Source organism: Salmo trutta, chromosome 38 (genome assembly GCF_901001165.1).
Source record: "Salmo trutta chromosome 38, fSalTru1.1, whole genome shotgun sequence".
Taxonomy (NCBI): Eukaryota; Metazoa; Chordata; class Actinopteri; order Salmoniformes; family Salmonidae; genus Salmo; species Salmo trutta.
Window position 1 is genome coordinate 32,739,826 of NC_042994.1, and position 72,089 is coordinate 32,811,914.

The 72,089-nt window shown below is 40.8% G+C and overlaps 3 protein-coding genes and 1 pseudogene across 3 annotated transcripts; all 4 read left to right on the plus strand.

Moving 5' to 3' along the window:
* Window positions 1–1,802: 1,802 nt before the first annotated feature.
* On the plus strand, window positions 1,803–19,128 carry LOC115178607 (zinc finger protein 135-like). Its single transcript, XM_029739861.1, has 4 exons — window positions 1,803–1,849; window positions 2,403–3,046; window positions 3,120–3,166; window positions 18,385–19,128. The coding sequence occupies exons 1-4, from the start codon at window positions 1,803–1,805 to the stop codon at window positions 18,946–18,948; spliced, it is 1,302 nt and encodes a 433-aa protein (XP_029595721.1). The 3' UTR covers window positions 18,949–19,128.
* Window positions 19,129–24,063: 4,935 nt separating this feature from the next.
* LOC115178086 (gastrula zinc finger protein XlCGF17.1-like) lies at window positions 24,064–34,802 on the plus strand (the record flags this gene model as incomplete). The annotated part of the gene is made up of 3 exons (XM_029739124.1): window positions 24,064–24,125; window positions 33,520–34,494; window positions 34,651–34,802. Coding segments are annotated over exons 1-3 (1,161 nt in total), but the record flags the coding sequence as incomplete, so codon positions are not given.
* A 7,790-nt stretch (window positions 34,803–42,592) lies between these two features.
* On the plus strand, window positions 42,593–43,554 carry LOC115178093 (zinc finger protein 180-like; annotated as a pseudogene).
* A 1,032-nt stretch (window positions 43,555–44,586) lies between these two features.
* On the plus strand, window positions 44,587–57,828 carry LOC115178608 (zinc finger protein 2 homolog). The gene is made up of 3 exons (XM_029739863.1): window positions 44,587–44,644; window positions 56,495–56,657; window positions 56,742–57,828. The coding sequence occupies exons 1-3, from the start codon at window positions 44,587–44,589 to the stop codon at window positions 57,631–57,633; spliced, it is 1,113 nt and encodes a 370-aa protein (XP_029595723.1). The 3' UTR covers window positions 57,634–57,828.
* The last annotated feature ends 14,261 nt before the right edge of the window (window positions 57,829–72,089 follow it).

Sequence of the window (72,089 nt, forward strand, 5' to 3'; positions counted from 1 at the left end):
ACAGAATCGAGCCGGTCGGTCACGTGTGATCCGTTACAGAAAGCTGGGTGTATTTCGCACGTCACTACTTCACAGGAGAGGACATAAAAAAATAGTATATTTTTGTCTACTGTGGATGAAGCAGTGTGAACTGGTTGTCCTGAGTACAGCTGCTGGTATCAACACAGCTCTGTCTACTGTGGATAAAGCAGTCTGAACTGGTTGTCCTGAGTACAGCTGCTGGTATCAACACAGCTCTGTCTACTGTGGATAAAGCAGTCTGAACTGGTTGTCCTGAGTACAGCTGCTAGTATCAACACAGCTCTGTCTACTGTGGATAAAGCAGTCTGAACTGGTTGTCCTGAGTACAGCTGCTGGTATCAACACAGCTCTGTCTACTGTGGATAAAGCAGTCTGAACTGGTTGTCCCGAGTACAGCTGCTGGTATCAACACAGCTCTGTCTACTGTGGATAAAGCACTCTGAACTGGTTGTCCTGAGTACAGCTGCTAGTATCAGCACAGCTCTGTCTACTGTGGATAAAGCAGTCTGAACTGGTTGTCCTGAGTACAGATGCTGGTATCAACACAGCTCTGTCTACTGTGGATAAAGCAGTCTGAACTGGTTGAAGCTGAGTGGGAAGGATTATTCAGAAAGTGTTTCAGTCTGCTGTGAATCATCATAATCCATACACTAGTAAGAGTCTACAGTTAAAATGCCAAGATACCTACAGGTACATATGGTGTTGTCTCAACTGTATCAAAAAGTCATTTTCATATTAGCTATAGAGCTAGTTAGACAGTTGCATACAGATACCGTTATAGCTTGCCATTGTTTACAGATGTCTCGTTGCGGGATGAAGCAACGTTCAGACAGCTAGCTGAGCTGGCCAGTTGCGTTCTGCTGTTAATGTTTGGTTTTGATTGGGACACATGCTAAGATGGCTGGCTAGCTAGCTAGACATTATGAAATGATTTTTTTGCATGTTCAACTAGCTGGCTAGCTAGATGAATATAATTTACATCTAGCCAGCTGGTAATTATGAAGCTAAATGTTGGCTCAATCTAGCTAGTTATCTTGTTTGCATTTCCATTGTTGGGCTGGAAGCAGGTTAAGTGTGAAAAGGGCATTTTAGTACCACAGTCAACAGGCAATAACAAGCTGTAGGACATTAATGAATTCATGTTTTAACCTATTTTTCTGTAATTTGTCTACCAGTACAAGGAGATGGTCGAGGGTGAACAAGTAATACTTCAGGTATTTTGTCTTTGTACTCTGAGCTTGTTGCTTGGACTTGGGGGTCAATTCATGTTATTGCTGGTATACAGCTTTGAATGACTATTTTAGTGTACTTTCCTCCTTTACAGTTTTAATTGTCTGGAGCCTGGTGTTGTTGTGGCCATGGAGCTTTCACTCAGATGGAACCAGGTTTCAGCTGCTGCTCATTGTTGACGTCCTTCCTCCCAGAGAGGTGAAAGCATCCCCTGGGCTGGACACGACCCGGCCTTTTCACTTTTTCAATGAAAAGGCCATGGACATTACATGTCCTGGTCCAAAGGGCAGGACAGAAATATGCTCTCAGGCTAGATGAATTTGTTCATTTAATAACCTGAACCAGAGTTACTCAAAGGATCTGATGATATAGTCCTCAGTCTAGATATTGGTTTGACCTTCATGTGTTTTAGGTTTTTCCTAATTGTAGGCTACTACCTTTTACTACTTGAAGTTAATAAAGTATTTTATTGTTGAAATATATATATTTTTAAGCCTCACTGCTTTATCATGTGGCCACATTCTCATGTTCCAATGTGAATTCTTTAAGAGATGGGCGGGTCTAAGGCTCTAGAGGGTGTGAAAGATGATAAATGGGCGTGAACAAAGAGCAGCACTGTAGATATACAACAATAGACAATGTAATACTGTTAATGGTTTGCCTAATGGGGGAACCTGGTGAGATAATGTTCAGAGAAGCCATTTAGACAATTTGGTGAAAGTATTCCTTTTCTAAATAATATGTTTCCCAAGGATTAATGTTTTGTGAACAAAGAGCAGCAATGTAGCTGTACAACAATAGACAAAAAGTAATCTGGCACACTGCTTCGGGTTTCAGCAACTTCAATAATTTATTTATTGTCAAGAATCATCCACTATACTATTGTGAAAACAATAAGACAAAATATGTATATTGTTGCTCACTTGACTGTCTTTTTAAGATAATTGTCAAATAAGATTGTAAAAGCATTTAAACATTCATTAAGGACGTAAATTGTTGTACAACATCATGGGCATCACCTTTTAGCTAAAAGAAAGTCGATTTCTGCTGTTGTGGGCCTTTAACCATCTGTCTGATTTTGTTGTTCACACAGGAGAAAGACATGACAATCGTGGATCCTCTGGGGAGCCTCAACAACATCATGAAGCTGATGAGGCAGAGAAGAGTCTCTCCAGATCAGAACACCTCAAGAAACACCAGCGGAGACCCACAGGGAAGAAATCTCATCACTGCTCTGTCTGTGGGAATAGTTACTCAAGATCAGATTCACTGAAAGCACACCAGAGAATTCACACAAGGAAGAAGTCTCACCACTGCTCTGACTGTGGGAAGAGTTACTCAAGATCAGATTCACTAAAAGTACACCAGAGAAAACACATTGGAGAGAAACCTCACTGCTGCTCTGATTGTGGGAAGAGTTGCACCTCTTTAGCAACCCTAAAAATACATCAGAGAATCCATAGAAGAGAAAAACCTTATAGCTGCTCTGACTGTGGGAAGTGTTTTGTTTTGTCAGGACATTTAAAATCACACCAGAGAACACACACAGGAGAGAAACCTTATAGCTGTGATCTATGTGGGAGGAGTTTTAGGCACTTAAGCAGCCTGATAGTGCACCAGAGAATACACACAGGAGAAAAGCCTTATAGCTGCTCTGACTGTGGGAAGAGTTTTGTTTCGTCAGGACTTTTAAAATCACACCAGAGAACACACACAGGAGAAAAGCCTCATAGCTGTGATCAATGTGACAAGAGATACTCTGATAAAAGATCTCTGGTTAAACATCAGACAATTCATTCATGAATGAGTTGTTCAATGTGGGAAGAGTTTTACTGAATCTAGAAAGCTGACTTTGCACCAGAGAAAACACACAGGAAATATACTTTACCACTGCTCTGACTGTGGCAAGAGTTTTGTTTAATCAGGACTTTTAAAATCATACCAGAGAACACACACAGGAGAGAATTATCATAGCTCTGATCAATGTGACAAGAGATACGTTATATCAATGAAATAATGTCACAATGTAATAGGAGTATTTTAATGATGTCATAATGAAGGAACCCTACATGTTTGCCCTGATCTATTGATTTCAGCGTGCTATGGATTGAAATGAAGAGTACTATTTATGTGATTAACAAAAAGTGACTGACAAAAAGTCGTTGTAGTTGAAAGTTGAAAAGATGTCTTGAAAACAACTTAATTTCAATGTACTTGCAGCCTTGCAACACATGGACACATTATAATAAATTGGTCTATAATCAATTTTATTAACAATCCTACATCAGTCCAGTATTTCTTGACAACATTCAAATGCTAATTGTCTTTATTCCACTACTGAAGAAGCATGACTCAAATCACCTCATATTTCAAACATTCAGCCTGACAAAAGATACATTTTTAATTATTCCATGCCTCACCATTAAGTGAATTATTGCCAATACATATTAACAAAGGGCTGTACATTTGGTTTTGATATTTCATAATATTAGCATTTTTGTAACACTTGCATAAATAATTATGATTCATAACTGAGTTTTATTGGTACAATTATGTTGTTTACTATCAATGTAGTAAAACAAGCTTATATTTTTGGTTGGATATTACATCCTATTCTTACTATTTTAATCAATGTAATTTCCTTAGAATGCTCATTAGTCTTTCAGTTTTATTGTTATTCTTTTGTTTTTTATCCTTATGATTGTTGTGTAGTAAATATTTCTGTTTTTATTTTCATCCATTTTTATTCGTTTTTTCCTGTGAAGCCCATTGTGTTGCATCCATGTCTGAAATGTTCTGTACAAATAAAGCTTGATTTGATTTGAATATATTACAACAAATTAACCCAGTTGCCGACTTTAACCAATCCAGTGCATTTTTGTTGAAAATGAAAAATGTTGAAATCAACAATTCGTCAAATGATTCAACTACTGAAAACTGAAACAAACAAATGGATCAAACAGATCAATCCCACTTTTCCAGCCTGCTGAAGGCGTGGTGGAGTGGTAAACACCACCCCCGGCTCTACCAGGGACTTGAGGTGGTCTCCCACAGCTCTGATTATGTCATGTAATGTGGCCTTGCTGTTCCTTTTCTTGACTGCCCCTGCAACACAGAAACACATTTAGTCATATTATGTAAAACACTTAAAGTAATGGATATGAAGCATCTACGGCCTCACTTACACCTGGCACCTAAATGTGACTTCTGTCATCTGATCACTCCAAGCTGCATTTGGTCTGGATGCACAAAAGTCACAATTTCCTCAAATTAGGTTTAGATCCGCCGGGATGGGCATTATGTTCAGTATTGCCAGAGTATCTGTGACCAACAGATGCATATCTGTATTCCCAAGGGGACATAAATATTTTAAATCTAAACCATGTGTGACCTCTCACCTTTGGCTGTAGAAGTGTTCTTCCTAACCAGTCCCTCAACAGCTTTCTGACTGAGCTCCACCCTCACTGGGTCCTCAGAGGAGAGGAAGGCTGAGGAGGGATGGAAGGATGAATGGATCAATCAGTCAACAAGTCAGTAATATAAAGAGAGTGTTGATCATCTTAAATGTCCATCTCCCACCCATGGAGAGACCTATATACTGTGTCCAGAGTTGACTAGGTTACTTTCTAAATGTAATCTGTTAGTTACCAGTTACCTCTCTAAAAGTATCATCAGTAAAGTAACTTTTGGATTCCCCAAACTCAGTAATGTAATCTGATTACTTTCAGTTATTTTTTTTTGGATTACTTTCCCTTTAAGAGGAAGGCTGAAGAGGGATTGTTAGCGAATTCTACCCTATGTTCATACAGGAAGCTTCTTTGATCAGAGGTTAGTTTGTTTAATTAGGATTGTAACCCGGAGTTTACACTTACAGCAATATGGAAGGAAACACACTCAGTTCTCAAGATGGTGTTTTCCGTTTTATAATTCACTACTGAGGTTCATCCCGCCCAAGGTGATGTCCCTTAACTTTAATACCATATAAGCTCATAAATAATAGTTGCTAATACAAAGATGTTTCTGCTAGGCGGAGTTAAGCTTTTTGTGTTATTGGCAGTTGGTCTCCCAATCCTTCTTCCTCTTATTGCTATCATGTGTTAAGCAGAGGTAAGACAGGAACATAGTATCAACAGGAACTGAAGGTATAGTTTCAACAAACAGTCATATGATTTTTGTACAGTTGACCTCTTCATGCACTTACAAGGTGTCTACCACTGATTCTTAATCTCAAAGCTAACGCAAAACATTAATCATTGTACTTTTGTAATTACAGGTGTTCCTATAATGTACAGATATTATAACATTCCTTTCAGGATGGAAGGTAGAATGGATCAATCAGTCAACAAGTCAGTAATATAAAGAGAGTGTTGATCAGCTTAAATGTCCATCTCCCACCAATGGAGAGACCTACAGTGCATTCAGAAAGTATTCAGACCCCTTGACTTTTTCCACATTTTGTTACGTTACAGCCTTATTCTAAAATTGATTAAATAAAAACTTTTCCTCATCAATCTACACACAATACCCCATAATGACATCACAATACCCCATAATGACAAAGTGAAAACATGTTCTTAGAAATGTTTGTAAATGTATTAAAAATAAAAAAACAGAAAAACCTTCTTTACATAAGAATTCAGACCTTTGCTAAGAGACTCGAAATTGATCTCAGGTGCATCTTGTTTCCATTGATCATCCTTGAGATGTTTCTACAAGTTAATTGGAGTCCACCTGTGGTAAAGTCAATTGATTGGACATGATTTGGAAAGGCACACACCTGTCTATATAAGGTGCCACAGTTGACAGTGCATCTCAGAGCAAAAACCAAGCCATGAGGTGGAAGGAATTGTCCATAGAGCTCTGAGACAGGATTGTGTTGAGGCACAGATCTGGGGAAGGGTACCAAAAACTGTCTGCAGCATTGATGGTCCTCAAGAACACAGTGCCCTCAATCATTCTTAAAAACGTAAGAAGTTTGTAATAGAGGTCGACCGATTATGATTTTTCAACGCCGATACCAATTATTGGAGGACCAAAAAAAGGCAATACCGATTAATTTGAAGAACACAGTGGCCTCCATCATTCTTAAATAGAAGAATTTGGAACCACCAAGACACTTCCTAGAGCTGGCCGCCCGACCAAACTGAGCAATTGGGGGAGAAGGACCTTGGTCAGGGAGGTGACCAAGAACCCGATGGTCACTCTGACAGAACTCCAGAGTTCCTCTGTGGAGATGGGAGTCCCTTCCAGAAGGACAACCATCTATGCTGCACTCCACCAATCAGGCCTTTATAGTGGAGAGGCTAGACGGAAGCCACTCCTCAGTAAAAGGCACATGGCAGCCCGCTTGGAGTTTGCCAAAGGCACCTAAAGACTCTCAGACCATGAGAAACAATATTCTCTGGTCTGATGAAACTTTGATTGAACTTTTTGGCCTGAATGCCAAGCGTCACGTCTGGAGGAAACCTGGCACCATCCCTACAGTGAAGCATGGTGGTGGCAGCATCATGCTATGGGGATGTTTTTCAGCGGCAGGGACTGGGAGACTAGTCAGGATCGAGGGGAAGATGAACGGAGCAAAGTACAGAGAGACCCTTGATGACCCACACAGCCCACAGCCAAGACAACACATGTCCTTGAGTGGCCCAGCCAGAGCCCGGACGTGAACCTGATGGAACATCTCTGGAAAGACCTGAAAATAACTGTGCAACGACGCTCCCCATCCAACCTGACAGAGCTTGAGAAGATCTGCAGAGAAGAATGGGAGAAACTCTCCAAATACAGGTGTGCCAAGCTTGTAGTCTCATGCCCAAGAAGACTCGAGGCTGTAATCGCTGCCAAAGGTGCTTCAACAAAGTACTGAGTAAAGGGTCTGAATACTTATGTTAATATGATATTTCCTTTTTTATATAAATATACATTTGCAAATATTATGTATTGTGTGTAGATACATGAGGGGGGAAAAAACAATTGAATCAATTTTACAATATGGCTGTAACGTACCAAAATGTGGAAAAAGTCAAGGGGTCTGAATACTGTATATTTGCGACTGTTTGACAAATAAAAATATTGTGTCGACCAACAGCCTATTGACCAAACAATTGACTAGTTGACTAATTGGGGTCAGCCCTAATAGCCATTGATTCTTGAAGAATATACAGTTGAAGTCGGAAGTTTACATACACCTTAGCCAAATACATTTAAACTCAGTTTTTCACAATTCCTGACATTTAATCAGAGTAAAAATTCCCTGTCTGATGTCAGTTAGGATCACCACTTTATTTTAAGAATGTGAAATGTCAGAATAATGGTAGAGAGAATTATTTATTTTTAGCTTTTATTTATTTCATCGCATTCCCAGTGGATCAGAAGTTTACATACACTCAATTAGTATTTGGTAGCATTGCCTTTAAATTGTTTAACTTGGGTCAAACGTTTCAGGTAGCCTTCCACAAGGTTCTCACAATAAGTTGGGTGAATTTTGGCCCATTCCTCCTGACAGAGCTGGTGTAACTGAGTCAGGTTTGTAGGCCTCCTTGCTCGCACACGTTTTTTCAGATCTGCCCACAAAATGTAAATAGGATTGAGGTCATGGCTTTGTGATTGCCACTCCAATACCTTGACTTTGTTGTCTTAAGCCATTTTGCCACAACTTTGGAAGTATGCTTGGGGTCATTGTCTATTTGGAAGACCCATTTGCGACCGAGCTTTAACTTCCTGACTGATGTCTTGAGATGTTGCTTCATTATATCCACATAATTTTCCTTCCTCGTGATGACATCTATTTTGTGTAGTGCACCAGTCCCTCCTGCAGCAAAGCACCCCCACAACATGATGCTGCCACCCCCGTGCTTCACGGTTGGGATGGTGTTCTTCGGCTTGCAAGCCTCCCCCTTTTTCCTCCAAACATAACGATGGTCATTATGGCCAAACAGTTCTATTTTTGTTTCATCAGACCAGAGGACATTTCTCCAAAAAGTACAGTCTGTATCCCCATGTGCAGTTGCAAACCGTAGTCTGGCTTTTTTATGGCGGTTTTGGAGCAGTGGCTTCTTCCTGGCTGAGTGGCCTTTCAGGCTATGTCGATATAAGACTCGTTTTACTGTGGATATAGATACTTTTGTACCTGTTTCCTCCAGCATCTTCACAAGGTCCTTTGCTGTTGTTCTGGGATTGATTTGCACTTTTCGCACAAAAGTACGTTCATCTCTAGGAGACAGAACAAAACGTGTTTCCTACCTGAGCGGTATGACGACTGCGTGGTCCCATGGTGTTTATACTTCCGTACTATTGTTTGTACAGATGAACGTGGTACCTTCAGGCATTTGGAAATTGTTCCCAAGGATGAACCAGACTTGTGGAGGTCTACAATTTTTCTTTCTGAGGTGTTGGCTGATTTCTTTTGATTTTCCCATTTTCCCACTGAGTTTGAAGGTAGGCCTTGAAATACATCCACAGGTACACCTCCAATTGACAAAAATTATGTCAATTAACCCATCAGAATTTTTCTTCCCATTTTCAGGAATTTTCCAAGCTGATTAAAGGCACAGTGAACTTAGTGTATGTAAACTTCTGACCCATTGGAATTGTGATACAGTGAATTACAAGTTAAATAATCTGTCTGTAAAGAATTGTTGGAAAAATTACTTGTGTCAAGCACAAAGTAGATGTCCTAACTGACTTGTCAAAACTGTAGTTTGTTAACAAGAAATTTGTGGAGTGGTTGAAAAACGAGTTTTAATGACTCCAACCTAAGTGAATGTAAACTTCCGACTTCAACTGTAACTTATAAATGCCTCAAATGTTTCAACTGTATTACCCCATCACAAAAAACATTCTGCTAAGGCACTTGTCTCTCTCTACATCGGTCAGCTACATTGGTGAGCATAGTTAGTAGAATAATGAATGTTTTGGTAAGATTTTGGCACGTCAACTTTTAGAAGGTTAGTAGCAAAGTTAATTACGTAAACCACCCAAATATACTCACATTCACTGAACATTTAGTATTTGACTCAGAAGAAGAAGCCTGAAGTAGGAGAGATTACTAGAAACAAACTCGGTTTACCGTTTTATCTGTGGATTAATTGTCTGAGTAGAGGACCTTGTGAATTTCAGGTAAAATAACAACTCCATGTTTATATCCCAGGACAAATGAGCTAGCAACAGCAAGCTCTCTAAATTGCCTTGAATGTTTCATGTTTTTCGACCAGTCCCACAATTAATATAGTTGGTTCAGAGTTCGTTTTGATATTTCAAACTGCATGACCTGATCGAGTCTGGTGTGACAAAATTAACATTAAGCATGTAAATTTTTTGTACATATTGTGACTGCTTCTACGTTACTAAGTCTTTAACCACACTGTGTTGTTACATTGGCGGGTAAAAACTCATGCTTCCAACCGTTAACTTTTTGTCTGAAAATTAAATCTACATTTTACTCAACTGCGTTACCCACTCCAGTCAGCAGATGGCGGTCTGGGAATTTAAGGCAACGCTGTTAGTGTGACGTATAATCTAGTGGACGGAACGTTTCTTTCAACAGCAGCAACCGTTAGTCAGCCACCTCGGTAGCTTGCTAGACAAAATAGCTTTAGATAGACGCTTTAGTGTATATTAGCCACTGCGTTTTAAACCCACTCCTGTCGTCTAGTTAGTTATCCGATTTAATTTCATATTTACGATGTTGTTGTTATTGTTATTAGTCAGCTAGCGGGCTGATTACGTTATCATTAGCCTAGCTAACTAACATCCCCGACCATGAGTTCACGAAGCTACTCACCTTCTGCTAAAGAAGCTCTCGTCAAAGAGGAGGAGGAAGAGGAGGATGTTACAATACAAAAACAAGTAGAGGGTGAAGCTGTTACAGTGAAAGAAGAAGAGAAAGACGTTTCAGTGAAAGAAGAGCAAGATGCGTTCAGAGGGAAAGAGGAGGAGGATGTTACAGTAAAAGAAGAGGAGGAAGAGACTGAGGATGATGCAGGAGTGGAGGAGGAGGAGGAGGGGGAGATGACTGTCACATTGAAAAAGGAGGAGGAAACTGGATATCTGGGCCCAGTTTCCCAAACGCATATTAAGGCATCCAATGGTTCATCCAACGATGAACTTAGCCGTAAGATGGTTTTGGGAAACCGTGCCCTGATTAACACTGGTAAGTACTGTCTTAAAAACAGAGGCACAAACTCTGCAGTTGTTGAACTGATGTGTGGTGTTAAAGGGGAAATCTGCCATGGCCTCATCCCTATTTGGACTTTTAAATTATTCAGACCCATTGACTTTCCCCTCATTTTGTTATGTTACAGCCTTATTCTTAAACGGTTTAAATATATATTTTTTCCATCATCTACACACAATTACAAAACAAAAACAGAGTATTAGACATTTTTGCAATTTTGTAAAAAAAAACTACTGAAATCACATTTAGTAAGTATTCAGACCTTTTTCTCAGTACTTTGTTGAAGCACCTATTGCAGCGATTACAGCCTTGAGGCTTCTTGGGTATGACACTACAAGCTTGGCACACTTTGGGGACTGTCTCCCATTGTTCTCTGCATAGAAAAAAGTATTCAGAGTCTTGTCCCGGAGCCACTCCTGCGTTGTCTTGGCTGTGTGCTTAGAGTCGTTGTCCTGTTGGAAGGTGAACCTTCCCCCCCAGTCTGAGGTCCTGAGTGGCCTGGAGCAGGTTTTCATCAAGGATCTCTCTGTACTTTGCTCTGTTCATCTTTCCCTGGATCCTGACTAGTCCTCCAGTCCCTGCCGCCGTAGGGATGGTGCCAGGTTTCCTCCAGACGTGATGCTTGGCATTCAGGCCAAAGAGTTCAATCTAGGTTTCAACAGACCAGAGAATCTTGTTTCTCATGGTCTGAGAGTCACGAAACAGGATACACCTGATCTCAATTTAGAGTCTCATAGTCTGAATACTTATGTAAATAAGGTATTCATGTTTTTTATTTTAATAAATGTGCAAAAAAAAAAAGGTTTTCATGTTATCATTATAGTGTATTGTGTGTAGATTAATGAGGAAACATTTGATTTAATCAATTTTAGAATAAGGCTGTAACAAAATGTGGAAAAAGTGAATGGTCTGAATACTTTCCAAATGCACTGTAGGTCCATATAATATAATGCACTGTAGGTCTATCCATATAATATAATGCTCTGTAGGTCTATCCATATAATATAATGCTCTGTAGGTCCATATAATATAATCAAATCAAATCAAATTTATTTATATAGCCCTTCGTACATCAGCAATGCTGATGTACGAATGCTCTGTAGGTCCATATAATATAATGCACTGTAGGTCTATCCATATAATATAATGCACTGTAGGTCTATCCATATAATATAATGCTCTGTAGGTCTATTCCATATAATATAATGCACTGTAGGTCCATATAATATAATGCACTGTAGGTCTATCCATATAATATAATGCACTGTAGGTCTATCCATATAATATAATGCACTGTAGGTCTATCCATATAATATAATGCTCTGTAGGTCTATCCATATAATATAATGCACTGTAGGTCTATCCATATAATATAATGCTCTGTAGGTCTATCCATATAATATAATGCTCTGTAGGTCTATCCATATAATATAATGCTCTGTAGGTCTATCCATATAATATAATGCTCTGTAGGTCTATCCATATAATATAATGCACTGTAGGTCTATCCATATAATATAATGCACTGTAGGTCTATCCATATAATATAATGCACTGTAGGTCTATCCATATAATATAATGCACTGTAGGTCTATCCTATTTATGTACAGCCATTGATTCTTGAAGAATATAACACAGGCCTCATGAGCTTAGTTCAACTGTTGTACCCCATCAGAACCCCAAATAAGCTTTTTTTACTCCAATGTCTAGAAACAATGTAAATCAACACTGTATAGCCTCAACATGGTTAAAACTATAATGTTGATATCATTGATGGTCAGTCCTTGCATCCGTAGGTCTGTCTATGAATTTGAGACTAGTTACATTTCTCCAACCCCATCATCATCATCTTATTACCAAAACAGTGGTGGAATTACTGCTTTGTTATTGTTTGAACTGCAGATTGGTTGGTTGATTGATGTGGCTTTTTTAAAGGGACAAACTAGGATTTAAACAGAAACAAAATGGCTGCCCAGAGACTTGGTTTGGTAAACAGCTGAGGGATGGGGGGTGGAGAAATGTAACCACTCTCAAATTCATAGAGAAAGCTAATGTAGCGACCTCGTCAAGAAGTTCAGACATCTTGCGTAACAGTTTTAAGGTGTTGGCTTGACAGTCGCTGGACCCAGGTTTGAGTTCAGCTCAGGGCTACCCCTTGAATTCACTACACTATAAATACAAGGATTGGCCATCCATAAGGTCAAAATTATAGCTTGACTACTAGTATGTGTTTGTATTTGCCTTTTACCAAAGCCAGTGTGAAATCGTTACAGCTTTGAAGTTCACATGCAATGTTATATATATTTTTTTTTTAATGGGCAAGAGACACCTGTCTGACTCGCGCCTGTCTCAGAGCTTCTCAAATATATATTTTTTTCACCTCAAACAGCACGGTAATAAAGTGTGTTTTTACATCCATTGAGAATGACAATAGTTCCTCAATGTAGCAGATTGAAACATCTTTCCTGCTCTCTCCCTTTAGATAACCACTCGGTGTGAGTTACAAAAATTTAACAATCCTCTGATCCAATGGAAACGTCATAAAATAGGCCTACCTGATAACTAATTATCCCTTGGCCTTCAGCTGTGTCTGTCTGTCCAGAACTCACTGGGGCAGGAAACGGATCCATTGGAAACGTCATAAAATAGGCCTACCTGATAACTAATTATCCCTTGGCCTTCAGCTGTGTCTGTCTGTCCAGAACTCACTGGGGCAGGAAACGGATCCATTGGAAACGTCATAAAATAGGCCTACCTGATTACTAATTATCCCTTGGCCTTCAGCTGTGTCTGTCTGTCCAGAACTCACTGGGGCAGGAAACGGATCCATTGGAAACGTCATAAAATAGGCCTACCTGATTACTAATTATCCCTTGGCCTTCAGCTGTGTCTGTCCAGAGCTCACTGGGGCAGGAAACTCTGATGGCCCAGAATATTTAATACAATGTTGCAAGTAAACTAGCACCAACTTTGGGCCAGACCAAGTTAATACAATGTTTCCAGTTCCTAGCAGACAGGCCATGTGTAGCCAATTATAGGATATTTATTTTTATCAGGATATTTTCTAACTGCAGGTTGCAATGTTTTTATTTGTTGGCTTTATGTAGGCTATTTTTACATAGTTGGCAATGTCAATAAAAGGTACTTTTAAATGTGTATAATTTTCATTTAGATAAAATATAGATTAACCACAGACAATGATGTTAAGATACAAAGACTAAACACAGCAAAAAAAGAAACGTCCTCTCACTGTCAACTGCGCTTATTTTCAGAAAACTTAAAATGTGTAAATATTTGTATGAACATAAGATTCAACAACTGAGACATAAACTGAACAAGTTCCACAGACATGTGACTAACAGAAATTGAATAATGTGTCCCTGAACAAAGGTGGGGTCAAAATCAAAAGTAACAGTCAGTATCTGGTGTGGCCACCAGCTGCATTAAGTACTGCAGTGCATCTCCTCCTCATGGACTGCACCAGATTTGCCAGTTCTTGCTGTGAGATGTTACCCCACTCTTCCACCAAGGCACCTGCAAGTTCCCGGACATTTCTGGGGGGAATGGCCCTAGCCCTCACCCTCCGATCCAACAGGTCCCAGCCGTGCTCAATGGGATTGAGATCCGGGCTCTTTGCTGGCCATGACAGAACACTGACATTCCTGTCTTGCAGGAAATCACGCACAGAACGAGCATTATGGCTGGTGGCATTGTCATGCTGGAGGGTCATGTCAGGATGAGCCTGCAGGAAGGGTACCACATGAGGGAGGAGGATGTCTTCCCTGTAACGCTCAGCGTTGAGATTGCCTGCAATGACAGCAAGCTCAGTCCGATGATGCTGTGACACACCGCCCCAGACCATGACGGACCCTCCACCTCCAAATCAATCCCGCTCCAGAGTACAGACCTCGGTGTAATGCTCATTCCTTCGACGATAAACGCTAATCCGACCATCACCCCTGGTGAGACAAAACCACAACTTGTCAGTGAAGAACACTTTTTGCCAGTCCTGTCTGGTCCAGTGACGGTGGGTTTGTGCCCATAGGCGACGATGTTGCCTGTGATGTCTTGTGAAGACCTGCCTTACAACAGGCCTACAAGCCCTCAGTCCAGCCTCTCTCAGCTTATTGAGGGTTGATACTCTGAATTGGTCGATTCCCCTTCAGACTATACTCACTGCTCCCCCCAGAGCTTTAAATAGCTCTACAGGTGCTACTAACATGGATGAAACTTTTGATGGACTTTATGTTATTGTTACACTACTGTCAAGGTACCGTGTTGCCACTTCCTTCCTACTACGGCCACTGTACGTAATAGAAGATAATAGAAAGTACTGTGGCGCCTTGTTCATAGATTTGTCTAAAGCTTTTGACACTGTGGACCATGCGATACTTTTGGGTAAGGTGTCGTTAATAGGACTGGGATTGTATGCTGTCGTTGGTTTCATGAAGTCAGGCTGTTAGAGTTGACAGCATCCAGTCGAAGCCATTGGAGTTGGTTAAAGGGGTTCTATACTTGGTCCATTACTGTTCACTCTACATAAACAATATCGGTGATGAGATAAGAAAGTGTCATTCATTTATATGCTGATGACACTGTCATGTATGTACTCTATCGCTTAAATGGCTGACCAAGCATTATCACTATTGGAGACAGATTTTAAGATATTGCAAGTCTTTTTTACAGCTGAATCTTGTTTTAAATGCAAAGAAAACACATTTTATGATTTTTAATAGGTTCAAAAAGTGTTGAAAATACACTTGCACTTACGAGCTTAGATGGTTCTCGAATTAATCATGTCTCTGCATATAAATACTTAGTTTATCATCCAACCATATCCCTGTCTTTTAAAATGCATGTTGACGAACTTAGACTCTGCAGTAAATACAACCTGATAAAACACCTGTCTCGTCCAGGACCAGAGTCTACACAGACCGGTACGCTATAGCCAATCAGACTTTCTTTGCCTACGGTTACTGACACCAGTCATATTCAGCAGGGTGTTGCACATTAGTAAATTAATCAGTTATTCTGCACTCTGGTACACTCAGACGAGAGTGCTCTGAAATCGGGAGTAGTTAGCCGGAGTGAATTTGCGAACGCAAGAGTTATGCTAACTGGATAACAGTCGTTCAAGTTCTTGCTAGTTAACCAAATGACACCTGCATCTCTAGCTGTGTACAGCCACTGAAAAACAATATGAGGGGGAAAAGTCAGTCATTCTCCCACTCCTCCAATGGCATGACATCCTCCTAGCAGCTAGCTAGCTAACGTTAGGGTCCTCCTCCAATGGCATGACATCCTCCTAGCAGCTGGCTAGCTATCAAGCTAATGTTAGGCTCTGTGTTTCTTAGCTTGTTACATACATAAATACGCTAGCCTATTAGCCACGTTATAACTGAATTGTGATCATTGCCCTTGAAACCAAAACACCCCATGTAGCCCATGGCAACCTGATGACTCAGAGTCACGTCATAAACAAGTAGAATGACCACCGTGGGGGAAAACAACTGATGTTCACCATCTGGGACCATTCAACAGTCTAGATTTACCAGGTTATTACTAAATAAACTGTTCACCATCTGGGACCGTTCAACAGCCTAGATTTACCAGGTTATTACTAAATAAACTGTTCACCATCTGGGACCGTTCAACAGTCTAGATTTACCAGGTTATTACTAAATAAACTGTTCACCATCTGGGACCATTCAACAGTCTAGATTTACCAGGTTATTACTAAATAAACTGCTGTTCACCATCTGGGACCATTCAACAGTCTAGATTTACCAGGTTATTACTAAATAAACTGCTGTTCACCATCTGGGACCATTCAACAGTCTAGATTTACCAGGTTATTACTAAATAAACTGTTCACCATCTGGGACCATTCAACAGTCTAGATTTACCAGGTTATTACTAAATAAACTGTTCACCATCTGGGACCATTCAACAGTCTAGATTTACCAGGTTATTACTAAATAAACTGTTCACCATCTGGGACCATTCAACAGTCTAGATTTACCAGGTTATTACTAAATAATCTGTTCACCATCTGGGACCGTTCAACAGTCTAGATTTACCAGGTTATTACTAAATAAACTGTTCACCATCTGGGACCATTCAACAGTCTAGATTTACCAGGTTATTACTAAATAAACTGTTCACCATCTGGGACCATTCAACAGTCTAGATTTACCAGGTTATTACTAAATAAACTGTTCACCATCTGGGACCATTCAACAGCCTAGATTTACTAGGTTATTACTTGTAAATAAAAACACTTTTTGGGGTTCTCAAAATGCTTACAATTGTTTTGATTATTGCTTGAACTGTCGCTAAAATAATATTTGGTTGTGATAGTTGCAAAATACCTATTTTGGATGCAGCAGTTGTTAGCTTGAATTGTAATGCTCATTGACAGACTGATAGCAAAAGCTAGCCAAAGAGCATTTTACTGGTGTTTTAAAGTATAAAGCAGTTGAATTGCGAGGTTGACGCAAACATTATAATAAGCAGAACATTCAAACGAGCCTTACGATTCTAATCCAATAGTGGTGTGAAATGCACTCATAAGCAACCTGGAAATGGAGGCTATTTTTGCTGTCTTCCCCTGAGTTTTCCCCCATGGTGGTGAATTAGTGAATAGACACAGAGCTTAATGTGAGTTTCCTTGAGTAGCACTCCTGATCTTGCGCTGATAATGTGCTGTAATATTCAGAATACATTGTGAAAAACTAAAATCTTCGCTCACCATTGTTCCTCCATGCAGATATACTACATCCATAACTAGTGGTTTCCTCATTAGCAGATATACTACATCCATAACTAGTGGTTTCCTCATTAGCAGATATACTACATCCATAACTAGTGGTTTCCTCATTAGCAGATATACTACATCCATAACTAGCGGTTTCCTCATTAGCAGATATACTACATCCATAACTAGTGGTTTCCTCATTACCAGATATACTACATCCATAACTAGTGGTTTCCTCATTACCAGATATACTACATCCATAACTAGTGGTTTCCTCATTACCAGATATACTACATCCGTAACTAGTGGTTTCCTCATTACCAGATATACTACATCCATAACTAGTGGTTTCCTCATTACCAGATATACTACATTCATAACTAGTGGTTTCCTCATTAGCAGATATACTACATCCATAACTAGTGGTTTCCTCATTACCAGATGTACTACATCCATAACTAGCGGTTTCCTCATTAACAGATATACTACATCCATAACTAATGGTTTCCTCATTACCAGATGTACTACATCCATAACTAGTGGTTTCCTCATTAGCAGATATACTACATCCATAACTAATGGTTTCCTCATTACCAGATATACTTCATCCATAACTAGCGGTTTCCTCATTAGCAGATATACTACATCCATAACTAGCGGTTTCCTCATTAGCAGATATACTACATCCATAACTAGTGGTTTCCTCATTACCAGATATACTACATCCATAAGTAGCGGTTTCCTTGTTAGCAGATATACTACATCCATAACTAGTGGTTTCCTCGTTAGCATGGAGGAGTTTCTGCACCCAAATTGTGTGCACATCGCCCTCATGCGTCAATTTTAGCAAACACAGAATGGGGCTTATATTGGTGGCCAAACGTTGCCTGGCACACTGCTTAGTTTAGGCAACTTTAAAAATGTATTTCGAGCCTACAATCATCCCCTTTACTACTAAGGTGAAAGAAATAAGACTAAATATGGCTATTGTTGCTCACTTGACTGGTGTTATTAAGACAATTGTCAAATAAGTTTGTACACAACATCATGGGCATCACCGTTTAGCTAAAATAAACAGTGAATTTCTGCTTTTGTAGCCTTTAACCTTCTGTTTGTCTTTGTTGTTCACACAGGAGAGAGACGTGACTACCGTGGATCCTCTGGGGAGCCTCAACAACATCATGAAGCTGACGAGGCAGAGAAGAGTCTTTCCACATCAGAACATCTCAAGAAACAGCAGCGGAAACGCACAGGGAAGAAACCTCACCTCTGCTCTGACTGTGGGAAGAGATTCACCTCTTCAGCAGACCTCAAAAGACATCAGAGAATCCATACAGGAGAGAAACCGTACAGTTGTGATCAATGTGGGAAGAGATTTACTGATCTAAGCAGCCTGAAAAGACACCAGAGAATTCACACGGGAGAGAAACCTTATAGCTGTGATCAATGTGGGAAGAGTTTTAATGTTCCAAGCAGTTTGAAAACACACCAAAGAATTCACACGGGAGAGAAACCTTACAGCTGTGATCAATGTGGGAAGAGTTTTGTTTCATCTAGCCAGCTGACTGTACACCAGAGAATACACACAGGAGAGAAATGTTATAGCTGTGATCAATGTGGGAAGAGTTTTGTTTCATGTAGCCAGCTGACTGCACACCAGAAAACACACACAGGAGAGAAATCATATAGCTGTAATCAATGTGGGAAGAGATACTCTGGTAAAAGATCTCTGATTAGACATCAGAAAACACATGAAGGAGTTTCATGACATCAATGAAATGTCACAATGTAGAAGCCGAAACATTTTCACCTTGTTCTATTGATTTCAGTGTTGTGTTTTCATGAATTGAATACCAAGTGTGTCATCAGTCATCTTGCCGTCAGCAAGGCAAAGAGGTGGCTACTTTGAAGAGTCTCAAATATAAAATATATTTTGATTTGTTTAACACTTTTTTGGTTAATACTTTTTTTGGTTACAACATTCCATATGTGTTATTTTATAGTTGTGATGTCTTCATTATTATTCTACAATGTAGAAAATAGTTACAATTAAGAAAAACCCTTGAATGAGTCGGCGTGTCCAAACTTCTGACTGGTACTGTATGTCTGAAAGCTATCAAATCAAATTGTATTAGTCACATGCGCCGAACACAACAGGTGTAGACCTTACAGTGAAATGCTTACTTACGAGCCCCTAACCAACAATGCAGTTTTAAAAAATACAGATAAGAAATAAAAGTAACAAGTAATTAAAAAGCAGTAAAATAACAATAGCTAGACTATATACAGGGGGTACTGGTACAGAGTCAATGTGCGGGGACACCGGTTAGTTGAGGTAATATGTACATGTTGGTAGAGTTATTAAAGTGACTATGCATAGATGATAACAGAGAGTAGAAGCGGTGTAAAAGAGGGGTGGCAGTAACCGAAAGGTTGCTAGATCAAATCCCTGAGCTGACAAGGTAAAAATCTGTCATTCTGCCCCTGAACAAGGCAGTTAACCCACTGTTCCTAGGCTGTCATTGTAAATAAGAATTTGTTCTTAACTGACTTGCCTACTTAAATAAAGGTAAAATAAAAGCCATTTGATTAGGTGTTTGGAGTCTTATGGCTTGGGGGTAGAAGCTGTTTAGAAGCCTCTTGGACCTAGACTTGGTGCTCCGGTACCGCTTGCCGTGCAGTAGCAGAGAGAACAGTCTATGACTAGGGTGGCTGGAGTCTTTGACAATTTTTAAGGCCTTCCTCTGACACCGCCTAGTATAGAGGTCCTGGATGGCAGGAAGCTTGGCCCCAGTGATGTTCTGGGCCGTTCGCACTACCCTTGCGTGCCTTGCGGTCGGAGGCCGAGCAGTTGTCATACCAGGCAGTGATGCAACCAGTCAGGATGCTCTCGATGGTGCAGCTGTAGAACCTTTTGAGGATCTGAGGACCCATGCCAAAAATGTTCAGTCTCCTGAGGGGGAATAGGTTTTGTCGTGCCCTCTTCATGACTGTCTTGGTATGCTTAATTTGTTGGTGATGTGGACACCAAGGAACTTGAAGGCCTCAACCTGCTCCACTAAACCCCGTCGATGAGAATGGGGGCGTGCTCGGTCCTCTTTTTCCTGTAGTCCCAGTGTCCTTAGCTTATTGATGAGGTTTGAGGGCACTATGGTGTTAAACGCTGAGCTGTAGTCAATGAATAGCATTCTTCTTTTTGTTCAGGTGGGAAAGGGCAGTGCGGAGTGCAATGGAGATTGCATCATCTGTAGATCTGTTGAGGTGGTATGCAAATTGGTGTGGGTCTAGGGTTTCTGGGATAATGTTGTTGACGTGAGCCATGACCAGCCATTCAAAGCACTTCATGGCAACAGATGTGAGTGCTACGGGTCGGTAGTCATTTAGGCAGGTTACTTTAGTGTTCTTGGGCACAGGCACTATGGTGGTCTACTTGGAGCATGTTAGTATTACAGACTCGGACAGGGAGAGGTTAAAAATGTCAGTGAAGACACTTGCCAGTTGGTCAGCGCTTGCTCGGAGTACCCGTCCTGTTAATCCGTCTGGCCCTGCGGCCTTGTGAATGTTGAACTGTTTAAAGGTCTTACTCACATCAGCTGCGGAGAATGTGATCACACAGTCTTCCAGAACAGCTGGTGCTCTCATGCATGTTTCAGTTTTATTTGCCTCGAAGCGAGCATAGAAGTAGTTTAGCTCGTCTGGTAGGTACGTGTCACTGGGCAGCTCTCGGCTGTGCTTCCCTTTGTAGTCTGTTGTGGTTTGCAAGCCCTGCCACATCCGACGAGCGTCAGAGCCGGTGTAGTACAATTCGATCTTAGTCCTGACGCTTTGCCTGTTTGATGGTTCGTCCGAGGGCATAGCGGGATTTCTTATAAGCTTCCGGGTTAGAGTCCCGCTCCTTGAAAGCGGCAGCTCTACCCTTTAGCTCAGTGCGGATGTTGCCTGTAATCCATGGCTTCTGGTTGGGGTATGTACGTACGGTCACTGTGGGGTCAACGTCATCGATGCACTTATTGATGAATCCAATGGCTGATGTGGTGTACTCCTAAATTTCATTGGAGGTATCCCGGAACATATTCCAGTCTGTGCTAGCAAAACAGTCCTGTAGCATCTGCTTCATCTGACCACCTTTTTATTGCTTCTTTCTTGAATTTTTGCTTGTAGGCAGGAATCAGGAGGATAGAATTATGGTCAGATTTGCCAAATGGAGGGCTTGGGAGATCTTTGTATGCTTCTCTGTGTGTGGAGTAAAGGTGGTCCAGAGTTTATTTTCCTCTGGTTGCACATTTAACATGCTGATAGAAATTAGGTAAAACTGATTTAAGTTTCCCTGCATTAATGTCCCCGGCCACTAGGAGCGCCGCTTCTGGGTGAGCGTTTTCTTGTTTGCTTATGGCGGAATACAGCTCATTCAATCCTATCTTAGTGCCAGCCTCTGACTGTGGTGGTATGTAAACAGCTACAAAGAATATAGATGAAAACTCTCTTGGTAGGTAATGTGGTCTGCAGCTTATCATGAGAAACTCTTCCTCAAGCGAGCAATAGACTTCCTTAGACCCCGTGCACCAGCTGTTATTTATAAAAATACATAGTCTGCCGCCCCTTGTCTTACCAGACGCCGCTGTTCTATCCTGCCAGTACAGCAGCGTATAACCAGCCTTCATTTGGCCACGACTCCGTGAAGCATTAGATATTACAGTTTTTAATGTCCAGTTGGTAGTTTAATCTTGCGCGTAGGTCATCGATTTTATTCTCCAAAGATTGCACGTTTCCTAGCAGAATGGAAGGAAGTGGGGGTTTATTGATCGCCTACAAATTCTTAGAAGGCAGCCTGCCCTCTGGCCCCTTTTATCTCCGCCTCCTTTTCATGCAAATCACGGGGATCTGGGCCTGTTCCCGAGAAAGCAGTATATCGTTTGTGTCGGGCTAGTCAGACTCGTTAAAGGAAAAAAAGGATTCTGCTAGTCCATGGTGAGTAATCGCAGTCTTGATGTTCAGAAGTTATTTTCGGTCATAAGAGACGGTAGCGCAACATGATGTACAAAATAAGTTTTAAAAAAATACATAACGCAAATAAACAAAAAAAAAACAATCAGTTGGAGACACGTAAAACGTCTGTCTTCTCCTGCGCCATTTTATTTATCAAAGTAACAGTAAGTAATTAGTGGTAATTACCTATTATTACACAGCATGTAAAACCAACGATAACGCCCCCTGCAACTTACATTTCGATGCACTCACAACATTCAGACATTTGTGTTACTGTCGACAATAAAAAGTCCTCAGAAACAGGCTTCTTCTCCCTTCGGTCGATGATGACACTCTGACCTGAGTGGGCAGGTGCAGTGTCCAGATGCGCATTTCCAAGCTCTCTGATTGGTTGGGAATGGCATGGCTATGATGGGTGAGGGATATTTTAGGTTGGCTGAGCAGCCAAGATAACGGGATTTAAGGGAAATTGAAGGGACTGTGAGGGGACGTTAGGTAGGCTGAGCAGCCAAACTAACGGGATTTAAGGTAAACTGAAGGGACTGTAAGGGGACGTTGGGTAGACAGGAGAGGAGCAGGATGGACTTTTTACACGCTCACTACCAAATATGGTGATGAGAGGAAGCCCAGTGAAAGATGATAGAGTGAGATGGATTTTGTCCAACATTATGCACATTTTCTCATCGATGAAACGTTTGATCTCAATACAGTTTTCTGTTTCCATAACTAGAATCTTTAACCAACAGAGTGTAGTACGTTTTCTAGACTTTACCTTTTGCCAAAATTGCGTTAAAAGGAGTGCAAGGAAAAATTCACACAGTAGGCGAAAATATCTGTTAGAACACGCCAGTAGGATCTCTCTTGCTCGTGCTTGGCTCTGCCCACTATGATCAATATGCTCCCATTGGAAACGATAAGCTCGGATCTATCTTGGGTTAGTTATACAAAATATTTGGCCACAAAATCGGTGAAGAACATGAGGTGTGGCTAACGTTAACCAGCTTGAGTTTGCTACCATAGGAACTCGGTAGCACAGAGTAAATCAATATGACGTTGAGAAATTGTGCATTGTGTGCAGTTTAGAAGATATCCGGAAATAAGTTAATAAATATGTATTAACGCAAAAACATAACTATTAGTACTTATAGGTAACCAGATCGTGACTACAACTAAGTTACTAACTCTTTAACCACGCTGTGTTGTTTCATTATAGATACATTTTACTCAACAGCGTTACCCAGTCAGCAGTCTGTGGCTTTAAGGCGATGCTGTTTGTGTGACGTATAATCTAATGGACGGAACTTTTCTTTCAACAGCAGCAACAGTTAGTCTGCCACCTCGGTAGCTTGCTAGACAACATAGCCAAACCAATAAAGCTCTTCAGAGGCTTTCGTATAGCCACTGTGTTTTAAACACATTTGTGTCGTCTAGTGATCTATCCCATTTACTTTCATATTGACGGTGTTGTTATTAGTCAGCTAGCGGGCTGGTTAAATTAGCATTAGCATTAGCATAGCTAGCTAACATCTCCGACCATGAGCTCACTAAGCTACTCTCCTCCTGCTAAAGAAGAGATCTGCTGGACGGAGAAAGAGGGTCTCGTTAAAGAGGAGGAGGAAGAGGAGGCTGTTACAATACAACAACAAGTAGAGGGTGAGGCTGTTACCGTGAAAGAAGAAGAGAAAGACGTTTCAGTGAAAGAAGAGGAAGATGCGTTCAGAGTGAAAGAGGAGGAGGATGTTACAGTAAAAGACGAGGAGGAAGAGAAAGAGGATTTAGTTTTTGGAGTGAAAGAGGAGGAGGGGGAGATGACTGTCACATCCAAAAAGGAGGAGGAAGAAGAGGAGGAAACTGGATATCTGGGCCCGGTTTCCCAAACGCATCTTAAGGTGTCCAATGGTTCTAACGATGAACTTAGTCGTAAGATGGTTTTGAGAAACCGTTCCCTGATTAACACTAGTAAGTACTGTCTTAAATACAGAGGCACAAACTCTGCAGTTGTTGAACTGATGTGTGGTGTTAAAGAGGAAATATCCAATTGCTACATCCATATTTGGACTTTTAAATTATTTATATATAGCCATTGATTCTTGAAGAATATAACACATGCCTCATGAGCTTAGTTCAACTGTTGTACCCCAAATAAGCTTTTTTTACTCCAATGTTTAGAAACAATGTAAACCAACACTGTATAGCCTCAACATGGTTAAAACTATAGTGTTGATATCATGGATGGTCAGTGCTTGCATCCATAGGTCTGTCTATGAATTTGAAAGTAGTTACATTTCTCCAGCCCCATCCATCATCTTATTACCAAAACAGTGGCAGAGTGACGCTTTGTTACTGTTTGAACTGCAGGTTGGTTGATTTGATGTGGCTTTTTAAAAGGGGCAACCTAGGATTTAAACAGCAACAAAATGTCATCCCTGAGACTTGGTTTGGTTAACAGCTGAGGGATGGGGGAAGGAGAAATGTAACCACTCTCAAATTCCTAGAGAAAGCTATTGTAGCAACATTAACCCAAAACCTAGCGACCTCGTTAAGGTCAGACATCTTGGCATAACAGTTATAAGGTGTTGGCTGGACAGTCACTGGACCCAGGTTTGAGTTCAGCTCAGGGCTACCCCCTGAATTCACTACACTATGAATACAAAGACTGGCCATCCATGATGTCATAATGATAGTTTAACCAGGTTTCTAGGCTATATAGTATATTCTAGAATTCATCCATGATGTCATAATGATAGTTTAACCAGGTTTCTAGGATATATAGTATATTCTAGAATTCATCCATGATGTCATAATGATAGTTTAACCAGGTTTCTAGGATATATAGTATATTCTAGAATTCATCCATGATGTCATAATGATAGTTTAAGCAGGTTTCTAGGATATATAGTATATTCTATAATCCACCCATGAGTTCATAATGATAGTTTAACCAGATTTTGAGGCTATACAGTGTTAGTTTACCAACAGTGGCATTATACAAGCTTATGTTTTGGTTTCTGATGGGGGTAATGCAGTTGAAACATTTGAGGCATTTATAAGTTATATTCTTCAAGAATCAATGGCTATAATGCCTGACCCCATTTAGTCGACTGGTTGATTGTTTGGTCGACAGGCTGTTAGTCGACCAAGATCTTTTTGTTGAGCAGTCGCAAGTATATCTTTTTTTTATGGCACAAGAGACACTTGTCTGATTCGTTCTTGTCTCAGTGGACTAATCCATTGTGGAGGCTGTGGGGGTGGCGCAGTACATGAAGTGGCGTGTACACTACATTATTTTGGCCCCGATTTTAGCTTTGTTTAGTTTTGTGATTGGGACAAAGTCCCCATGTCGTTGCCAACTCGAGGTGTGCGGCCGTTACCAACACTCGTTTAATGTGAGCTGGTCAGAGACACAGTCTGAGGGCTTCTGATCACATCTTTGAGCAGTCCCAGATGTCCCAATATTTTCAAACAGGTTTGATTTTATTGGCACATAATATGCAATGCTTTTTTAGTGGTGAGATGTGCAATGACATGATTTGAGAACGGTAATCGGAAATAGCCCATGAGAGCTCGCCAGAGAAGAAGCCATGGAGATGATGACGTTGTGTAGACTCCAGCAGGAGAGATGACTACTAGTATGTGTTTGTATTTGCCTTTAACCAAAGCCAGTGGGAAATCGTTACAGCTTTGATGTTCACAAGCAATGTTATTCAAAGTGTTTGGTAGATATTTCAACTCTGTAGTGTAAGGGTGAATGTCTGACTGAAAAGTTTTATGCGGCTGCTTTGAGCCACAGCTAGTTCCAGCTACGTTAAGAATCTAATTACATCATCACATCATTGTTTTAGAGAGAACGTGGTGGCATGGAGAATCCTCACGACCAAGTGAATAATCTTGTAGTATGTGACACCCCGTCTGTGCCAGATGGCCAGTGTGCTCACCACTACACAGACTAGATGAAAGATGGTTATTTCATGTGAGGCTCAAAGATGTTGTAATGTCCACCCGGTATAAGATGCTCAAGGCATGTTTGGGTTTGGCCGGGGTAGGCCGTCATTGTAAACAAGAATTTGTTCTTAACTGACTTGCCTAGTTAAATAAGGGTTGAAAAAAAAAAGATACTCAAGGCATCTCTCTTCCACCAATTGGTGCACATACACTGTTTCCTAACGTCATTGTTTTCCCTTTGATTGTTACTTCCTTTCTACTGTTTCGATGTTTTCATGAGAAGAAGGCTCAGAGATGTTGTAGTGTCTACCTGCTACAAGATGCTCAAGGCATGTCTCTCTCCAGAAGGTTCCAGAAGAACGCGCTCTCCCACCAATTCGTGCTGTTAGGTTCTAATTTTCTCAGAGTAAATGACTCAACAGACACTAGGAAAAAGCTTAACTAAGTTAAATTCTTCCCAGAGTGTCAATACAGCTGTAATTCAGACATCACGTTTCCACCAAATATATATACTCCAATTTAGACACTCCTCGTTCTCTCCAATCCAAACATCTTTTATGGTCTGACAGGAAGAAGAAGTGATAGGATAATTAACCATTGTTTCTCCCTTAAGGGGATCTGACCTCAGCACCCTTGATCCAAGTCTCCCCCTCAGCACATTCCACATCCTAGAGGTCGACCGAATAATCGGAATGGCTGATTAATTAGGGCCGATTTCAAGTTTTCATAACAATCGGTAATCGGTATTTTTGGACACCGATTTGCTCTTTTCTTTTTATTGATTTACACCTTTATTTAAATAGTTAATTAATTTTTTATTTAATGAGGCAAGTCAGTTAAGAACAAATTCTTATTTACAATGACGGCCTACCGGGGAACAGTGGGTTAACTGCCTTGTTCAGGGGGCAGAACGACAGATTTTGACCTTGTCAGCTCGGGATTCAATCTTGCAACCTTACGGTTAACTAGTCCAACGCTCTAACCACCTGCTTTACATTGCACTCCACAAGGAGCCTGCCTGTTACGCGAATGCAGTAAGAAGCCAAGGTAAGTTGCTAGCTAGCATTAAACTTATAAAAAACAATCAATCAATCATAATCATTAGTTAACTACACATGGTTGATGATATTACTAGTTTATCTAGCCTGTCCTGCGTTGCATATAATCGATGCGGTGCGCATTCGCGAAAAAGGACTGTCATTGCTCCAACGTGTACCTAACCATAAACATCAATGTCTTTCTTAAAATCAATACACAAGTATATATTTTTAAACCTGCATATTTAGTTAATATTGCCTGCTAACATGAATTTAGGGAAAATGTGTCACCTCTTGCAACAGAGTCAGGGTATATGCAGCAGTTTGGGTCGCCTGGCTCGTTGCGAACTGTGTGAAGACTATTTCTTCCTAACAAAGACAGCCAACTTCGCCAAACGGGGGATGATTTAACAAAAGCGCATTTGCGAAAAAAGCACAATCGTTGCACGACTGTACCTAACCATAAACATCAATGCCTTTCTTAAACTCAATACACAGAAGTATATATTTTTAAACCTGCATATTTAGCTAAAAGAAATCCAGGTTAGCGGCAATATTAACCAGGTGAAATTGTGTCACTTCTCTTGCGTTCATTGCACGCAGAGTCAGGGTATATGCAACTGTTTGGGCAGCCTGGCTCGTTGCGAACTAATTTGCCAGAATGTTACGTAATTATGACATAACATTGAAGGTTGTGCAATGTAATAGGAATATTTAGACTTAGGGATGCCACCCGTTAGATAAAATACGGAACGGTTCCGTATTTCACTGAAAGAAAAAACGTTTTGTTTTCGAGATGATAGTTTCCAGATTCGACCATATTAATGACCTAAGGCTCGTATTTCTGTGTGTTATTATGTTATAATTAATTCTATGATTTGATAGAGCAGTCTGACTGAGCGGTGGTAGGCACCGGCAGGCTCGTAAGCATTCATTCAAACAGCACCTTCGTGCGTTTTGCCAGCAGCTCTTCGCAATGCTTCAAGTATTGCGCTGTTTATGACTTCAAGCCTATCAACTCCCAAGATTAGGCTGGTGTAACCGATGTGAAATGGCTAGCTACTTAGCGGGGTGCGGGCTAATAGGGTTTCAAACGTCACTCGCTCTGAGACTTGGAGTAGTTGTTCCCCTTGCTCTGCATGGGTAATGCTGCTTCAAGGGTGGCTGTTGTCGATGTGTTCCTGGTTTGAGCCCTGGTAGGGGCAAGGAGACGGACGGAATCTATACTGTTACACTGGCAATACTAATGTGCCTATAAGAACATCCAATAGTCAAAAGTATATGAAATACAAATCGTATAGAGAGAAATAGTCCTATAATAACTACAACCTAAAACTTCTTACCTGGGAATATTGAAGACTCATGTTAAAAGGAACCACCAGCTTTCATATGTTCTCATGTTCTGAGCAAGGAACTTAAACGTTAGCTTTCTTACATGGCACATATTGCACTTTTACTTTCTTCTCCAACACTTTGTTTTTGCATTATTTAAACCAAATTGAACATGTTTCATTATTTATTTGAGGCTAAATTGATTTTATTGATGTATTATATTAAGTTAAAATAAGTGTTCATTCAGTACTGTTGTAATTGTCATTATTACAAATAAATAAATACATTTTTTTTTTTAAATCGGCCGATTAATCGGCACCGGGCCTTTTTGGTCCTCCAATAATTGGTATCGGCGTTGAAAAATCATAATCGGTCGACCTCTACCACAGCCATCTGGCTCCTACAGATAACCATTAACTTATGAGGTAAAAACCAGTCTCTATCAGTCCTCAGGTACTATACTGCTGAGTATAACAATGTTCCAAGTTTAACTCAGTGTCACGGTTGTTGTAAGGAGAGGGCCAAAACGCAGCAGGGACATGTATACTCATCTTCTTTATTGACGGGAAAAGAAGGAAAAAACCAAACAAACACGTATACAAAAATAACAAAACGATGAACGACAAAATAACAGTCTTGAAGGCAACACAGCAATCCAAGAACAATCTCCCACAAACACTAAACCAAACACATACCCATATATAGGACTCTCAATCAGAGGCAACTAGAAAACACCTGCCTCCAATTGAGAGTCCAACCCCAATAAACTAGACATAGAAATACAAAAGACTAAAGACCACATAGAAATACAAACATAGAACATAACCCCAAAAACCCGGAACTAACTAAACAAACACCCTACTAAATAAATCACCACCCCGAACCACATAAACAAAATACCCTCTGCCACGTCCTGACCAAACTACAATAACAAATAACCCTTATACTGGTCAGGACGTGACACTCAGAATCTAACAGTGCACATTCATTGTTTCCTAACTTTATGGTGTGAATTGTTTGCCCTTTGATTGTTAGTGTCTATCAATTCCCCAATATATATATATATATATCACCAGTTCTACATTTACCATTATTTCCCATCATCTATCATCTACAGTGTTTGTTTGGTTACGGCAACTTCTGTTAATGCATTCCATATATTATTATTATTACAGTCTTATTGTTGTCATTGTCAGAGTGGACACCTTGTTTACAGAGCTTATAACCTATGCCTCACTGGTGAGAAACATGTTGGTTTATTTCATTCCATTTATTAGTTTTGTCAATTTATTAATTGTCTTTTGTTTGTAGTGCTCCTGTCAATCTAAAATAATTTTTTTCTTCACCTCAAACAGCAAGTAAACAAAGTCTGTTTTTACATCCATTGAGAAAGACAATAGTTCCTTAATGTAGCAGATTGGAAATATATTTCCAGCTCTCTCCCTTTAGATAACCACTCAGCATGATTAAAAAAAAATAAACAATCCTCTAATCCAATGGAAACGTCATAAAATAGGCCTACCTGATAACTAATTATCCCTTGGTCTAGAGCTGTGTCTGTCTGTCCAGAACTCACTGGGGCAGGAAACTCTGATGGCCCAGAATATTTTATACAAGGTTTGCTAGCGGGCCAGACCAAATTAATACATAGTTGATACAATGTTTCCAGTTCCTTGCAGACAGGCCATGTGTAGCCAATTATATATATTATATAATTAATATATTATATCATTATATATATATATATATATATACTACCTGCAGGCTGCAATGTTTTTATTTGTTGGCTTTATGGAGGCTATTTTTTACATAGTTGGCAATAAAAGTTACATTTAGATTTGTATAATTTTAATGTATGTAGAATGTAGATTAACCACAGAAAATGATGTTGAGATACAAAGACTATTATAATTATTATTACTATTATAAATTAAATGAAACTGTTCCAGTAAAATGTGAATATGAAAATCATAACTGGCACCAGATGAGTAGAAATGGTCAGATAAATTGGCACTCCAAATGGAAAAGGCTGCTGACTGCTGGTGTAGCATATTACTGGAAACTTCAGGAGCATAACGGCAGAATTTCCGAAGAGGTTATTTTCTTCTTGAGTCATTTGTGTGTCTAAATTTGTAATCATGGTGCTTAAAGCATCAGACAAGCTCAGTAGCCTACATATCGTAGATTTTATTCAAACATAAGGTGTGTGTATAGATGGAAAAAGACACGTTTTAAAATTTCGACCGAAAGAACAGACGACTCTCGGTCCACCCAGATTGGTTTTAGTCAGGGACAGCCATAGTTTATAATGTGCGATTGTCTGCTTGATTTAGAGGAGGATCTTTGGGAAGTTATGGGTCCTACAGTAGGTCTATGTTGTTAGGTGAAGTTATGGGTCCTACAGTAGGTCTATGTTATTGTTAGGTGAAGTTATGGGTTCTATAGTAGGCCTATGTTGTTGTTAGGTGAAGTTATGGGTCCTACAGTAGGCCTATGTTGTTGTTAGGTGAAGTTATGGGTCCTACAGTAGGTCTATGTTGTTAGGTGAAGTTATGGGGCCTACAGTAGGTCTGTGTTGTTAGGTGAAGTTATGGGTCCTATAGTAGGTCCATGTTGTTGTTAGGTGAAGTTATGGGTCCTACTGTAGGCCTGTGTTGTTAGGTGAAGTTATGGGTCCTACTGTAGGCCTGTGTTGTTAGGTGAAGTTATGGGTGCTACAGTAGGCCAATGTTGTTAGGTGAAGTTATGGGTCCTACAGTAGGTCTATGTTGTTGTTAGGTGAAGTTATGGGTCCTACTGTAGCTCTGTGTTGTTAGGTGAAGTTATGGGTCCTACAGTAGGTCTATGTTATTGTTAGGTGAAGTTATGGGTCCTACAGTAGGTCATGTTGTTGTTAGGTGAAGTTATGGGTCCTACAGTAGGTCTATGTTATTGTTAGGTGAAGTTATGGGTCCTACAGTAGGTCTGTGTTATTGTTAGGTGAAGTTATGGGTCCTACAGTAGGTCTATGTTGTTGTTAGGTCAAGTTATGGGTTCTACATGTTATTTTTTTCCACATTTACCTATTGGTGTGTAGCCATAACATTCCAAGGCATTTGTGGACATTCTATAGCAACAGAGTGGGAAAGCGGCTGTGTGTTTGGAGAATTAATAGACTCTGCAGTAAATACAACCTAATAAAACATCTGTCTCGTCCAGGACCAGAGTCTACACAGGCCGGTACGCTATAGCCAATCAATCAGAGCTACAGTAGGCCTTAAAACAAACAAGCCATTTGCACATAGGCCTGCCATCATTCACTTAGAACTGGACTGTGTTTACAGGCAGCTGGGCCTGCCATCATTCACTTAGAACTGGACTGTGTTTACAGGCAGTTGGGCCTGACATCATTCACTTAGAACTGGACTGTGTGTTTACAGGCAGTTGGGCCTGACATCATTAACTTGGAACTGGACTGTGTGTTTACAGGCAGTTGGGCTTGACATCATTAACTTAGAACTGGACTGTGTGTTTACAGGCAGTTGGGCCTGACATCATTCACTTAGAACTGGACTGTGTGTTTACAGGCAGTTGGGCCTGACATCATTAACTTAGAACTGGACTGTGTGTTTACAGGCAGTTGGGCCTGACATCATTCACTTAGAACTGGACTGTGTTTACAGGCAGTTGGGCCTGCCATCATTCACTTAGAACTGGACTGTGTGTTTACAGGCAGTTGGGCCTGACATCATTCACTTTGAACTGGACTGTGTGTTTACAGGCAGTTGGGCCTGACATCATTAACTTAGAACTGGACTGTGTGTTTACAGGCAGTTGGGCCTGACATCATTCACTTAGAACTGGACTGTGTGTTTACAGGCAGTTGGGCCTGACATCATTCACTTAGAACTGGACTGTGTGTTTACAGGCAGTTGGGCCTGACATCATTAACTTAGAACTGGACTGTGTGTTCACCATCTGGGACCATTCAACAGCCTAGATTTACCAGGTTATTACTAAATAAACTGTTCACCATCTGGGACCATTCAACACTCTAGATTTACCAGGTTATTACTAAATAAACTGTTCACCATCTGGGACCATTCAACAGTCTAGATTTACCAGGTTATTACTAAATTAACTGTTCACCATCTGGGACCATTCAACAGTCTAGATTTACCAGGTTATTACTTTGTTGGGTTCTCAGGCTTACAATTGTTGTTTTGATTATTGCTTGAACAGTCGCTAAAATAATATTTGGTTGTGATAGTTGCAAAATACCTATTTTGGATGCAGCAGTTGTTAGCTTGAATACTAATGCTAAGCTGGTAGCAAAGCTAGCCAAAGAGCATTTTACTGGTTGAAGTTGAAGTGTTTTTTAAGTATAAAGCAGTTGAATTGTGGAGGATGACACAAACATTTATATTAAGCAGAACATTCAATCCAAAAATAGAGTGAAATGGAGGCTATTTTTGTTGTCATTCTATGAGAACTTCCCTGAGTTTTCCCCCATGGTGGGGAATTCGTGAATAGCAACATAGAGCTTAATGTGAGTTTCCTTGAGTAGCACTCCTGATCTTGCTCTGATTATGTGTGGTAATATTCAGAATACATTGTGAAAAACCAAAAATCTTCGCCCACCATTTTTACTCCACGCAGATGTACTACATCCGTAACTAGCGGTTTCTGCATTAGCAGGGACGATTTTCTCCTTTAGCAGGGAGGAGTTTCTGCAACCAAATTGTGTGCACATCGCGCTCGTACGGCAATTTTAGCTAACACAGAAAGGGGCCTATATTGGAGACCAAAAGTCATCTGGCACACTGCTTAGGATTTCAGCAACTTTAAAAACGTATTTCTAGCCTACAATCATCCCCTTTACTACGAAGGTGAAAAAAATAAGACTAAATATGGCTATTGTTGCTCACTTGACTGGTCTTATTAAGACAATTGTCAAATAAGTTTGTACACAACATCATGGGCATCACCTTTTAGCTAAAATAAACAGTGGATTTCTGCTATTGGGGCCTTTAACCTTCTGTATGACTTTGCTGTTTACACAGGAGAGAGACATGACTATCGTGGATCCTCTGGAGAGCCTCAACAACATCATGAAGCTGCTGAGGCAGAGGAAAGTCTATCCACTTCAGAACTCCTCAAGAAACAGCAGCGGAAATGCACAGGGAAGAAACCTCACTGCTGCTCTGACTGTGGGAAGAGATTCACCTCTTCAGCAGACCTCAAAAGACATCAGAGAATCCATACAGGAGAGAAACCTTATAGCTGTGATCAATGTGGGAAGAGTTTTACTGTTTCAAGCAGCCTGAAAACACACCAGAGAATTCACACGGGAGACAAACCTTATAGCTGTGATCAATGTGGGAAGAGTTTTAATGTTCCAAGCAGCCTGAAAACACACCAGAGAACACACACTGGAGAGAAACCTTATAGCTGTGATCAATGTGGGAAAAGTTTTACTACATCTAGTCAGCTGACTGTACACCAAAGAACACACATAGGAGAGAAATGTTATAGCTGTAATCAATGTGGGAAGAGTTTTGTTTCATCTAGCCGTCTGACTATACACCAGAGAACACACACAGGAGAGAAATCTCATATCTGTGATCAATGTGGGAAGAGTTTTACTACATCTAGTCAGCTGATTATACACCAGAGAACACACACAAGAGAGAAATCTTATAGCTGTGATCAATGTGGGAAGAGTTTTGTTTCATCAAGCCATCTGACTATACACCAGAGAACACACACCGGAGAGAAGTCTTACCACTGCTCTGACTGTGGAAAGAGTTTTGCTACTTCAGGAAATGTTAAATCACACCAGAAAACACACACAGGAGAGAAGCCTTATAGCTGTAATCAATGTGGGAAGAGTTTTGCTCAGCTATGCAACCTGATAGCACATATGAGAATACACACTGGAGAGAAACCTCACTGCTGCTCTGACTGTGGGAAGACCTTTTCAAAGTTATATACATTACAATCACACCAGAGAATTCACACTGGAGAGAAACCTTATGGCTGCTCTGACTGTGGGAAGACCTTTACAAAATTATATACATTACAATCACACCAGAGAATTCACACTGGAGAGAAACCTTGTCACTGCTCTGACTGTGGGAAGACTTTTTCAAAATCATCTACATTACAATCACACCAGGGAACACACACAGGAGAGAAATCTTATAGCTGTAATCAATGTGGGAAGAGATTTGCTATGTCTAGCCAGCTGACTATTCACCTGAAAACACACACAGGAGAGAAATATTATAGCTGTAATCAATGTGGGAAGAGATACTCTGGTAAAAGATCTCTGATTAAACATCAGAAAATACATACATGGAGTTGTTTCATGATATCAATTAATTAATGTCACAATGTAGAATGTTTAAACATTGTAGAAGGAGTATTTTAATGATGTCACAATGTAGAATGTTTTAACATTGTAGTAGCAGTATTTTAATGATGTCACAATGTAGAACCTTAAACATTTGCCCCCTGTTCTATTGATTTCAGCATGATATGGATATTACCCTCATTGGAAAAATACAGGCTCAGAATTGAAAGAATACAATTTATGAGATTTATTCAAAAGTGACCCAAAAAAAGAGATCCGTTGGAATCAAATGCAACACTTCAAAATGTAGCTAGCTGTTTTCTACAAATTGTTCTTCAACCAGTGATGTACACATTATCGACGTTATCCCAGATTATCCCAGATTCCATGTGGTTTTTGAGCTGTTCGTTTTAACAGGATGTGCAACCTCATCTTTCTCCTCTCATGCAATTGATTTCACCTTGATATCGATATGAGTGATGACAAATAAGTCTTTCGTTTCTCTTCGTTCTGGGGACCCCTAAATTTAAATGCATCACTTCAAAATATAACTGACTGTCTTCTGCAGGTTGTCCTCTAACCAGTGAGGTAAAATATATCTCCCATTTACATGTGTTTTATTTAGTTGTGTTAGTTTCAACAGCACGTACAACCTGATTTCCCCCCCGTAATCGATTTAGTGCCAGTCGTCAAAACAACAGTGTTTCTGGTGCTTGTGCAGTTTATAAGGTGCTCGTTTATTTAAAAAATATAAGTAATATGACTATTGTGGCAGATGTTTGTGTATATAGCACATTTTATGTTTAGGTTTTCAATTAATCCCAAACTGTTTTTGCATATTGGTTATTGATTTGGACATTGGGGATATCCCACCTAGCAACATGTCGTTGAAAAGAAACTATGCCTGACGTTCAATATACGTTCAGTTTTAAAAATATATTTTCAGGTCGTTGTTTCAATGACTTGAAAACAACTTAATTTCAATGTACTTGCAGCCTATACACATGGACGCAGTATAATAAGTTGGTATATAATCAATTTTATAAACAATCCTACATCACTCCAGTATTTCTTGACAACATTCAAATGCTAATTGTCTTTATTCCACTACTGAAGAAGCATGTCTCAAATCACCTCATATTTCAAACATTCAGCCTGACAAAACATACATTTTTCTCATAATTAATTCATTAATAGAATTATTGCTAATACATATTAACAAATGGGTGTACATTTGGTTTTGATATTTCATCATATTTACATTTCATGTAACATTTAAATAAAGCTTGATTTAATTTGAACATATTGTAAAACAAATTAACCCAATGACTGACCAATCAGACTTTTGCAAAATCAATGCACAAATATGTGCAAAAGCAACACATATCTTAATATGAAAACATATCTTGGTCCATCTTAATATGAAAATAGTGCATGGTATGAAAGTTTAGTATCACTTTTCAACCAACCCAGTGCATTTTTGTTGAAAATGAAAATGTTTGAATCAACAATACATCTAATACATCTACTACTACTGAAAACTGAAACAAACAAATGGATCAACCAGATCAATCCCACTTTTCCAGCCTGCTGAAAGCGTGGTGGAGTGGTAAACACCACCCCCGGCTCTACCAGGGGCTTGAGGTGGTCTCCCACAGCTCTGCTTATGTCATGTTCTTTGCGGTAGAGAGAGATATGGTCGAAAACAGCAGGACCTGGACAAGATAGCTTGTCCGGTGAACAGGTCAGGGTTCCATAGCTGCAGGCAGAATGCAGAAACTGGATCAGTAGCACAACAAGGTGGACTGGGGACAGCCAGGAGTCATCAGGCCATGTAGTCCTGAGGCATGGTCCTAGGGCTCAGGTCCTCCGAGAGAGAGAGAGAGAGAGAGAGATGGGAGAATTAGAGGGAGCATACTTAAGTTCATACAGGACACCAGACAGGAGAATTGTGTGACCTCTCACCTCTCTGGCTGTAGAAGTGTCCTTCCTAACCACTCCCTCAACAGCTCTCAGACTGAGCTCCACCCTCACTGGGTCCTCAGAGGAGAGGAAGGCTGAGGTGGGATGGAAGGATGAATGGATCAGTCAGTCAATAAAGTGTAGAGCTGCTGTCTATGCTGTCTGACAAAATCACTATTTTAGTAGTTCATTAAAGTAAATAAGGCTTTATGACTGCTGAATACCAACTATCAATCACTTAGATCATGTATTTTCAGGTAGAGATACATCCGGGATGGGCGTTGTGTTCGGAATTTGAGTCTGGCCACCGACTATGACAGTCTGGACGCAGTCAGGCCACCATGTCAGCATAACCAATGTAAAGAGACAAGGTGAATGAGTGGGGAAAAGTATGTTTTACACAAATTGCCTTCATAATAACAAAGAACAAATGTATGTGCATGAGGGGATATTAACTTTTCATACAGCCAAGAGGGGTGAGAAATTACACCAATATCAGTGGACAATTTTCACTAATGTAAATAAACATAGATGATGGAACATATTCCCTTTTGCTTACGTGATGAACCGCTAATGGTACATAAATATTTACCATCTAAACCATGTGTGACCTCTCACCTCTGGCTGTAGAAGAGTTCTTCCTAACCAGTCCCTCAACAGCTCTCAGACTGAGCTCCACCCTCACTGGGTCCTCAGAGGAGAGGAAGGCTGAGGAGGGATGGAAGGATGAATGGATCAATCAGTCAACAAGTCAGTAATATAAAGAGAGTGTTCATCATCTTAAATGTCCATCTCCCACCCATGGAGAGACCTATATACTGTATCCAGGGTTGGGTAGGTTACTTTCTAAATGTAATCTGTTAGTTACTAGTTACCTGTCTAAAAGTGTCATCAGTAAAGTAACTGCTGGATTTCCCAAACTCTGTAATGTAATCTGATTACTTTTAGATTACTTTCTCCTTAAGAGGCATAGGTTAGTACCACCAACAAATCTGATTTGAAACCTAACCTTTGCCACACTGCTAACCCTAATGCCTAAAACCTTACCTTAAATAATTCTAACCTTTCTCCCGAGTGGTCTAAGGTACTGCAACACAGTGCTAGCTGTGCCACTAGATATTCTGGGTTCGAGTTCAGGCTCTGTCACAGCCGGCCGCAACCGGGAGGTCCATGGGGCACAATTGGCCAAGCGTCGTCCGGGTCAGGGGAGGGTTTAGCCGGCAGGGATGTCCCATTGGAAACGACAGGCTCTGGTCTATCTTGGGTTAGTTGTAGAAATATTTTGAGTAAAAGTAAAGATACCTTATGTAAAGTGAAAGTCACCAAGTAAAATACTACTTGAGGAAAAGTCTGAAAGTGCTTGGTTTTAAATATACTTAAGTATCATAAGAAAAAGTCTAAATAATTTCTAATTCCTTATAATAAGCAAACCAGATGGTTTAGTGAGTCTGCCAGATAAGAGGCAGAAGGGAGGACCAGGGATGTTCTCTTGATGTGCGTGAATTGGCCCATTTTTCTATTCTCTTAAGCATTCAAAATGTAACAAGTACTTTTGGGTGTCAGGGAAAATTTATGGAGTAAAAAGTACATAATTTTTCTTAGAAATGTAGTGCGGTATAAGTAAAAGTTGTCAAAAATATAAATAGTAAAGTAATGTACAGATACCACAAAAAATACTTAAGTAGTACTTTAAAGTATTTTTACTTAAGTACTTTATACCTCTGGGTGTGGCTGATTAACTAGCATACGACAGAGTAAATCAATATGACTTTGAGAAATAGTGCATTGTGGGCGGGTTATATACAACCTCTTTTTTTAAATTAACAACAAATCAATACAGGAAGTACATGTGGGAACACAAGTATATATAAATAATATACAAAGGACAATTGGGCTAGGGGCGGGGTAGGGGTATAATATCACATTACACAAATACCTTAAGGGACATACATACATTTATAATTCTAACAGCTTTTTTGTTAGTACTGTATTTAATTGTCTTAAAATACAGTTCAATTTCTTTTTGTAAGGTAAGAAAATGTGGTGTTTTGTTTGTAAATTTACAATTGTGAATATGAGCTGGCATACGACCTCGGTAGCACAGAGTAAATCAATATGACGTTGAGAAATAGTGCATTGTGGGCGGTTTAGAAGATATTCGGAAATAAGTTAATAAATATGTAATAAAGCAAAAACATAACTGTTTGTACTTATAAGAAACCAGATCGTGAATACAACTAAGTTACTAAGTCTTTAACCACACTGTGTTGTTACATTGGTGGGTAAAAACTCATGCTTCCTACCCTTTAACTTGTTGTCTGAAAATTAAATATACATTTTACTCAACTGCGTTACCCACTCCAGTCAACAGATGACGGTCTGGGAATTTAAGGTAATGCTGCAAGTGTGACGTATAATGTAGTGGACGGAACGTTTCTTTCAACAGCAACAACAGTTAGTCAGCCACCTCGGTAGCTTGCTAGACAAAATAACCGAACCGATAAAGCTCTTTAGACGCTTTCGTAGAGCCACTTTGTTTAAAACACACTTCTGTCGTCTAGTTAGTTATCCGATTATTACTTTGTTGTTTTTAGTCCGCTAGCTGGCTGGTTAAGTTAGCATTAGCCTAGCTAGCTAACATCCCCGACCATGAGCTCACTAAGTTACTCTCCTCCTGCTAAAGAAGAGGAGATCTGCTGGACGGAGAAAGAAGCTCTCGTGAAAGAGGAGGAGGAAGAGGAGGATGTTACAATACAAAAACAAGTAGAGGGTGAGGCTGTTACAGTGAAAGAAGAAGAGAAAGACGTTACAGTGAAAGAAGAGGAGGCAGAGAAAGAGGAGGAGGAAGAAGAGGAGGAAACTGGATATCTGGGCCCGGTTTCCCAAACGCATCTTAAGGCGTCCAATGGTTCTAATGATGAACTTAGCCATAAGATGGTTTTGAGAAACCGTTCCCTGATTAACACTAGTAAGTACGGTCTTAAATACAGAGGCACAAACTCTGCAGTTGTTGAACTGATGTGTGGTGTTAAAGGGGAAATCTGCAAATGCTACATCCATATTGACTTTTAAATTATTGATAGTCCTTGCATCCATAGGTCTCTCTATGAATTTGGAATGACCGCTTTGTTATTGTTTGAACTGCAGATTGGTTGATTGATTGATGTGGCTTTTTTAAAGGAACAACCTAGGTTTTAAACAGCAACAAAATGGCTGCCCTGAGACTTGGTTTGGTAAACAGCTGAGGGATGGGGGGTGGAGAAATGTAACCACTCTCACATTCATAGAGAAAGCTATTGTATCAACCTTAATCCAAAACCTAGCGACCTCGTCAAGAAGTTCAGACATCTTGGCGTAACAGTTATAAGGTGTTGGCTTGACAGTCTCTGGACACAGGTTTGAGTTCAGCTCAGGGCTACCCCCTGAATTCACTACACTATGAATACAAGGACTGGCCATCCTTGAGGTCATAATGATAGTTTAACCAGGTTTCTAGGCTATATAGTATATTCTAGAATTCATCCATGATGTCATAATGATAGTTTAACCAGGTTTCTAGGATATATAGTATATTCTATAATCCACCCATGAGGTCATAATGATAGTTTAACCAGATTGAGGCTATACAGTGTTTAGTTTACCAACAGTGGCGTTATACAAGCTTATGTTTTGGTTTCTGATGGTGGAAATACAGTTGAAACATTTGAGGCATTTTAAGTGAAATTCTTCAAGAGTCAATGGCTATAAGGGCTGACCCCATTTAGTCAGCTGGTCGATTGTTTGGTCGACAGGCTGTTGGTCGACCAAGATTGTTTTTGTCAAACAGTCTCAAACATATACGTATGTAAGTACGGTCACTGTGGCGACGATGTCGTCCATGCCCTTATTAATGAAGCCGTTGACTGATGTGGTAAACTCCTCAATGCCACCGGATGAATCCCTGAACATATTCCAGTCTGTTTTAGTGAAACAGTCCTGTAGCTGAGCATCCGCTTCATCGGACCACTTCCTTATTGAGCTGGTACTTCCTGTTTCAGGTTTTGCTTGTAGCAGGAATCAGGAGGATAGAGGAATGTTGATATTTACCAGATGGAGGGTGAGGGAGAGCTTTGTATGTGTCTCTGTGTGTGGAGTAAAGGTGGTCTAGACCCCCCCCCCCCCCCCCCTCTAGTTGCACAGGTAGAAATAACGTAAAACTGACTTCTGTTTTCCTGCATTAAAATCACCAGCCTCTAGGAGTGGCCTCTGGATGAGCATTTTCTTGTTTGCTTATGGCCCTGTACAACGCGTTGAGTGTGGTGTTAGTGCCAGCATTAGTTTGTGGTGGTAAATAGACAGCTAAGAAAAATACAGATGTAAACTCTCTTGGTAAATAGTATAGTCTAAACATACAATGAGGTATTCAACTCAGGTGAGCAGAACCTCAAGAGGTTATAATAATAGTAGAGATGATACACCATACAAATACAACTCAGGTGAGCAGAACCTCAAGAGGTTATAATAATAGTAGAGATGGTACACCATACAAATACACTACACTCTTTTTAAGATCAGGACTTTTGCAATGAAAAGACCATGGACATTACATTTAAAGGCCATGGACATTACATGTCCTGGTACAAAGGGCAGAAAAAATATGCTTTCAGGCTAGATAAATTTGTTCATATCATAACCAAAGTTACTCAAAGGATCTGATGATCTGACGGGGCGGCAGGTAGCCTAGTGGTTAGAGCGTTTTAGGATTTTCCTAATTGTAATCTACTTTAAGTTAATAAAGTATTTTATTGTTGAGATATTTTCTTTGTTTTTTTTAAGCCTCACTGCTTTATCACATGGCCACATTCTCATGTTCCAATGTGAATTCTTTAAGAGATGGGCGGGTCTAAGGCTCTAGAGGGTGTGAAAGATGATAAATGGGCGTGAACAAAGAGCAGCACTGTAGATATACAACAATAGACAATGTAAAACTGTTAATGGTTTACCTAATGGGGGAACCTGGTGAGATAATGTTCAGAGAATCCAGTTAGGAAATTTGGTGAAAGGATTCCTTTTCTAAATAATATGTTTCCTGAGGATTAATGTAGAGCAAGTGTGAAAATCACAGCAAAATGTTTGAATGCCTTTTTGTCCCCATGTTTCCTCCAACTACAGATTATGATACGCCGTTTAGAAGCTTAGTCTGTACTTTTATCCAATGTAAAAAAAAAAACAATTTAAAAGGTTGCTACATAAGACTGAATAGAGATGGCGGGTCACATTTGGTTGTGAAAGATGCAAAATACCTATTTTGGATGCAGCAGTTGTTAGCTTGAATGCTAACGCTCATTGACAGGATGGCAGCAAAGCTAGCCATAGAGTATATTACCGGTTGAAGTAGAAGTGTTTTTTAAGTATAAAGCAGTTGAATTGCAACAATAACACAAACGTTATATTAAGCAGGACATTCAAACGAGCCTTACAATTATAATCCAAAAGTAATGTGAAATGTACTAATAAGCAACCTGGAAATGGAGGCTATTTTTGCTGACAGAAATTGTAAATAGCAACACAGAACTTAGAATCATCCACATTACTGCTAATAGGAAAAAAATAAGACTAAATATGTCTAATGTTGCTCACTTGACTGTCTTATTAAGACAATTGTCAAATAAGTTTGTAAAAGCATTTAAACATTCATTACAGACGTCAATTGTTGTATTTTAGCAAAAATAAACAGTGGATTTCTGCTGTTGTGGGCCTTTAACCATCTGTCTGATTTTGTTGTTCACACAGGAGAGAGACGTGACTGTCTTGGATCCACTGGGGAGCCTCAACATGAAGCTGACAAGGCAGAGAAGAGTCTCTCCACATCAGAACATCTCAAATACCAGCAGAGACCCACAGGGATGAAACCTCACCACTGCTCTGTTTGCGGGAAGAGTTACTCAAGATCAGATTCACTAAAAGCACACCAGAGAATTCACACTGGAGAGAAACCTTATAGCTGTTCTCAATGTGGGAAGCGTTTTACTACATCTAGCCGTCTGACTATACACCAGAGAACACACGCAGGAGTTAAATCTTTCCACTGCTCAAACTGTGGGAAGAGTTACTCAAGATCAGAATCACTAAACGCACACCAGAGAATTCACACTGGAGAGAAACCTTATAGCTGTTATCAATGTGGGAAGAGTTTTACTACATCTAGCAAGCTGACTATACACCAGAGAACACACACAGGAGAGAAATCTTTCCACTGTGCAGACTGTGGAAAGAGTTTTCTTATATCAGGACATTTAAAATCACACCAGAGAATACACACAGGAGAGAAGCCTTACAGCTGTGATCAATGTGGGAAGAGTTTTAGTCACTTAAGCAGCCTCATAGTACACCAGAGAATACACACAGGAGAGAAACCTTATAGCTGTGATCAATGTGGGAAGAGTTTTACTGAATCTAGTCAGCTTACTAGGCACCAGAGAACACACACAGGAGATAAATATTTTAGCTGTGATCAATGTGGGAAGAGTTTTACTGAATCTAGTAACTTGACTAAGCACCAGAGAACACACACAGGAGAGAAACCATTTAGCTGTGACCAATGTGGGAAGAGATTTACTGAGTCTAGTAACTTGACTAAGCACCAGAGAACACACACATGAGATAAATCTTATAGCTGTGATCAATGTAGGAAGAGTTTTACTGAATCTAGTCAGCTGACTATACACCAGAGAAAACACAGGAGAGAAATCGAACAACTTCTCTGACTGTGGAAAGAGTTTGGTTTTGTCAAGACTTTTAAAATCACACCATAGAACACACACAGGAGAGAAACCTTTCCACTGTGCAGACTGTGGAAAGAGTTTTCTTATATCAGGACATTTAAAATCACACCAGAGAATACACACAGGAGAGAAGCCTTACAGCTGTGATCAATGTGGGAAGAGTTTTAGTCACTCAAGCAGCCTGATAGTACACCATAGAACACACACAGGAGGGAAGTCACATAGCTGTGATCAATGTGACAAGAGATACTCTGATAAAAGATCTCTGATTAAACATCAGAAAATTCATACATGTGGTTTTTACATGATATCAATTAAATAATGTCACAATGTAGAATGTTTTAACATTGTAGTAGAAGTATTTTAATTAATAATGTCACAATGTAGAACCCTAAACGTTTGCCCCCTGTTCTATTGATTTCAGCGTGATATTCGGATATTCGCCTCATCAGGGGAAAATCCAGGCTCTGAATTGAAAGAGTACTATTTATGTGATTTAACAAAAAAAAACAGTTATTTTGTTTTACCATTTTAGTTTATTTTATCCTCTTATGGTTTTATTTTCATATTTCATTGTTTTTATTCGTCCATGTCTGAAATGTGCTGTATAAATAAAGCTTGATTTCATTTGAATATATTGCAAAACAAATTAACCCAATGACCGACTTCAATGAATCCAATGTCAATTTATGACCAATTCAGTGCGTTTTTGTTGAAAAGGAAAAATGTTGAAATCAACAATACGTCAAAGGATTCAACTACTGAAAACTGAAACAAACAAATGGATCAAACAGATCAACACCACTTTTCCAGCCTGCTGAAGGTGTGGTGAAGTGGGAAACACCACCCCCGGCTCTACCAGGGGCTTGAGGTGGTCTCCCACAGCTCTGCTCATGTCATGTTCTGTGGCCTTGCTGTTTCATTTCTTGACAGCAGAAAACAGAAAGAAACACATTTGTGACTTCTGTCATCCGATCACTCCAAGCTGCATTAGGTTTAGATCTGCCGGGATGGGCGTTGTGTTCGGAATTTGAGTCTGGCCACCGACTATGACAGTCTGGACGCAGTCAGGCCACCATGTCAGCATAACCAATGTAAAGAGACAAGGTGAATGAGTGGGGAAAAGTATGTTTTACACAAATTGCCTTCATAATAACAAAGAACAAATGTATGTGCATGAGGGGATATTAACTTTTCATACAGCCAAGAGGGGTGAGAAATTACACCAATATCAGTGGACAATTTGCACTAATGTAAATAAACATAGATGATGGAACATATTCCCTTTTGCTTACGTGATGAACCGCTAATGGTACATAAATATTTACCATCTAAACCATGTGTGACCTCTCACCTCTGGCTGTAGAAGAGTTCTTCCTAACCAGTCCCTCAACAGCTCTCAGACTGAGCTCCACCCTCACTGGGTCTTCAGAGGAGAGGAAGGCTGAGGAGGGATGGAAGGATGAATGGATCAATCAGTCAACAAGTCAGTAATATAAAGAGAGTGTTGATCATCTTAAATGTCCATCTCCCACCCATGGAGAGACCTATATACTGTATCCAGGGTTGGGTAGGTTACTTTCTAAATGTAATCTGTTAGTTACTAGTTACCTGTCTAAAAGTGTCATCAGTAAAGTAACTGCTGGATTTCCCAAACTCTGTAATGTAATCTGATTACTTTTAGATTACTTTCTCCTTAAGAGGGATAGGTTAGTACCACCAACAAATCTGATTTGAAACCTAACCTTTGCCACACTGCTAACCCTAATGCCTAAAACCTTACCTTAAATAATTCTAACCTTTCTCCTGAGTGGTCTAAGGTACTGCAACACAGTGCTAGCTGTGCCACTAGATATTCTGGGTTCGAGTCCAGGCTCTGTCACAGCCGGCCACGACCGGAAGGTCCATGGGGCACAATTGGCCAAGCGTCGTCCGGGTCAGAGAGGGTTTAGCCGGCAGGGATGTCCCATTGGAAACGACAGGCTCTGGTCTATCTTGGGTTATATAAATCTAGTTAGTTATATAAATCTTTTGCCACAGGAATGTCCCATTGGAAACAACAGGGTCTGGTCTATCTTGGGTTAGTTAAATCTAGTTAGTTATATAAATCTTTTGCCACAGGGATGTCCCATTGGAAACGACAGGGTCTGGTCTATCTTGGGTTATTTAAATCTAGTTAGTTATATAAATCTTTTGCCACAGGGATGTCCCATTGGAAACGACAGGGTCTGGTCTATCTTGGGTTATTTAAATCTAGTTAGTTATATAAATCTTTTGCCACAGGGATGTCCCATTGGAAACGATAGGGTCTGGTCTATCTTGGGTTATTTAAATCTAGTTAGTTATATAAATCTTTTGCCACAGGGATGTCCCATTGGAAACGACAGGCTCTATTCTATCTTGGGTTAGTTAAATCTTCTGCCACACAGTCGTGCAGAGCATAGGTTGTGGCCAGTGGTGGAAAAAGTACCCAATTCTCATACTTGAGTAAAAGTAAAGATACCTTATTAGAAAATGTAAAGTGAAAGTCACCCAGGAAAATACTACTTGAGGAAAAGTCTGAAAGTGCTTGGTTTTAAATATACTTAAGTATCAAAAGTAAAAGTCTAAATAATTTCAAATTCCTCATATTAAGCAAACCAGAGGCAGCAGGGATGTTCTCTGTTTAGTGAGTCTGCCAGATCAGAGGCTGTAGGGATGACCAGGGATGTTCTCTGTTTAGTGAGTCCGTCAGGTCAGAGGCAGTAGGGATGACCAGGGATGTTCTCTGTTTAGTGAGTCTGTCAGGTCAGAGGCAGTAGGGATGACCAGGGATGTTCTCTGTTTAGTGAGTCCGCCAGACCATAGGCAGTAGAGATGACCAGGGATGTTCTCTGTTTAGTGAGTCCGCCAGACCATAGGCAGTAGGGATGACCAGGGATGTTCTCTGTTTAGGGAGTCTGCCAGATCAGAGGCAGTAGGGATGACCAGGGATGTTCTCTGTTTAGTGAGTCTGTCAGATCAGAGGCAGTAGGGATGACCAGGGATGTTCTCTGTTTAGTGAGTCCTCCAGATCAGAGGCAGTAGGGATGACCAGGGATGTTCTCGGTTTAGTGAGTCCGTCAGATCAGAGGCAGTAGGGATGACCAGGGATGTTCTCTGTTTAGTGAGTCCGTCAGATCAGAGGCAGTAGTAATGACCACAGATGTTCTCGGTTTAGTGAGTCCGTCAGATCAGAGGCAGTAGGGATGACCAGGGATGTTCTCTGTTTAGTGAGTCCGTCAGATCAGAGGCAGTAGAGATGATCCTGGGATGTTCTCTGTTTAGTGAGTCTGTCAGGTCAGAGGCAGTAGAGATGATCCTGTTAAGCACTTAAAATGTAACGAGTACTTTTGGGTGTCAGGAGTAAATTTATGGAGTAAAAAGTACATAATTTTTCTTAGAAATGTAGTGCCGTAAAAGGAAAAGTTGTCAAAAATATAAATAGTAAAGTAAAGTACAGATACCCCAAAAAACGACGTAAGTAGTATTTTAAAGTATTTTTACTTAAGTACATTACACCTCTGGGTGTGGCTGATGCTAGCATACGACAGAGTAAATCAATATGACGTTGAGAAATAGTGCATTGTGGGCGGTTTAGAAGATATTTGGAAATAAGTTCATAAATAAGTAATAACGCAAAAACATAACTGTTTATACTCATAGGAAACCAGATCGTGACTACAACTCAGTTACTAAGTCTTTAACCACTGTGTTGTTTCATTGGTGAGTAAAAACTCATGCTTCCTACCCTTTAACTTTTTGTCTAAAAATAAAATATACATTTTACTCAACTGCGTTACCCACTCCAGTCAACAGATGGCGGTCTGGGAATTTAAGGTAATGCTGCAAGTGTGACGTATAATGTAGTGGACGGAACGTTTCTTTCAACAGCAACAACAGTTAGTCAGCCTCCTCGGTAGCTTGCTAGACAAAATAGCCGAACCGATAAAGCACTTTAGACGCTTTAGTGTATATTAGCAACTGTGTTTTAAACCCACTTCTGTCGTCTAGTTAGTTATCCGATTATTACTTTGTTGTTTTTAGTCCGCTAGCTGGCTGGTTAAGTTAGCATTAGCCTAGCTAGCTAACATCCCCGACCATGAGCTCACTAAGTTACTCTCCTCCTGCTAAAAAAGAGGTCTGCTGGACGGAGAAAGAAACTCTCGTTAAAGAGGAGGAGGAAGAGAAAGATGTTACAATACCACAACAAGTAGAGGGTGAGGCTGTTACAGTGAAAGAAGAAGAGAAAGACGTTTCAGTGAAAGAAGAGGAAGACGCGTTCAGAGTGAAAGAGGAGGAGGATGGTACAGTAAAAGAAGAGGAGGAAGAGGATGCCGTTTTTGGAGTGAAAGAGGAGGAGGGGGAGATGGCTGTCACATCGAAAAAGGAAGAGGAGGAAACTGGATATCTGAGCCCGGTTTCCCAAACGCATCTTAAGGCGTCCAATGGTTCTAACGATGAACTCAGCCGTAAGATGGTTTTGAGAAACCGTTCCCTGATTAACACTAGTAAGTACTGTCTTAAAAACAGAGGCACAACCTCTGCAGTTGTTGAACTGATGTTTGGTGTTAAAGAGGAAATATCCAATTGCTACATCCATATTTGGACTTTTAAATGATTTATATATAGCCATTGATTCTTGAAGAATATCAAATACAATTTTACAAATCATATTTATAAAGCCCTTCTTACATCAGCTGATATCTCAAAGTGCTGTACAGAATATTAGCCACTGTGTTTTAAGCCCACTTCTGTCGTCTAGTTAGTAATACCATTTACTGTCACATTTACGTTGTTATTGGTCAGCTAGCGTGCTGGTTAAGTTAGCATTAGCCTAGCTAGCTAACATCTCCGACAATGAGTTCACTAAGCTACTCTCCTCCTGCTAAAGAAGAGGTCTGCTGGACGGAGAAAGAAGCTCTGGTGAAAGAGGCGGAAGGGGAGGTTGTTTCAATACAAAAACAAGTAGAGGGTGAGGCTGTTACCGTGAAAGAAGAAGAGAAAGACGTTTCAGTGAAAGAAGAGGAAAACGCGTTCAGAGTGAAAGAGAAGGAGGAAGAGGAGGATGTCACCGTAAAAGAAGAGGAAGAGGAGGATGCTGTTTTTGGAGTGAAAGAGGAGGAGGGGGAGATGACTGTCACATCGAAAAAGGAGGAGGAGGAGGAAGAAGAGGAGGAAACTGGATATCTGGGCCCGGTTTCCCAAACGCATCTTAAGGCGTCCAATGGTTCTAATGATGAACTTAGTCGTAAGATGGTTTTGAGAAACCGTTCCCTGATTAACACTAGTAAGTACTGTCTTAAATACAGAGGCACAAACTCTGCAGTTGTTGAACTGATGTGTGGTGTTAAAGAGGAAATCTACATCCATATTTGTACTTTTAAATCATTGATATATATAGCCAGTGGTCAGTCCTTGCATCCATAGGTCTCTCTATGAATTTGGAATGACAGCTTTGTTATTGTTTGAACTGCATATTGGTTGATTGATGTGTGGCTTTTTTAAAGGGACAAACTAGGATTTAAACAGAAACAAAATGGCTGCCCAGAGACTTGGTTTGGTAAACAGCTGAGGGATGGGGGCTGGAGAAATGTAACCACTCTCAAATTCATAGAGAAAGCTATTGTATCAACCGTAACCCAAAACCTAGAGACCTCGTCAAGAAGTTCAGACATCTTGGCGTAACAGTTATAAGGTGTTGGCTTGACAGTCTCTGGACACAGGTTTGAGTTCAGCTCAGGGATACCCCCTGAATTCACTACACTATGAATACAAGGACTGGCCATCCATGAGGTCATAATGATAGTTTAACCAGGTTTCTAGGCTATATAGTATATTCTAGAATTCATCCATGATGTCATAATGATAGTTTAACCAGGTTTCTAGTCCCCCTGATTTACATTTACATTGCATTTTAGTCAATTAGCAGACACTCTTATCCAGAGCTACTTACAGTAGTGAATGCATACATTTCATACATTTATTTTTAAATAGTAATTTTTTTGTACTGGCCCCCCGTGGGAATCGAACCCACAACCCTGGCGTTGCACACACCATGCTGGCGTTGCAAACACCATGCTCTACCAACTGAGCCACAGGGAATGAATCAATTGGAGGTGTACCTGTGGATGTATTTAAAGGCCTACCTTCAACCTCAGTGCCACTTAGCTTGACATCATGGGAAAATCAAAAGAAATCAGTCAAGACCTCAGAAAAAAAATTGTACACCTCCACAAGTCTGGTTCATCCTTGGGAGCAATTTCCAAACGCCTGAAGGTACCACGTTCATCTGTACAAACAATAGTACGCAAGTATAAACACCATGGGACCACACAGCTGTCATACTTCTACGGAAAGAGACGCGTTCTGTCTCCAAGAGATGAACGTACTTTGGTGCGAGAAGTGCAAATCAATCCCAGAACAACAGCAAAGGACCATGTGAAGATGCTAGAGGAAACAGGTACAAAAGTATTTATATCCACAGTAAAACGAGGCCTATATCGATATAACGTGAAAGGCCGCTCAGCAAGGAAGAAGCCACTGCTCCAAAACCGCCATAAAAAGCCAGACTTTGCAACTGCACATGGGGACAAAGATTGTACTTTTTGGAGAAATGTCCTCTGGTCTGATGAAAACAAAATAGAACTGACCATCGTTATGTTTGGAGGAGAAAGGGGGAGGCTTGCAAGCCGAAGAATACCATCCCAACCGTGAAGCACAGGGGTGGCAGCATCATGTTGTGGGGGTGCTTTGCTGCAGGAGGGACTGGTGAACTTCACAAAATAGATGGCATCATGAGAACAATGACCCCAAGCATACTTCCAAAGTTGTGGGAAAATGGCTTAAGGACAACAAATTCAAGGTATTGGAGTGGCCATCGCAAAGCCCTGACCTCAATTCCACAGAAAATTTGTGGGCAGAACTGACAAAGCGTGAGCGAGCAAGGAGGCCTAGAAACCTGACTCCGTTACACCAGCTCTGTCAGGAGGAGTGGGCCAAAATTCACCCAACCTATTGTGGGAAGCTTGTGGAAGGCTACCTGAAATGTTTAAATGTATTTGGCTAAGGTGTATGTAAACTTCAGACTTCAACTGTATATATATGTATATACACCATATGACTGTTATCTACCAGACCGAAAGTTTAAACATGTTGTAGGCTTAACAATGAATAACAAAAAAAACTAAAAACTAAACTATTTTATTTTACATATTAAACCTCTTTTTTTAGGCACTACTTCTATATACTGTAGACTTCCATTCATTTATTAAACTGGTATCGGACTACCTTCAGACCAGTCTTGTCAGGCTTCTGGGCCTCCTAGAGCAAAACAACCGACATATACATAGATGTATATACAGTACCAGTCAAAAGTTTGGACACACCTACTCAGTTTAGGGTTTTTCTTTATTTTTTTACTATTTTCTACATTGTAGAATAATATTGAAGACATCAAAACTATGAAATAACACAAATGGAATCATGTAGTAACCAAAAAAGTTTTAAACAAATCAAAATACATTTGAGATTCTTCAAAGTTGCCACCCTTTGCCTTGATGACAGCTTTGCGCACTCTTGGCATTCTCTCAACCAGCTTCACGAGGTAGTCACCTGGAATGCATTTCAATTAACAGGTGTGCCTTGTGTTAAAAGCTAATTTGTGGAATTTCTTTCCTTCTTAATGTGTTTGAGCCAATCAGTTGTGTTGTGACAAGGTAGAGGTGGTATACAGACGATAACCCTATTTGGTGAAAGACCAAGTCAATATGGCAAGAACAGCTCAAATAAGCAAAGAGAAACGACATTCCATCATGCGCTATGATGAAACTGGCTCTCATGAGGATCGCCACAGGAAAGGAAGACCCAGAGTTACCTCTGCTGCAGAGGATAAGTTCATTAGAGTTATTAGCCTCAGAAATTGCAGCACAAATTAATGCTTCAGAGTTCAAATAACAGACACATCTGAACATCAACTGTTTAGAGGAGACTGTGTGAATTTTATTTATTTATTTTTTATGTCACCTTTATTTAACCAGGTAGGCAAGTTGAGAACAAGTTCTCATTTACAATTGCGACCTGGCCAAGATAAAGCAAGCAGTTTGACACATACAACAACACAGAGTTACACATGGAGTAAAACAAACATACAGTCAATAATATAGTAGAAAAATAAGTCTATATACAAAGTGAGCAAATGAGGTGAGATAAGGGAGGTAAAGGCAAAAAAAAGGCCATGGTGGCAAAGTAAATACAATATAGCAAGTAAAACACTGGAATGGTAGATTTGCAGTGGAAGAAAGTGCAAAGTAGAAATAGAAATAATGGGGTGCAAAGGAGCAAAATAAATAAATACAGTAGGGGAAGAGGTAGTTGTTTGGGCTAAATTATAGATGGGCTATGTACAGGTGCAGTAATCTGTGAGCTGCTCCGACAGCTGGTGCTTAAAGCTAGTGAGGGAGATAAGTGTTTCCAGTTTTAGAGATTTTTGTAGTTCGTTCCAGTCATTGGCAGCAGAGAACTGGAAGGAGAGGCGGCCGAAGGAGGAATTGGCTTTGGGGGTGACCAGAGAGATTTACCTGCTGGAGCGCGTGCTACAGGTGGGTGCTGCTATGGTGACCAGCGAGCTGAGATAAGGGGGAACTTTACCTAGCAGGGTCTTGTAGATGACCTGGAGCCAGTGGGATTGGCGACGAGTATGAAGCGAGGGCCAGCCAACGAGAGCGTACAGGTCGCAGTGGTGGGTAGTATATGGGGCTTTGGTGACAAAACGGATGGCACTGTGATAGACTACATCCAATTTATTTAGTAGGGTATTCGAGGCTATTTTGTAAATGACATCGCCGAAGTCGAGGATCGGTAGGATGGTCAGTTTTACGAGGGTATGTTTGGCAGCATGAGTGAAAGATGCTTTGCTGCGAAATAGGAAGTCAACTCTAGATTTAACTTTGGATTGGAGATGTTTGTTGTGAGTCTGGAAGGAGAGTTTACAGTCTAACCAGACACCTAGGTATTTGTAGTTGTCCACATATTCTAAGTCAGAACCGTCCAGAGAAGTGATGCTGGATGGGCGGGCAGGAGCAGGCAGTGATCGGTTAAAGAGCATGCATTTAGTTTTACTTGTATTTAAGAGCAGTTGGAGGCCACGGAAGGAGAGTTGTATGGCATTGAAGCTCATCTGGAGGGTTGTTAACACAGTGTCCAAAGGAGGGCCAGAAGTAAACAGAATGGTGTCGTCTGCGTAGAGGTGGATCAGAGACTCACCAGCAGCAAGAGCGACATCATTGATGTATACAGAGAAAAGAGTCGGCCCAAGAATTGAACCCTGTGGCAGCCCCATGGAGAGGGGGGGGCTGCCACAGGGTTCAATTCTTGGGCCGACTCTTTTGTCTGGCCAGAAGGCCTGTTGTCCGGGCCTTCTGGCCAGAGGCCCGGACAACAGGCCCTCCAATTTGACACACTGAACTTTATCAGAGAAGTAGTTGGTGAACCAGGCGAGGCAATCATTTGAGAAACCAAGGCTGTTGAGTCTGCCGATGAGGATGTGGTGATTGACAGAGTCGAAAGCCTTGGCCAGGTCAATGAATACGGCGTCACAGTATTGTTTCTTATCGATGGCGGTTAAGATATCGTTTAGGACCTTGAGCGTGGCTGAGGTGCACCCATGACCAGCTCTGAAACCAGATTGCATAGCAGAGAATGTGCGGTGGGATTCGAAATGGTCGCTAATCTGTTTGTTGACTTGGCTTTCGAAGACTTTAGAGAGGCAGGGTAGGATAGATATAGGTCTGTAGCAGTTTGGGTCAAGAGTGTCCCCCCTCCATTGAAGAGGGGGATGACTGCAGCTGCTTTCCAATCTTAGGGAATCTCAGACGACACGAAAGAGAGGTTGAACAGGCTAGTAATAGGGGTTGCAACAATTTCGGCAGATCATTTTAGAAAGAAAGGGTCTAGATTGCCTAGCCCGGCTGATTTGTAGGGGTCCAGATTTTGCAGCTCTTCCAGAACATCAGCTGACTGGATTTGGGAGAAGGAGAAATGGGGAAGGCTTGGGCGAGTTGCTGTGGGGGGGGTGCAGTGCTGTTGACCGGGGTAGGGGTAGCCAGGTGGAAAGCATGGCCAGCCGTAGAAAAATGCTTATTGAAATTCTCAATTATAGTGGATTTATCGGTGGTGCCAGAGTTTCCTATCCTCAGTGCAGTGGGCAGCTGGGAGGAGGTGCTCTTATTCTCCAAGGACTTTACAGTGTCCCAGAACATTTTTGAGTTTGTGTTGCAGGAAACAAATTTCTGCTTGAAAAAGCTAGCCTTGGCTTTTCTAACTGCCTGTGTATATTGGTTTCTAACTTCCCTGAAAAGTTGCATATCATGGGGGGCTGTTCGATGCTAATGCTGAACGCCACAGGATGTTTTTCTGTTGGTTAAAGGCAGTCAGGTCTGGAGAGAACCAAGGGCTATATCTGTTCCTGGTTCTAAATTTCTTGAATGGGGCATGCTTATTTAAGATGGTGAGGAAGGCATTTAAAAAAATAATAATCAGTCATCCTCTACTGAAGGGATGAGGTCAATATCCTTCCAGGATACCCGGGCCAGGTCGATTAGAAAGGCCTGCTCGCTGAAGTGTTTCAGGGAGCGTTTGACAGTGATGAGTGGAGGTCGTTTGACCGCTGACCCATTACGGATGCAGGCAATGAGGCAGTGATCGCTGAGATCTTGGTTGAAAACAGCAGAGGTGTATTTAGAGGGCAAGTTGGTTAGGATGATATCTATGAGGGTGCCCGTGTTTACGGCTTTGGGGTGGTACCTGGTAGGTTCATTGATCATTTGTGTGAGATTGAGGGCATCAAGCTTAGATTGTAGGATGGCTGGGGTGTTACGCATGTCCCAGTTTAGGTCACCTAGCAGCACGAGCTCAGAAGATAGATGGGGGGCAATCCGTTCACATATGGTGTCCAGAGCTCAGCTGGGGGCAGAGGGTGGTCTATAGCAGGCGGCAACGGTGAGAGACTTGTTTTTAGAGAGGTGGATTTTTAAAAGAAGTTCAAATTGTTTGGGTACAGACCTGGATAGTAGGACAGAACTCTGCAGGCTATATCTGCAGTAGATTGCAACACCGCCCCCTTTGGCCGTTCTATCTTGTCTGAAAATGTTGTAATTAGGGATGGAGATTTCAGAGTTCAGAGAATCAGGCCTTCATGGACGAATTTCTGAAAAGAAACCACTACTAAAGGACACCAATAAGAAGAAGAGACTTGCTCGGTCCAAGAGACACGAGCAATGGACATTAGACCAGTGGAAATCAATCTTTTGGTCTGATGAGTCCAAATTGAGATTTTTGTTTCCATTCGCTGTGTCTTTGTGAGATGCAGAATAGGTGAATGGATGATCTCCTCATATGTAGTTACCACTGGGAAGCATGTAGGAGGAGGTGTGATGGTGTGGGGGTGCTTTGCTGGTGACACTGTCTGTGATTTATTTAGAATTCAAGGCACACTTAACCAGCATGGCTACCACAGCATTCTGAAGTGATACGCCATCCCATCTGGTTTGCGCTTAGTGGGTCTATCATTTGTTTTCCAACAGGACAATGACCCAACACACCTCCTGTCTGTGTAAGGGCTATTTGACCAAGAAGGAGAGTGATGGAGTGCTGCATCAGATGACCTGGCCTCCACAATCACCTGACCTCAACCCAATTGAGATGGTTTGGAATGAGTTGGACTGCAGAGTGAAGGAAAAGCCGCCAACAAGTGCTCAGCATATGTGGGAACTCTTTAAGGACTGTTGGAAGAGCATTCCAGGTGAAGCTGGTTGAGAGAATGCCAACAGTGTGCAAAGCTGTCATGAAGGCAAAGGGTGGCTACTTTGAAGAATCTAAAATATATTTTGATTTGTTTAAGTTTTTTTGGTTACTACATGATTCCATATGTGTTATTTCATAGTTTTGATATCTTCACTATTGTTCTATAATGTAGAGAATAGTAAAAATAAAGAAAAGCCCGTAACTGTGTAGGTGTGTCTCCAACTTTTGACTGGTCCTGTATATATATATATATATATATATATATATATATATATTATATACATGGCTTAATGCATCATTACATTAGCCATTTAGCCCCAATATGAAACTCAACTAGTCTCTCACTGTTTAACTATAATAACATGAGTTGTGTCCTTTAGACTGTTAGTCCATAATCAACTGACAAGTGGTACTGTTGTGGTACTGTTGTGCTACTCTTGTGGTACTGTACGTGTTGGTGAGAGGGATCATATTAGAGGTTTCAATGGGGTTCAGGTCTGGAGATTGGGCTGGCCATGACAGGGTCTTGATCTGGTGGTCCTCCAGCCATACCTTGATTGACCTGGCTGTGTGGCATGGAGCATTGTCCTGCTGGAAAAAACAATCCTCAGAGTTTTGGGGAACATTGTCAGATCAGAAGGAAGCAAGTTTTCTTCCAGGACAACCTTGTATGTGGCTTGATTCATGCGTCCTTAACAAAGACAAATCTGCCCGATTCCAGCCTTGCTGAAGCACCCCCAGATTATCACCGATCCTCCACCAAATTTCACAGTGGGTGCGAGACCTGGAGAGGCATACAAGCCACAGTGTCTCGCACCCACTGAAATTTGGTGGGGGATTGGTGATGATCTGGGGGTGCTTCAGCAAGGCTGGGATCGGGTGTATTTGTCTTAAGACAATTGTCAAACACATTTGTAAAAGCATTTAAACATTCATTACAGATGTAAATTGTTGTACAACATCATGGCATCACCTTTTAGCTGAAATAAACAGTGGATTTCTGCTGTTGTGGCCCTTTTAACCATCTGTCTGACTTTGTTGTTCACACAGGAGAGAGACGTGACTTTCATGGATCCTCTGGGGAGCCTCAGCAACATCATGAAGCTGACGAGGCAGAGAAGAGTCTCTCCACATCAGAACCCCTCAAGAAACAGCAGCAGAGATCCACAGGGAAGAAATCTCACCGCTGCTCTGACTGTGGGAAGACCTTTTCAAGATTATTTACATTACAATCACACCAGAGAATTCACACTGGAGAGAAACCTTTCAGCTGCGATCAATGTGGGAAGAGTTTTGTTACATCTGGCTGTCTGACTATACACCAGAGAACACACACAGGAGAGAAACCTTATAGCTGTGATAAATGTAAAATTTGTTTTGTTACTTCTAGCTGTCTGACTATACACCAGAGAACACACACAGGAGAGAAACCTTATAGCTGTAATCAATGTGGGAAAAGTTTTGTTTCATCTAGCCGTCTGACAATACACCAGAGAACACACACAGGAGAGAAATTTTATAGCTGTGATCAATGTGGGAAGAGTTTTGTTTCATCTAGCCATCTGACTATACACCAGAGAATACACACAGGAGAGAAATCTTACCACTGCTCTGACTGTGGAAAGAGTTTTTCTATCTCAGGAAATTTTAAATCACACCAGAGAACACACACAGGAGAGAAACCTTATAGCTGTAATCAATGTGGGAAGAGTTTTGCTCAATCAAGCAACCTGATAGCACACCTGAGAATACACACTGGAGAGAAACCTCACTGCTGCTCTGAGTGTGGGAAGACCTTCTCAAAATTATATACATTACAATCACACCAGAGAATTCACACTGGAGAGAAACCTTATAGCTGCTCTGACTGTGGAAAGATCTTTTCAAAATTATATACATTACTATCACACCAGAGAATACACACAGGAGAGAGGCCTCATAGCTGTAAGCAATGTGGGAAGAGTTTTATTCGCTCAAGCTGCCTGATGGTACATCTGAGAAAACACACAGGAGAAAAATCCTTTAGCTGTGATCAATGTGGTAAGTGTTTTACAACATCTAGCCAGCTGACTGTACACCAGAGAATACACACAGGAGAGAAATGTTATAGCTGTGATCAATGTGGGAAGAGTTTTGTTTTATCTAGCCAGCTGTCTGCACACCAGAAAACACACACAGGAGAGAAACCGTATAGCTGTAATCAATGTGGGAAGAGATACTCTGGTAAAAGGTCTCTGATTAGACATCAGAAAATACATGAAGGAGTTGTTTCATGACATCAATGAAATAATGTCACAATGTAGAATGTTTTTAACATTGTAGAAGGAGTATTTTAATTAATAATGTGACAATTTAGAACCCTAATATTTTGCCCCTGTTCTATTGATTTCAGTGTGATATGAATATTAGCCTCATCAGGGGAAAAATCCAGGCTCTGAAATGAAAGTACTATTTGTGATTAACAAGAAAAAGTGTTGCGTTACACTTACTGTGTTGGCCACCCACTTGAATCAAAATGCAACACTTCAAAATGTAGCTAGCTGTTCTCTACAAATTGACCTCTAACCAGGGATGTACACATTATTCCCAGATTCCATGTGTTTTTTTCAGCTGTTAGTTTTATCAGGACGTGCAACCTCATCTCCCCCTCTTGTGCAATTGATTTCAACGTGATATTGATGTGAGTGATGCTACAGTGAGGGGGAAAAGTATTTGATCCCCTGCTGATTTTGTACATTTGCCCACTGACAAAGAAATGATCAGTCTATAATTTTAATGATAGGTTTATTTGAACAGTGAGAGACAGAAAAACGCATGTCAAAAATGTTATACAATTATTTGCATTTTAATGAGGGAAATAAGTATTTGACCACTCTGCAATACATGACTTAGTACTTGGTGGCAAAACCCTTGTTGGCAAAACCCTTGTTGGCAATCACAGAGGTCAGACGTTTTTTGTAGTTGGCCACCAGGTTTGCACACATCTCAGGAGGGATTTTGTCCCACTCCTCTTTGCAGAGCTTCTCCAAGTCATTAAGGTTTCGAGGCTGACGTTTGGCAACTCGAACCTTCAGCTCCCTCCACAGATTTTCTATGCGATTAAGGTCTGGAGACTGGCTAGGCTACTCCAGGACCTTAATGTGCTTCTTCTTGAGCCACTCCTTTGTTTCCTTGGCCGTGTGTTTTGGGTCATTGTCATGCTGGAATACCCATCCAGGACCCATTTTCAATGCCCTGGCTGAAGGAAGGAAGTTCTCACCCAAGATTTGATGGTACATGGCCCCGTCCATCGTCCCTTTGATGCGGTGAAGTTGTCCTGTCCCCTTAGCAGAAACCCCCCCCCAAAGCATAATGTTTCCACCTCCATGTTTGACGGTGGGGATGGTGTTCTTGGGGTCATAGGCAGCATTCCTCCTCCTCCAAACACGTTGAGTTGATGCCAAAGAGCTCCATTTTGGTCTCATCTGACCACAACACTTTCACCCAGTTGTCCTCTGAATCATTCAGATGTTCATTGGCAAACTTCAGACGGGCATGTATATGTGCTTTCTTGAGCAGGGGGACCTTATGGGCGCTGCAGGATTTCAGTCCTTCACGGCGTAGTGTGTTACCAATTGTTTTCTTGGTGACTATGGTCCCAGCTGCGTTAAAAATGGCTCTAAAGATTGATGCTAAACAACGTTTGACATGTTTGAACGAACGTAAATAGATTTTTTTTTAAAAACTTTTTAAACTTTTCGCCGTGACTTCCCACCCCCCCGCGCTACTTTTTAGTAGCCACCGAAGCCTAACAACTTGGAGTTATTTGGACATCAATTATGAACTTTGTCAAAAGAAACCACATTTGTTGTGGACCTGGGATTCCTGGAAGTGCCAATGGATGAAGATAATCAAAGGTAAGGGATTATTGACAATAGTATTATTGATATTACATGGTTACAAGATGATGCTAACCTATATAGCCTAGCCTATTGTTCTTAGCACAGCACCCGGTTTATTGCAACTTGTGATTTCCCAGTAATTATTTTGAAATCTGGCAATACAGTAGCATTTACGAAATGTTAAACTATAATTATTTGAATGACAATATTATAATTTACCAATGTTTTCGAATAGTAATTTTGTAAATTGTAACGTTGTTCACCGGAAGCATTTCAGAGAAGAAAAAAATCTGAATTTCACCGCTACTGTAAAATGCTGTTTTTGGATATAAATATGAACTTGATGGAACAAAAAATGCATGTATTGTGTAACATAATGTCCTAGGAGTGTCATCTGAGGAAGATTGTCAAAGGTTAGTGCATAATTTTAGCTGGTTATCTGTTTTTGTTGATGCCTGTCTTTGAATTGACAAAACATTACACACAGCTATTTTCAATGTACTCTCCTAACATAACCTAACTTTATGCTTTCGCCGTAAAGCCTCTTTGAAATCGGACAATGTGGTTGGATTTAGGAGATGTTTATCTTTCAAATGGTGAGAAATAGTTGATTGTTTGAGAAATTTAAATTATTAGATTCTTGCAGTTTTGAATTTCCCGCCATGGTCTCTTGACAATGAATCTCATTACCGGGCAGGGATCCCCAACAGGTTTTAAGATCATTGACAAGATCCTCCCGTGTAGTTCTGGGCTGATTCCTCATTGTTCTCATGATCATTGCAACTCCACGAGGTGAGATCTTGCATGGAGCCCCAGGCCAAGGGACATTGACAGTTATTTTGTGTTTCTTCCATTTGCGAATAATTGCACCAATTGTTGTCACCTTCTCACCAAGCTGCTTGGCGATGGTCTTGTAGCCCATTCCAGCCTTATGTAGGTCTACAATCTATTCCCTGACATCCTTGGAGAGCTTTTTGGTCTTGGCCATGGTGGAGAGTTTGGAATCTGATTGATTGCTTCTGTTGACAGGTGTCTTTTATACAGGTAACAAGCTGAGATTAGGAGCACTCCCTTTAAGAGTGTGCTCCTAATCTCAGCTCGTTACCTCAATAAAAGACACCTGGGAGCCAGAAATCTTTCTGATTGAGAGGGGGTCAAATACTTATTTCCCTCATTAAAATGCAAATGAATTTATAAAATTTTTACGTGCTTTTTTCAGGATTATTTTGTTGTTATTCTGTCTCTCACTGTTCAAATAAACCTACCATTAAAATTATAGACTGATCATTTATTTGTCAGTGGGCAAACGTACAAAATCAGCAGGGGATCAAATACTTTGTTTACCTAACTGTAAATATCTGTTGCGTTTCCCTTCGTTCTGGGGACCCCAACATTTAAATGCAGCACTCCAAAATGTAGCTGACTGTCTTCTGCAGGTTGTCCTCTAACCAGTGAGGTAAAATATATCTCCCATTTCCATGTTTTATTTTGTTTTTGTTAGTTTCAACAGCACGTACAACCTGATTTCCCCCCTAATAGATATCAGTGATTTATTGCCTCTTGTTGTTTCTGTCAAAACAAGTGTTTTAGATTCTTGTTTTTTATTTATTTATTTAACCTTTATTTAACTAGGCAGGTCAGTTAAGAACACATTTTTATTTTCAATGACGGCCTTGGAACAGTGGGTTAACTGCCTTGTTCTGGGGCAGAAAGACAGATTTTTACCTTGTCGGCTCGGGGATTCAATTTTGCAACCTTTCGGTTAGTTGTCCAATGCTCTAACCACTAGGCTACCTGCCCCCCCCCCCCCCCCCCCCCGCCCCACTCTGACCACTAGGCTACCTGTCCCCCCACTCTGACCACTAGGCTACCTGCCCCCCCCACTCTGACCACTAGGCTACCTGCCCCCCCCCCCCCCACTCTGACCACTAGGCTACCTGCCCCCCCCCACTCTGACCACTAGGCTATCTGCCCCCCCCCACTCTGACCACTAGGCTACCTGCCCCCCCACTCTGACCACTAGGTTACCTGCCCCCCCCCCCCCCCCACTCTGACCACTAGGCTACCTGCCCCCCCCACTCTGACTACTAGTCTACCTGCCCCCCCCACTCTGACCACTAGGCTACCTGCCCCCCCCCCACTCTGACCACTAGGCTACCTGCCCCCCCCCCCCCCCACTCTGACCACTAGGCTACCTGCCCCCACCCCACTCTGACCACTAGGCTACCTGCCCCCCCCCCACTCTGACCACTAGGCTACCTGCCCCCCCCCCCACTCTGACCACTAGGCTACCTGCCCCCCCCCCCCCACTCTGACCACTAGGCTACCTGCCCCCCCACTCTGACCACTAGGCTACCTGCCCCCCCAAACTGGTTGTGCAGTTTATAAGGTGCTCGTTTTAAAAAATACAATTAATATGATTATTGTTTCAGATGTTTGTGTATATAGTACATTTTTATGTTTAGTTTTTCAATGTATCACAAACTGTTTCTGCATATTGGTTATTGATTTGGACCCATTAAAACTGTTTTGACATTGGGCCCACATAGCAAAATGTCATTGAAAAGATGACTATGTCCGACGTCCAACATTCAGTTTTGGTTGAGAGTGAAAATTGAAAATACAGATATTTATTTAGGTCGTTGAAAATAAGTATTTTTCATGTCTTTGAAAAGACTATATAATGACGCCAAGACTACGTTCGGTTTTGGTTATACATTGAAAATACCTATATTTCAAGTTGTTGTTTCAAACAACTTAAAAACAACTTAATTTCAACCTACTTGCAGCCTATAAAACTGGACGCAGTATACAAAATTGGTCTATGAACAGTTTTATTAACAATCATACATCACTCCCAATATTTACACACAGTATTTCTTTATAACATTCAATTGATAATTGTCTTTATTCCACTACTGAATAAGCAGGTCTCAAATCACCTCATATTTCAAACAGCCTGACAAAAAATACATGTTTAATTATTCCATGCCTCACCATTAAGTGAATTATTGCCAATACATAAGGGGTGTACATTTGGTTTTGATATTTAATAATATTTCAATGTAATGTAACATTTAGTAATCACAATTATTTATGCAACCAACTGACTATTTCTTGGTACAATTATGTTATTTACTAACAACGAAGAAGCTTATATTTTGTACTGGATATCTGTTCTTACTATTTTATTCAATGCCATTTTCTTAGAAAGCTCATTAGTCTTTCAGGTTTTATTATGTTTGTGTTTTTATTAGTCTTTCCCTGTGAAGCCATTGTGTTGCATCCATGTCTGAAATGTGCTGTATAAATAAAACTTGATTTGATTTAAACATATTGCAAAACAAATTAACCAATCCAGTGCCGGGGTAGTGCAGCGGCAGCTAAACTCAACAAAAAATGAAACGTCCTCTCACTGTCAACTGCGTTTATTTTCAGCAAACTTAACATGTGTAAATATTTGTATGAACATAACAAGATTCAAAAACTGAGCCATAAACTGAACAAGTTCCACAGACATGTGACTAACAGAAATGCAATAATGTGCCCCTGAACAAAGGTGGGGTCAAAATCAAAAGTAACAGTCAGTATCTGGTGTGGCCACCAGCTGCATTAAGTACATCTCCTCCTCATGGACTGCACCATATTTGCCAGTTCTTGCTGTGAGATGTTACCCCATTCTTCCACCAAGGCACCAGCAAGTTCCCAGACATTTCTGGGGGGAATGGCCCTAGCCCTCACCCTCCGATCCAACAGGTCCCAGACGTGCTCAATGGGATTGAGATCTGGGCTCTTCGCTGGCCATGGCAGAACACTGACATTCCTGTCTTGCAGGAAATCACGCACAGAACGAGCAGTATGGCTGGTGGCATTGTCATGCTGGAGCGTCATGTCAGGATGAGCCTGCAGGAAGGGTACCACATGAGGGAGGAGGATGTCTTCCCTGTAATGACAACAAGCTCAGTCCGATGATGCTGTGACACACCGCCCCAGACCATGACGGACCCTCCACCTCCAAATCAATCCCGCTCCAGAGTACAGGCCTCGTAACGCTCATTCCTTAGACGATAAACGCGAATCTGACCATCACCCCTGGTGAGACAAAACCGCAACTCATTAGTGAAGATCACTTTTTGCCAGTCCTGTCTGGTCCAGCGACGGTGGGTTTGTGCCCATAGGCGACGTAGTTGCCGATGATGTCTGGTGAGGACCTGCCTTACAACAGGCCTACAAGCCCTCAGTTCAGCCTCTCTCAGCCTGTTGTGGACAGTCTGAGCACTGTTAGAGGGATGGTGTGTTCCTGGTGTAACTCGGGCAGTTGTTGCCATCCTGTACCTGTTGCCATCCTATACTTGGAATGTATCCTGCCGAGCGGAAGGATAACATATTGGAGTGATCCAATAGCTCACATAACCATGATTACATAAGTAACCATTGTTGCTAGTTTACAGACATGGCAGAAGACATGGCAGACGCGAGGGGCAAACGACCCAGCAGCAGTAATAGAGTCCGGGCCAAGAGGAGAGAGTGAACCTCAGATTTCCCCACATCACAGTACAGAGAACAAAGGGAGTTGAAGTGATTCAAAACCCAACCCAGAATTAGCATTTATTCTGCTGAGAAGGTAAGACATAACTTAGCTAGATAATATATCTGACTAGGTATAAAGTGAAATGTTCCTTTAGTTGTAAATATGTATGCAAGTGCTATATTTTGGATTACTTGTTTTGATTGTGTACCAGCCATGCATAGTTCATATTAGCTAGCTATTAGCTTGTTAACTAACTGCAACATTGGACTGTTTTATTTGAATATACATTGTCGCTTCACTAGTTAGTCGTAACTATCTAATTGATGTGTATAAAATGACTTGACCTTGTGTTATATTTCTGTTTGTGCTCTGAAAACCACGCTGATATTGGCTAACTCTTTCAGTTCGAGTGTACTGCCACAGAATAGCCGTAAAGCTCAGTTCAGATGTATTTTTCCCCCCAACCATTGTCCATTGTATAAGACTGGTTGTGTTGTGGTTTCTGTATATTATTTAAATGGAGAGAAAAAGTTATTTTCCCTTATACATTTTACTCAACTGCTTTACCCACTCCAGTCAGCAGATGGCGATGTGTCTTTCAGGCCATGCTGCTAGTGTGACGTATAATCTAGTCGACGGGACGCTTCTTGAAAAACTGAAGCCACCTCGGTAGCTTGCTAGCCAACGAAGTCGGCACATTCAAGCTCTTTAGACAATTTCGTTGTTTATATGCCGCTATGTTTTAAACACACTTCTATGCGTAAAAAGAAAACACTCAGTTACCCCATTTAATTTCATATTGACGTTAGTCAGCTGGTTAAGTTAGCAATAGTCGCTAATGCTAGCTAGCTAACATCTCCGACCATGAGTTCACTAAGCTACTCTCCTCCTGCTAAAAAAGAGGAGGTCTGCTGGACGGAGAAAGAAACTCTCTTGAAAGAGGAGGAGGAAGAGGAGGCTGTTACCGTCAAAAAAGACGTAGAGAGTGAGGCTGATACAGTGAAAGAGGAAGAAGCTTACAGAGTGAAAGAAGAGGAGGAGGATGTTACTGTGAAAGAGGAGGATGGAGTTTTTGGGGTGGAAGAGGGGGAGATGACTGTCACAGTGAAAGAAGAGGAAGACTGTTTTGGCGTGACAGAGATGACTGTCGCAGTGAAAGAAGAGGAAGACGTTTTTGGCGTGAAAGAGATGACGGTCACATTGGAAGAAGAGGAAGAGCAGGCTGGAGATCTGATGAACACCGGTACATACAGTAAGTACTATGTTAAACAGCGGTGTTGTGTTTTTTTTTTGTAGCGCTCCTGTCAATATTGAGTAAGGACGCGCACCCATAGAATTACAAAGCTGAACCAACCAACCAAAACTATTAATCAATTTTAGCAGCAGCCAATTACATCAGACCTTATACCTTCCGTTCCGTCCAGCCCTGGACTACACTAGCCTTCCACTCAACATTCCATAGCAGTCAAAGATGTAGCTACACATTTTTTTAAATAATGTACATTTGGTTTAAATAATGCAAAAACAAAGTGTTGGAGAAGAAAGTAAAAGTGCAATATGTGCCATGTAAAAAAGCTAACGTTTAAGTTCCTTGCTCAGAACATGAGAACATATGAAAGCTGGTGGTTCCTTTTAACATGAGTCTTCAATATTCCCAGGTAAGATGTTTTAGGTTGTAGTTATTATAGGAATTATAGGACTATTTCTCTCTATACGATTTGTATTTCATGTACCTTTGACTATTGGATGTTCTTATAGGCACTTTAGTATTGCCAGTGTAACAGTATAGCTTCCGTCCCTCTCCTCGCTCCTACCTGGACTCGAACCAGGAACACATCGACAACAGCATTACCCATGCAGAGCAAGGGGAACAACTACTCCAAGTCTCAGAGCGAGTGACGTTTGAAACGCTATTAGCGCACACCCGGCCAACTAGCTAGCCATTTCACATCGGTTACACCAGCCTCATCTTGGGAGTTGATAGGCTTGAAGTCATAAACAGCGCAATGCATTGCGAAGGGCTGCTGGCAAAAAGCACGAAAATGCTATTATGAATGAATGCTTACGAGCCTGCTGCTGCCTACCATCGCTCAGTCAGACTGTTCTATCAAATCATAGACTTAATTATAACATAATAACACACAGAAACACGAGCCTTAGGTCATTAATATGGTCGAATCCGGAAACTATCATCTCGAAAACAAAACGTTTATTCTTTCAGTGAAATACAGAACCGTTCTGTATTTTATCTAACGGGTGGCATCCATAAGTCTAAATATTCCTGTTACATTGCACCTTCAATATTATTTCATAATTACGTAAAATTCTGGCAAATTAGTTCGCAACGAGCCAGGCGGCCCAAAGTTGCATATACCCTGACTGCGTGCAATGAACGTAAAATGACACAATTTCACCTGGTTAATATTGCCTGCTAACCTGGATTTCTTTTAGCTAAATATGCAGGTTTAAAAATATATACTTCTGTGTATTGATTTTAAGAAAGGCATTGATGTTTATGGTTAGGTACAGTCGTGCAACGATTGTGCTTTTTTCGCAAATGTGCTTTTGTTAAATTATCCCCCGTTTGGCGAAGTCGGCTGTCTTTGTTAGGAAGAAATAGTCTTCACAGTTCGCAACGAGCCAGGCGGCCCAAACTGCTGCATATACCCTGACTCTGTTTGCAAGAGAAGTGACACATTTTCCCTAGTTAAAAGACATTCATGTTAGCAGGCAATATTAACTAAATATGCAGGTTTAAAAACATATACTTGTGTATTGATTTTAAGAAAGGCATTGATGTTTATGGTTGGAGCAACGTGTACCTAAGCGATTATATGCAACGCAGGACAGGCTAGATAAACTAGTAATATCATCAAGCATGTGTAGTTAACTAGTGATTATGATTGATTGATTGTTTTTTATAAGTTTAATGCTAGCTAGCAACTTACCTTGGTTTCTTACTGCATTCGCGCAACAGGCAAGCTCCTTGTGGAGTGCAATGTAAAGCAGGTGGTTAGAGCGTTGGACTAGTTAACCATAAGGTTGCAAGATTGAATCCCTGAGCAGACAAGGTAAAAATCTGTCGTTCTGCCCCTGAACAAGGCAGTTAACCCACCGTTCCTAGGCCATCATTGAAAATAAGAATGTGTTCTTAATTGACTTGCCTAGTTAAATAAAGGTTTAAAAAAAACAATCGGCCCTAATTAATCGGCCATTCCGATTAATCGGTCGACCTCTAGTTTCAGTGGATCATTATCAACTGGGCAGACAATGGTTGTAAATGATTTAGCATAGGCCCTATGGGGCCTCCTTAGTGGAACAGCGGTCTAAGGCATTACAGTGCTTGAGGCATCACTAGAGACCCGGGTTCGATCCCAAGCTGTGTCACCGGGAGACCCATGACGACGGCGCACAATTGGCCCAGCGTCGTCCGGGTTAGGGGAGAGTTTGGCCAGCCAGGATTTCCTTGTCCCATCGTGCTCTAGCGACTCCTTGTGATGGGCCCGGGCGCCTGCAGGCTGACTTTGGTCGCCAGTTGGACAATGTTTCCTTCGACACATTGGTGCGGCTGTATTCCGGGTTAAGCGAGCATTGTGTCAAGAAGCAGTTGCGGCTTGGCAGGGTCGTGTTTCGGAGGACGCATGGCTCTCGACCTTCGCCTCTCCCGAGTCCGTACGGGAGTTGCAGCGATGGGACAAGACTGTAACTACCAATTGAAAATCACTAAATTGGGGAGAAAAATTTGTAAAAAGTACAACAAGCAAACAAAAAAGAATAATAATATTCCTCATCACGACCCCTCCCCAAATGTATTATAATTATTTTTTAAATCCTGAACCAACACAATTACGCTTAACCCCCCCACCCCTGACTTTGCTGATAGCTACTTTATTGAGGAAAGGTGTACTTCGAATACTTGTGATGTGTGGTAGTCTCACCTAGCTATGAATGCACTAACTGTAAGTGGCTCTGGATAAGAATGACTCAAATGTAAATGTCAAATTGGCTGGATGTCCTTTGGGTGGTGGACCATTCTTGATACACAGGGGAAACTGTTGAGCATGAAAAACCCAGCACCGTTGCAGTTCTGGCCTCGGGTTATTGAGGGATCTAGTCTAAATTAAACCTCATAGGAAGACAGTTTTATGATGTGGCGATTTCATTTAGGTCTTTGTTTAGTATTTAACTAAATGCTCTGTCTTTGGCAGGAGAGAGACCAGACTCTTACTCAGACAGTGGGAAGAGTCCTTCAGGGGAACCAGACCCAGAGACGTCCAAACCAGCAAGACCACACCACTGCTCCCACTGTGGAAAGAGTTTTACTAAGTTACGGAACCTAAAAGAGCATGAGAGGACACACACAGGCGAAAATACTTTTCAATGCTCCCAGTGTGAAAAGGGTTTTAAAGAGTTAGGGAACCTGAAAATACACAAGAGAACACACTCGGAAGAGAAGCCTTACCACTGCTCCCAATGTGGAATGACATTTAGGTGGTTACAAGGCCTGAAAAGGCATGAGAGAATACACACAGGAGAAAAGCCCTACCACTGTTCCCAATGTGAAAATAGTTTTAGGTGGTTAGAAGGCCTGAAAAGGCATGAGAGAATACACACAGGAGAAAATCCCTTCCAATGCTCCCACTGTGGAAGGAGTTTTACTCAGTTAGCGAGCCTGAAATCACATCAGAGGATACATACACAGGAGGAGAAGACATTCCACTGCTCTAATTGTGGAAAGACATTTTCCCGGGCAGAGGACCTGAAATCACATGAGAGAATAGAGAGGCTGTGTTCTGACTTATGTTTTTGACTGAGAATTTGTGTTTTTGTTCTTGCCACATGAAATCATATTGTTTACATGAAATCATACTAAAAAATAGGCCTGTTTTTTCATCTCGAGACATGATCATGTCTAAATTCAGATTAATTATTTGTAGCTATGTATTTCATTTTCTTTGAGCTTTGATTAATTTGATACAAGTATAGTATGAGCCATGTTGTTCATAATATTATTTTGATATTGCTAAATGTAAATTATATAAGTAAGTACATAGCCTTGCACATGGCATATCTTGTCCAAAATGGCTCATAGTAGCAGGAGCCAATCTCCTGTTTCTGTAGTGTGAGGCAGCTTGATGTACAAGTACTTCCCCTGGACAGGACTCTAGTCTATAGAGTACCACAGTATAGTAACAGGACTCTATCTCCTGTTTCTGTTGTGTAAGGCAGCTTGATATACAGTACCAGTCAAAAGTTTGGACACACCTAGTCATTCAAGGGTTTTTCTTTATTTTCTACATTGTAGAATAATAGTGAAGACATCAAAACTATGAAATAACACATGGAATCATGTAGTAACCAAAAACGTGCTAAACAAATCAAAATATGTTATATTTTGGATTCTTCAAAGTAGCAATGTTTGCAAACACAGCAAGGGGTTTAAACATTTACATGAAGAGGGCTTGCATTTGCGTCACAAATTACCTAGCAACCGCACCAGGCGCCATGTTGGAACACCAGTCAGTCTGTTGGAAGTCCTCCAATCATGACTGGCTGCGTTTCGCTGTCACCGGAAATCTTCGGGAAGACTGCCCATTATTTCGTTTTTTCTAAGGGCCCCAGAGAACGTAGGCAGTGGGAGAACCTATTCAAGTAAGTAAATATATTTTGGAAAATGTTAGCTTGCACACAAATTCCTATAGCTAACTGAAATGAGCTGCTAACGTATTGTTCACTAGTGTTAGGTTCTGACAAACGGAGGGAAAAAAACAAACGGACAACTAGTCAAAAAAGCTCAAACCAAGTTTATGTACCCACTGGGTCAAACAGCTGTTTTCACAGGCACATATAATTATACTCTTCTTCCAGCTGGACCTTTGACCTCCTTGCATCTCTGGACAGCCAATTACATCTCTGTTGCTAGGCAGGAACTTAAGTGGTGACTGTTCCTTCTCACTTCATCTGACCTCGGCCTACATTCCTCACCCTAATCCACAGCTATACAACCTTATCAGTGACTGAAACAATGACCGTTGCCCTTCTCTCCATAGGATACATGAGATTTAACATGACTGAAATGACTGCAAAATAGAGGTCGGCCGATTTATGATTTTTCAACGACAATACCGATTATTGGAGAACCAAAAAAAGCTGATACCTATTAAATCGGCCATTTTATTTTATTTTTTATATATATTATGTTTGTAATAATGACAATTACAACAATACTGAATGAACAATGAACACTTTTATTTTAACTTAATATAATACAAATAAAATCAATTTAGCCTCAAATAAATAATGAAACATGTTCAATTTGGTTTAAATAATGCGAAACAAAGTGTTGGAGAAGAAAGTAAAAGTGCAATATGTGCCATGTAAGAAAGCTAACGTTTAAGTTCCTCGCTCAGAACATGAGAACATATGAAAGCTGGTGGTTCAATATTCCCAGTTCTTCAATATTCCCAGTTAAGAAGTTTTACATTGTAGTTATAGGAATTATGACGGGTTGACTATTTCTCTCTATACCATTTGTATTTCATAGACCTTTGACTATTGGATGTTCTTATAGGCACTATAGTATTGCCAGCCTAATCTTGGGAGTTGATAGGCTGGAAGTCATAAACAGCGCTGTGCTTCAAGCATTGCTAAGAGCTGCTGGCAAACGCAGTAAAGTGCTGTTTGAATGAATGCTTACGAGCCTGCTGCTGCCTACCACCGCTCAGTCAGACTGCTCTATCAAATCATAGACTTAATTATAATAAACACATAGAAATACGAGCATTTGGTCATTAATATGGTAAAATCTGGAAACTATAATTTCGAAAACAAAACGTTTATTCTTTCAGTGAAATACAGAACCGTTCCATATTTTATTGAACGGGTGGAAACCCTAAGTCTAAATATTGTTACATTGCACAACCTTAAATGTTATGTCATAGTTATTTAATATTCTGGCAAATTAATTACGGTCTTTGTTAGGAAAAAATGGTCGTCACGCAGTTCGCAACGAGCCAGGCGGCCCAAACGGCTGCATATACCCTGACTCTGCTTGCACTGAACGCAAGAGAAGTGACAATTTCCCTAGTTAATATTGCCTACTAACATGAATTTCTTTTAACTAAATATGCAGGTTTAAAAAAATATACTTCTGTTTATTGATGTTTATGGTTAGGTACATTTGTGCAACGATTGTGCTTTTTTTCGCGAATGTGCTTTTGTTAAATCATCACCCGTTTGGCAAAATTGAAGTAGGTTGTGATTCGATTATAAATTAACAGGCACTACATTGATTATATGCAACGCAGGACAAGCTCGTTAACCTAGTAATATCATCAACCATGTGTAGTTAACTAGTGATTATGTGAAGATTGATTGTTTTTTATAAGATAAGTTTAATGCTAGCTAGCAACTTACCTTGGCTCCTTGCAGCCACAAGGTCCTTTTGATGCTGCACTCGCGTAACAGGTGGTCAGCCTGCCATGCTGTCTCCTCGTGGAGTGCAATGTAATCGGCCATAATCTGCTTCCAAGTAGGCCGATTACCGATTGTTATGAAAACTTGAAATCGGCCCTAATTAATCGGCCGACCTCTACTGCAAAACTTAACAAAGAACTGCAGTTACTTTCAGATTGGGTGGCAAGGAATAAGTTGGTCCTAAATATTTCAAAAACTAAAAGCTTATTTGGGACAAATCATTCCTTAAATCTCAACTAAATCTTGTAATGCATAATGTGGAAATTGAGCAAGTTGAGGTGACTAAACAGCTTGGAGTAACTCTGAATTGTAAACTGTCATGGTCAAAACATATTGATACAACAGTGATGCTCTGCCTTCTTAACAACACTATCAACAAGGCAGGTCCTACAGGCTCTAGTTTTGTTGCACCTGGACTACTGTTCAGTCGTGTGGTCAGGTGCCACAAAAAAGGACTTCGGAAAATTGCAATTGGCTCAGAACAGGGCGGCACGGCTGGCTCAGAACAGGGCGGCACGGCTGGCTCAGAACAGGGCGGCACGGCTGGCCCTTGGATGTACACAGAGAGCTAAGTTTAATAATATGCATGTCATTCTCTCCCGGCTCAAAGTGGAGGGGAGAACGACTTCATCACTGCTTGTATTTATGAGAGGTATTGACATGTTAAAGCACCGAGCTGCCTGTCTAAACTACTGGCACACAGCTCGGACATCCATGCATACCCCACAAGACATGCCACAAGAGGTCTCTTCACAGTTCCCAAGTCCCGAACAGACTATGGGAGGCGCACAGTACTACATAGAGCCATGACTACATGGAACTATATTTCACATCAGGTAAGTCA

What these genes read in the sequence shown, in the direction of transcription:
- LOC115178607 (XM_029739861.1), top strand. Translation starts at nt 1,803, where the DNA reads ATGGGCGGGTCTAAGGCTCTAGAGGGTGTGAAAGATGATAAATGGGC. An exon ending in GTGAAAGATGATAAATGGGC is followed by an intron (nt 1,850 to 2,402) that starts GTGAACAAAGAG and finishes TCATGAAGCTGA; the next exon opens with TGAGGCAGAGAAGAGTCTCT. An exon ending in GGTTAAACATCAGACAATTC is followed by an intron (nt 3,047 to 3,119) that starts ATTCATGAATGA and finishes ACCAGAGAAAAC; the next exon opens with ACACAGGAAATATACTTTAC.
- LOC115178608 (XM_029739863.1), top strand. Translation starts at nt 44,587, where the DNA reads ATGACAGTCTGGACGCAGTCAGGCCACCATGTCAGCATAACCAATGTA. An exon ending in AACCAATGTAAAGAGACAAG is followed by an intron (nt 44,645 to 56,494) that starts GTGAATGAGTGG and finishes TCTCCACATCAG; the next exon opens with AACCCCTCAAGAAACAGCAG. An exon ending in TGTGGGAAGAGTTTTGTTAC is followed by an intron (nt 56,658 to 56,741) that starts ATCTGGCTGTCT and finishes TTGTTTTGTTAC; the next exon opens with TTCTAGCTGTCTGACTATAC.